Below are 72,089 nucleotides of genomic sequence, written 5' to 3'. Positions count from 1 at the left end.
CTTAGCTTCAAAAATGGTTCAAGAATCATCTCAATCCAATGTATGTAGTTCAAGATATAGCCAAAATACAAAAACGTGTCAAAGCTGAACATCTTGCTTCCTTTTGACTTTAATTGCATTTCTTCTTTCACACTTCATATTCTATTTTTATCACTTTAATCCATCATCAATCATCAAATTATATTCTCAATGCACTCAATTTGATGATTGAATCAATAAACCTGTAAAATATGAAATTTTTGTCATAAAAATTCATAGAAATGCAATTTTCACACTTTAAACCACAAAATGCATATTTTCACTAGAATCTTAGTTAATTATTTATAAAAATAAATAAAACACACCAAAATTAGCCAATAAAACACACTAAAAATACGTAAAATATACTCCTATCAAATACCCCCACACTTGAACCATTGCTTGTCCTCAAGCAATAAAAAATACAAACCAACAATGATTCAATTTTTGAAAATAAATATATGTGTACTATTGCACTTCATTTTCTCAAAAACAAGGTAAACAACCATTATGCAAGTACTCATAATATCAAGTAAATGAGAGCCAATTATACCACCATTATAACAAATTCAAGTTAATTTCTCATCCTTACCCAATTTCATACGCAAGTAACTCATATGGTCAATAATATGCTTCCTAAACTCATGATCATTTCTTATTCAAATTTAAAGAGGGATTTATTTATATAATATAACTAAATATTACTTAAGTTGTGAAATTGCCTTTTGACGCGAAAATCGACATTTTTAGATGAAGATTGCCGATTACTCAACACTTCACATACTCAAGTTGCCTTGCATACTCTTAATTCAAGTACCGTTTTACGCGAAAGGCGACATTTGTAAATGAAGACTCCCGGTTACTAAGTACCAGAATCATTGGAGTAGAATAACTCTTATTTTATTTTTTTCTTCTTATTTTTTTTTATTTTTTCTCTTTTTTTCTTTCCACTTTTTTTTTTGTAACAACAAAGATAATAATAATTTTCTCAAAAGAATAATCATGAGAAGAGTATTGCACTTATTGACCATATTTATCACTTAACTTATAAAATCAAATAAAGAGAAAAAAATTTCATTAAATATGCAAAAAAATAGGTATAATTTTCTCCAGTTTACAAAATATACTTTCCTATAAATGTACAAATTATAATCACATAATAGTTATTTCCAAATTAAATGAGAAAAGAAGTTTCCAAATCACATATATTTATCTCAAATATAGAAGGAATTTGAACTACTAATGGTAAGGAACTTGTTATCCCTTAGATAATTTGAAAAAAAAAATTGAAACATTTTGAGGCAACTTTGCAATTATGGACAAGAAAAATTTTGAATTTTAACACAAGTCCAATATTTACAACTAATAATTCAATCACATACAATGTATATAATCTCAATTCTTCCCCCCACACTTAACATGCACATTGTCCTCAATGTGTAAAAAGGAAAATTAAGAAAAAGAAAATAATACTCCCCTATTGTTGTAATTGAATATGAAGCTTCAAGGTACGTTGTTCATCTGTCTCCCATGTTTCATGCGTTCCATTTGATAACCATTAGTAATATTAACCTAAAGATAGAAAATGAGAAACAAATGAAAAATAACAAAATAACTCAGCACATAATTTAAACATGAAATCACACCAAAATAAAATAGCCAAAACATTGGGTTGCCTCCCAATAAGCGCTTATGTTTATAGTCGTTGGCTCGACTTTTTCACCTCATTTCTCAAGGAGGCTTTGTTAATGAATAATCCACCAATTTTTGTCGTGGTGGATCATTAAAAGGTGGCTTACTAACAAAAGCCACATGTTCAAATGATATGAGAGGTGGAAGAAGCATACTTATCTCAAGTGAGTCATAGATATTATCTTGAATATGCACCACTTGAGAATTCACCAAAGGAGTTGCCATAAAGGTTTCTTGGGCAACAATACCTTTAGAACCAATACTTTCAATGCACTCCTCAAGAGGGGTGAAAAATAAGTCATTAAAACTCACCTCTTGAGGTTTGAAATTAGTTCCAAAGATATTATCATGTGAAATAGATATTTGATCATTGAAACACAATTGAGATTCATTATTTTCATCAAAATGCAATCTATTATCACATACAACATTCCCACCATTCATGCTAGAATCATTTTGCAAATTATTAGAAGAAATAACTTCACACAATGTATTCAATTGCTCATGTATTCTACCAAAGTGAGAAGCTAATTCATCTATCCTTTTCTCAATCCTATTAAAACAGTTTCAGGTTGCATTTGCTAGCTTTTCTATTGTTGAATCAAATTGATTAGAAAAATTTTCTACAGCTAGCTCCCAAAATGCATTAGAATCATTAACTAATGGTTTACTTTCTAATTCCCAAGGTAGAGGTGCATTAGCTAACTTCTTTATTGCCAACTCCCAAGATGGTTTTGATTCATATTAGACACTTTCACGTCGGTAATCATAAAAATATAAAAAATCTCTATATCCACATTGATTATCCCAACCATACGTAGGAAAATTGTTCCAATTAGCACTGTATTGATCAAAACAAAGATTGTAATGCTCTAATTTATCATAATAATTCATATTTTGTACTTGTCTACATGTATTAGTAGCATGATAACCTCCACACAAGTCACAAATCACATGATAAGAATTAAAAGTATTAACATTCCTTCCTTGCTCAATTTCATGCATAATTGTATCCATTTGAACTTGTAACATCATAACATCAAATTTAGCCTTTAAGCACCTTAAACCATTTTCAAAAGACATACATTCAGTAAATTCTTGATTACCTCTATTGAAGGAGGTTTGCACTTGGTAACCATCCATTGCCAAACTTCCATTTCTCAAGTATTGTCCTCCAAATTGGCCTACCATTCTCATCACCTAAAATTGCTTTTAAACAATTTAAGAGCAAGATTAGTAAGAATAATAGGTGATAAAATACAAACACACATTAAACACTAAAATAACAGAAAATAACATTCACCCTATAACTAATAAAATGTCTAAACTAAGAAAGTTGCTCTTCACACTGATATTGCCAAATCTTCCCCGGCAACGGCGCCAAAAACTTGACGTGCGCGGGGTATACTTATACAATAAGTTCATTCACAATTAAGTTTTATATTTATAAACTCCTAAATACCCCATACGTGATTTATCGCAAGTATACGAATCGTGAGCGAGTATAGGGTATTAAGAGTCGATCCCACAAGGAAGAGTGCAATTACCGGTATTTTTCAAACTCCTTTATTATTTAGACTACTACAAATATAAAATTTATGAAAATAACACTAGAAAGCTCCTAGAGATATGGAATTCCTTACTACTCTTGCAAATGAAGTTACCGATTAAGTGAATGCTATTATCTTGGCTAATTATGGCGTAATTTCCTTATGTATGTGAAACCTACTCTCGTAGTGAATCATCTATACTTGTAAATAAGTCATACCTACTCTCGTAGTTATGAATTAAATACAAACTCATTTCTTCTATGAAATTACATGAACAAGTTACTTAAACCATATAGGTGCACCTCTACTCTCGTGAGTGTACTCCCTACGTTTATCACTTCTTTGAACTAGTGTTAAATTCCAATTCTCATTGCAAATTTAACACCTTTATATAATTACAATTAATGGCCAATAAATTATGATTAGAAAATCAAAAGTGATAAATAACTTTCTCAAAATAATATCACCAAGTAGCCAAGTAAACATCACAAACAAAATATAGCAAGTTCAACCATAACTCTAGGCAAAAACTTTAACTAAACATGAAGAAAATAAAAGAAAGATCCATACTTATATTATAACTAAACATAAGATGCAATACAAGAAATAAAGTGATAGGAGAAATGTCACCCATGTCACTTGAACTCCATGCTCTCCATCTTCATTCTCAACTTTATCTAAGTTTAGCTACAAATACAAGAAGGAAACACTACCCTAACTAATGAACTAAAAACTAGTGAAAGCTACATTTCTGGTGAGTTTCTCTAGCCTTCCCAAGTTATTTTGAATTTTGCAAGTCCATGGCTATATATAGATGAATACAGTCAGGAAATGAGGCTTGAAACATCCCTTTTACAGCTGCTAATTGCTTGTCATATGTTCACTCATAGCTGTAAATTATTGAAGGAGAAAACAGGTTGTACCAGTGGAGAGTAGCTATTTCTAACCAGAATCTGGCTACTTCAACTGTTGTTTTCTCTATGATGACAACTGAATTGGCTCTTGTGCAAAACATAAATAGCTTTCCAATGCATCAAGAATCATCCAATTTGGAGTTCTGAGGACCAAGATATGATAAAAATACCACTGACTGGTCAATTCCGCTTTTTCAGCTCTCAGTAGCAAACGTTTACTTCTGTATTTCGATATTTTGACCAGGAAAACAGTAGAATTGGACTTTGATGTCTTCATACCAAATGTAGATCTGTCTCTTAGCTTAAAAAATGGTTCAAGAATCATCTCAATCCAATGTATGCAGCTCAAGATATAGCCAAAATACAAAAACGTGTCAAAGCTGAACATCTTGCTTCCTTTTGACTTTAATTGCATTTCTTCTTTCACACTTCATATTCTATTTTTATCACTTTAATCCATCATCAATCATCAAATTATATTCTCAATGCACTCCATTTGATGATTGAATCAATAAACCTGTAAAATATGAAATTTTTATCATAAAAATCCATAGAAATGCAATTTTCACACTTTAAACCACAAAATGCATATTTTCAATAGAATCTTAGTTAATTATTTATAAAACTAAATAAAACACACCAAAACTAACCAATAAAACACACTAAAAATACGTAAAATATACTCCTATCAGAAATGACCTTAGTGTATATATTTTTGGGTTGTACTTAAGATAGATGCAGAATGATGAATCTTTTGTACGCGAACACATGTAATAGCTCTTGGATGTATGTAAATGTTATTTTGGGGTGTAATGAACATTATTTTGGTTAGTTTAGAAATTTCAAGTAATTCTTGTTATGGATTGTAGTGAATCCTGGCGAGAGTTGGGCAAGCGGTCCGCTGACCCCTCTGGTTCGCTTTTGGGGAAAGTGGGGCTGTCACACAGAAAAGAAGTTTATCCCTGGTTGATAGGTTTCTATGGAATAGTATCTCCGTTAAAAATCTCCTTCTTAGCTCGGAAAGTGGTGCATAATATGGTTCCGGTGAATTTAAATCTAAAAAAGCGGGGTATCATGCTGACATCTAGGTGTAGCTGTTGTTCTTTGCATGAAGAATCCTTGACCCACCTATTCGTTACTAGGGCAGTAGCGGAGCATGTTTGGAGTTTCTTCCGAAGACGGTTTGGTATCCTTCACACTAGATCACGATCAATCTCGGTAGAGTGTCTATCTTGGTTTGTGTCTACCTCATCGGTTTTAGCAAATCACATAAGGTTTGTCATTCTGTGTTTAATTTTATGGTGCCTATGAAAAGTGCGGAATAAGTCACGGTTTGACGATGCTCGCTTTGAGATGCAAGAGGTAATTTTGACGGTGGGAAGTTTGGTTGAGCAATTAGTACGGGCTAAGGTGTTTTCTCCATTGCATTTCAATGGTGACTTAGATGATCCTTGGGCAACATTTGTTACTAAGCTACCGTAGGTAACTCGACGGTTGGTGATCTCCTGGAAGCGGCCCCTGCAGGGTGCTGTCAAGTTGAATACGGACGCCAGTGTCTCAAAAGGGAAAGCTTTAGGAGGAGGACTGCTAAGGGACCATGAGGGCAAATTGATCTTTGCATTCTACAAGGAGATCTGGGAGGTCGATGTGCTGATGGCTAAAAGTTTGGCATTGCTGCATGGTCTACAATTGTATAAAAGGACTCGGGTTCAGAATCTATTGGTAGAAGTGGATTCAGCGGGGTTAGTTCAATTGTTGGAAACAAGAAGTCTGACAAAGGGGCCGTTATGTAGCTCTCTACGACGGATTCAGGAATTGCTTCGGAGCTTGCACTCTACAGTTACTCACATATTCTGGGAAGCGAACAGTGCGGCGGACAAATTAGCAATGATGGAGGCTCAGGATGATTTTCCTAGTGCTGCAATTCAACAACTCTCGGGGGGTATTAGAGCGACTATACTTTTGGTTAGTAGGGAAATTCCTTTGGTTGGAACACAAGTTGTGAGAGAATAGATCTCTTGGTTTCTACTTTTCACTATATCAGTGTAACTTGGTGTTATTAATAAATTGGGGGTTGGTGTCCCCACCCTAGGGACGGGGTTTTGCCAAAAAAAAATTCATATTAAAAAATAGGAGGGTGTGTAATTAACTAATTAACAAAACTATCCTTGAAGCCATAATTTTTTATTTGACAAAAATTAAATACTCTTAATAGTAAGGATACAAATAAAAGGTTAGAAAATATTAAAAGTGTGTTAACACGACATGATAGTGCACCCAACCCTTGACTTTATAATTTATATAGATAGTGTAAAAAAGGTTTAATCTTTCCTGTACTGATAATAGATATTCTAGTCATGTGGATGCATCATATGTACAAAATTTCAAGATGAATTCAAATTTAGATTACTTGTCATGCTTATACATTGTCACTTATACTTATTTATTTAGTGAGTTTTGAGTTAATAGATTCGAATGGCTCATTTAAATCTAAATGTATATTAAAACTCAACTGTTCATGGGGTTAAGTAAATCCACTAATTATTTTTAAAGTTTGTTAGACATATTTACTATTATTTTCTTTTCTTTTAGTTTTTCCCTACTCTTTCTTTCTCCTTATTTAAAAAATTCAAGCAAAGTTTTCAATTATAATGTAACTAATTTCTCGTGTTAATACCTAAACCTTTTTAACTCTTGTAATATTTCATCAGCTGAAACTCATCACGATCACCATTTGTATTATGTCTAGAATGTTTTTGAAACATCTTCAATTATTGGGCCATTTTAAGATGACCAAATTTGCAAAAGGGGCCTCTGTTGTAATTTCAAAATGTTTTCTACCATCGTTTTTTTTTTGTCCCACAATAGGCTTTCACCCATTTACCGTATATCTTTTGGCTACCTCTCTCTACGGGCCTCCACTAAGCACTGTTGACTTTCTCTTTGTTGGGTTTGTGGGCCAACCCATTTGTGGACCAACCCACTTATACAACACTTGAGGGTTTCTCAAGTTCAAATAGAGAGTAGCAGCAGCAAGAAGAAATAAGAGCTTCGGTCCTTCGTGCAAGAGGAAAAGGAAAAAAGGCCAGCCGCCATTTTTTTTAGTGAGACAAAGAGAGAGAAAGGGCTAGAGAGAGAGAGAGGCTTCAAGGTCTTGATTGGAGGGCGATTCCAAGCCCGATTGAGATGAAATTTTACACACGTGGTTCTCTCATCAAGCTTTACTCATCTACCGATTCAGATTTCAGATTTTCTCTTCGTTTGGTAACACCTTTTCAAACCCACTTCTTTGACAGTTGTAGTTTTTGGGGGGTGATTTTGTAGCAAATTGGCTTGGTTGATATTGGGGCTATTATTGTCATCTGAATATTTCGAATAGACCTGTGTATTCCCATTATTGTGATAGTGGAGATTTTTTGACTGGACTAAGTCCCGTGGTTTTTCCCAATTGGGTTTTTCACGTAAAAATCTTGGTGTCCTGTGCCCTTTTATTTTTCTTGCATTTTATTATCACTATTGGTATTATCACTTGGTGATTTGGTTTATTCCTATTTTAACTGGTACTTGGGGAAAGAGAAATTTATCCTGGGCTAACTCTGATATTGTGTGCTGTACTAGTACCCCTTTCCCAATAAATGGTATCAGAGCAGTCAGGTTAGACTGCTCAATTGTACCTGTTAAAAATGGATGATTCGGATAGTGGTTGCATGATAAAATTAAATGCTACTAATTATTCGATTTGAAAGTCTAGAATGGAAGACTATCTGTATTGTAGAGATTTGTTTGAACCTGCTCTAGGGGATAAATGTAGACCAAGTGATATGAGTGACGAAAAATGGGCTAATATGCACAGGAAAACTGTTGGTAATATTAGAAAATGGATTGGTCAAAGTATTTTTCAACATTTTGCTAATGACACCAGAGCTGATATATTATGGAAAAGACTTGAGAGTATGTATGAAAGAAAGACAGGTTTGAATAAGGCCAGTTGTTTGAAGCAGATTACTCGAATGAGATATAAGGATGGGGAAGATATGACTGAACACTTGAGTAATTTTTAGGGATTGATAAACCAGGCAACTACATTAAATTTGAATCTGGATGATGAAGTGCAGGCTTTATTATTATTCAGTTCACTACCAGATAGTTGGGAAATCATGGTGGTCTCCATCAGTAATTCAGCTCCGAATGGTGTGTTGACCATAGCTATTGCAAAAGAGGCCGTAATGAATGAAGAGTTCAGGAGAAAGGAACAAGGAATTGTCTATGAGTCCCAGACCCTGGTGACAGAAAAGAAAGAAAGAAGAGGAAGAAGTAAAAGTAGAGGACCCCATAACAGGAATGACAAATCTAGAGGCAGATCTGAGTCACAAAAAAATGTTGCATGCTATTATTGTAAAAAGAATGGGCATTATATGAAGGAGTGCAGAATCCTAAAACGGGATCAGGCTGAGAAAAAGGGTAAGGCGAAGGAAAAAGATGATGAGGACACTACAGCAGTTGTGGCAGCTCATGATGACATGTTTGTGTTCTGTGATGATGGTCAGGTGAATATTATTCACTATGACAGTGATTGGGTAGTTGATTCAGGTGCATCATACCATGTTACTCCTCACAGGCATTTTTTCTCAACCTACACCGAAGGAGATTTCGGACGTGTTAGGATGGAAAATGAGGTCTCATGCAAAGTTGTTGGCATGGGAGACATATACTTGGACACAGATACCGGGTGTCAGTTGATATTGAGAAATGTCCGACATGTTCCTGATATTCGACTTAACCTTATTTCTACAGGAAAACTTGACGATGAGGGCTATTATAGCTCGCAAGGTGGAAGCAAATGGAAACTCAGCAAAGAAAATCTCGTTGTTGCCAGAGGAAAGAAGCACAGTACCCTCTATGTGATGCAAGCCAAGTTGAAGAAGAGAAAAGTCAATGCAGTTCATGATTCATCAATTGACTTGTGGTATAGGCAACTTGGGCACATAGGTGAAAAAGGGATTCAGACACGTTCGCAAACAGTTCCTACCTGAAATTAGAGGTAATGCACTTAAACCTTGTGTTGACTGCATTTATGGGAAACAACACAGAGTTGCATTTCAAAATTTTCCTCCATCTAGAAAATTGAATCCTTTAGAATTGGTGCACACTGATGTCTACTATATGAAAGATAAGTCTCTTGGTGGTGCTGTTTATTTTGTAACATTTATTGATGACTTTGCTAGAAAGGTTTGGTGTTTTGCTTTGAAATCCAAAGATCAGGTTTTGGATGTGTTTAAAGACTTTCACAGCAAAGTTGAAAGAGAGACTGGCAAGCAATTAAAGTGTGTACGTGCTAATAATGATGGTGAGTACAGAGGACCATTTGAAATCTATTGCAAGTCTCGTGGGATCAGATTGGAGAAGACTGTGCCAAAAACTCCTCAAGAGAATGGAGTAGTAGAGAGGATGAACAGATCCATCACTGAACGGGTCAGATGTATGCTCTCTAATGCTAAATTGCCAAAATCCTTCTGGTGTGAGGCAATGAGGGCTGCGGTCAATTTAATTAATCTTTCTTTATCAGTTCCTCTAGATGGTGACATCCCAAAAAGAGTATGGATGGGAAAAGATATATCTTTTAAGCACTTGAGAATTTTTGGTTGCCGGGCATTTGTTCATATTCCTAAAGATGAAAGGTCAAAACTTGATGTAAAATCAAAGCAGTGCATTTTCTTGGGTTATGAATATGAAGATTTTGGTTATAGGTTGTATGATCCTATTGAGAAGAAGGTGATCAGGAGCAGAGATGTTGTCTTCTTTGAAGATCAAACCATTGAAGACATTGATAAAGGTGACAACTCAAAATCCTCAGATGACATTCCTGCTAGCTCAAATTCAGATCCAGATCCAATTCCAGTACCTGTTGATTTTAATCAAGGGGGAGCTGAGATAGAGCAGAGAGAGGATATTAATGACGGTGATAATCCTACTACTGATGAACCTGAGCATGAGGCACCACCCACTCCACCACCGCCATCACAAGATGAGGTTAGGAGATCTACTAGAGAGAGGAGACCTTCTAACAGATATAATCCTCATGAATATGTATTGTTGACAGATGGAGGAGAGCCAGAGTCCTACGGTGAGGCTCTAGAGCATGAGAATAAAGAAGATTGGTTGCGAGCCATGCAAGAGGAAATTGTGTCCCTACATGAGAATCATACTTATGATTTAGTGAAACTACCTAAGGGTAAGAGAGCTCTAAAGAACAAATGGGTTTACAGGTTGAAAACTCAGGAGCACACCTTACAACCAAAGTATAAAGCAAGATTGGTTGTGAAGGGATTCAGTCAAAAGAAAGGTATAGATTTTGAAGAAATCTTCTCTCCTGTGGTAAAAATGTCCTCAATTCGAGTTGTTCTTGGTATTGCAGCCAGTTTGAATTTGGAGATCGAGCAACTTGATGTGAAGACAGCCTTCCTGCATGGCGACTTGGAAGAGGAGATCTACATGGAGCAACCGTAGGAGTTCAAAGAAAGTGGTAAGGAAAATCTTGTATGCCGTCTCAAGAAGACCTTGTATGGGTTGAAACAGGCACCGAGACAGTGGTATAAGAAGTTGGATTCCTTCATGACAGACCATGGGTACCACAGGACTACATCTGATCACTGTGTTTATGTGAAAAACTTTTCAGATGGTGATTTTGTTATTCTCTTGTTATATGTTGATGACATGTTGATTGTTGGTCGTGATACTGTGAAGGTTGACAGGTTGAAAAAGGAGTAAAGTAAATCTTTTGCAATGAAGGATTTGGGTCAGGCTAGACAGATACTGGGGATGAAAATCTCACGAGACAGGCAAAATGGGAAGCTTTGGTTATCTCAAGAAAAATATATTGAGAAAGTGCTCAATAGGTTTAACATGAGCAATGCTAAGGAAGTCTCAACTCCACTTGTAGGTCACTTTAAACTGAATATCAAGCAGTATCCTACAAGTGAGAAAGATAAAGAAGACATGAAGAAGGTTCCTTATGCTTCGGCCGTTGGTAGCTTGATGTATGCTATGATTTGCACCAGGCCAGATATTGCTCACGCAGTTGGAGTAGTCAGTCGGTATCTCTCTAATCCTGGTAAGGAGCATTGGAATGCTGTCAAATGGATTCTCAGGTATCTCAAGGAAACTTCTAGATTGTGTCTATGTTTCGGCAATGGTAAAACTATACTAGATGGATACACTGATGCAGACATGGCAGGTGATCTTGATAATAGGAAGTCCATATCTGGGTACTTGATGATTTTTACAGGGAGAGCAGTGTCATGGCAAAGTAAGTTACAGAAGTGTATCGCTCTTTCTAGTACGGAGGCAGAGTATATTGCAACCACTGAAGCATGCAAGGAGACTCTTTGGTTGCAGAAATTCCTTCAAGTGTTGGGTATGAAACAAGAGAAGTATAACCTTTATTGTGACAGTCAGAGCGCTATTCATTTGTGTAAGAACTCTACATTTCACTCTCGATCCAAACACATTGATGTGAGATATCATTGGATTCGGGAAGTACTGGATTCCAAGTTGTTGACACTTGAGAAGGTGCATACAGATGATAATGGTGCTGACATGTTTACCAAGGCTTTGCCTAAGGAAAATCTCTTGTTTTGTAGACAAGAAGCAGGTTTGGTGGAACCCCCCAAATGAGCTGGAGGGGGAGATTGTTGGGTTTGAGGGCCAGCCCATTTGTGGGCCAACCCACTTATACAACACTTGAGGGTTTCTCAAGTTCAAATAGAGAGTAGCAGCCGCAAGAAGAAATAAGAGCTTCGGTCCTTCGTGCGAGAGGAAAAGGAAAAAAAGCCAGCCGCCATTTTTTTGAGTGAGACGAAGAGAGAGAAAGAGCTAGAGAGAGAGAGGCTTCAAGGTCTTGATTGGAGGGCGATTCCAAACTCGATTGAGACGAAATTTTACACACGTGATTCTCTCATCAAGCTTTACTCATCTACCGATTCAGATTTCGAATTTTCTCTTCGTTTGGTAACACCTTTTCAAACCCACTTCTTTGACAGTTGTAGTTTTTGGGGGGGTGATTTTGTAGCAGATTGGCTTGGTTGATATTGGTGTTATTATTGTCATCTGAATATTTCGAATAGACCTGTGTATTCCCATTATTGTGATAGTGGAGATTTTTTGACTGGACTAGGTCCCGTGGTTTTTTCCAATTGGGTTTTCCACGTAAAAATCTTGGTGTCCTGTGCCATTTTATTTTTTTGCATTTTATTATCACTATTGGTATTATCACTTGGTGATTTGGTTTATTCCTATTTTAACTGGTACTTGGGGAAAGAGAAATTTATCCTGGGCTAATTCTGATATTGTGTGTTGTACTAGTACCCATTTCCCAACACTCTTATTGGTTCTGCCCACGGTAAACGGAAATAATCACTTTTCATCGTAGCCAGAACTGTACATTCATTGTGTCAAAAGTGTACATGAATTACCCCATGTATGACCCTCAATCCGTGTAGTGGTAGGAAATGGCTTGCTGGCAAATTTAATGTAATTCAATTGCAGTTCACTTGACTATTCTTGGTGCTGGGGTCTTCATCTTCTTTCATTGAATGCGGGGGCCTGTTGCGTGGGAAAAAAAACAAATGATTGTATGAATAGTAGTGTACAGCATCCAGCCAACAGGGACAAGAAACTATTTTCACAACCAAGTTACAATAAAGAAAGGATTAATAACTGCTACGATGAGCACAGCAGAAACAGGAGACCAGACGAGACTCCCCCAGCAACTAGATGAAATAGATGGCATTCTGAGATTAAGATTTGCTATACCCAAGAGCAAAGACAGCCCTCGAATAGGGATCAGAGCAACTGTCTCTTTGAGCAATCAACAACTGATGAGAGGTTGGGCTTTACAGGAAAGATGTTCTGGTCATAAGCTAATTGATGAACTAACAGCTATCAAACTCCTGATGAGTAAAGTTGCAGTTCACAATTTTGAGAAGATAGAAGTTCATGTCCAGAATAAGCAGACGTTCCATCTCATCTAGCAGCTAAAATCTCAGGATATGCGAGCGGTAACACTGTTGGAGGATATTCACTGCCTTAGGAACCTGTTTCGTATATGCTCCTTTTGCTTAGGTAACAGGAATATTAACCATATTAGTCATACAATTAGCGCTCATGCGTTAGACTTTTTTGTTGATCAGGAATTTTGGATTCCTTAGTGATAGTTATCACTGATTGTATAGTCCCCTCAAGTCTTTACTTGAAATTGTAAAGTGTTTGTTCATCTATAAAAGCACTTATCGTTTCGGAAAAAAAAAATCTTTCTTATACAATTAGTGTATATACCAACCAATTTGGATGCATCTTATATTATCTTAATTTGAATTTGAAAATCAAAATTTTGTCTATATGATATGTATCTAAACAAGCTAGTGCATATGCCATCAATGGATGAAAACTTTAATCTTCCTATTCTCTTCCCACTTCTTAAACCTTTCGCTTCTCTTGTTTGGAAAAAATGGCAAAAACTTTACCTAAAATGTAAAGGGTTAATTGCGCTAAACCACAATAAAGAAAAGAACTAATAAGATAAACTTCGACACCACAAACACAAGCTTCTACCCAAAAATGTTTCCTATAATACCACATTGTCTATGTACCATCTTTGAGATCAAATAACAATAAGGATTAGATTTGTTAATTGCATAAGTGATTTCCAAATTAGTAATTGTAAAAATTGGCCAATAAAACTAAAGATTTTTTTTAATGGGTGTCCAACGGACACTCGTTAACACACCTAAATTCTACCCAATCTATCATATATATATATACCACTAACAATTATTACCATCCTTTGTATTTATATACTTTCCCTAATTAATCTTATCTTTTCGAAAGTTTAATACCTAAATTACATCTTTGGGCATTGGTTATGCAGACACCAAAATTTTCATTTTATTTAATTCAATTTTAGCTTTATTTCTTATTATTTATTCTTATGTTTATTTTATTTTATTTTATTTTAGTTGACTAGGTTTGTAAAATGATAGTTAGTGTTTATTTATTTTAGTAAATTAGGTTCATCATTTTTTCTGTTTAAAACATTTTTGCATTAAATTTCTGAAAAAAGAAAAATCTCACAAAAATTTGTTTTCAATCTTTTTAAGTTCAATTTCTTCCAAATAAAATCTGCAAGGTAATTTTGTTTTGAAAAACAAAATAAAAAAATAAAAGAAAATGCAAAAATATGTGGAACACATACACAATAGCTAGGTAGAGTGCATGCAAATGGTACAAGTGTTCTCATTTTTTTGTTGACACCACAACATCTAGAGGATAGGTGGCTTGGACACTTGGAAACCTAGAAAAAATTTGAAAAAAAAAACAAACAAAAGAAAAAGGAAAAACAAGGGAGAAGCTACGGGAATCAGGGAGGAGGAACCAAGCAAAGAAAAAAGGGTTTTGAGCTGAGAAACGAAGCAAGAAAAAGAGGGGGGGTTGCGGAAGGAAAGAAAGAGCAAGGAAGCAAAGAAAAAGCATCGGGCAGCAAGGAGATTGAGAGGAAGAAACAACAGAAAGAAAAGAGAGGAAGAAACCAGAAAAGAAAACAAGGAGAGAGAGCTACGGGAAGTAAAAGAGACAAGCGAGGGAGGAGAGAAAAAGAGGGAGTGTGATGGTATCAAACAGTAACTAGGCAACAGAGCAGCTTCCAATGGATTGGTTTATGAGACTAGTGCAGAACAAAAGATTAATAACAGGAAGAATCAATAACGAACTGATGAATAACCCAATGAATTGATATTGATATTGATCAAATAAGTAGATTACAGAATTGGCGGAAAGAGGAAAGGAAATGACAGAATGAAGGAAAACAGAAAGAGAAAATGCTCAGGGAATGATCCCTTACAATAGCTAACAAAATCCTCCCCTTTCTACTACTGATCCTATCTTTATATAGAGTTAGCTAATAACTAGCTCCTCTGTCGCTTCCTAATCCAGCTCAGCCATGTGAGGGTTAACAGAATCCGTTGTAGAGCCGCTTGCTCAGAAGCTCACGTTGCTTGAGCTTGTTCCCAGGAAAGGCGTGATTCTTACCCCACGCCTCCACCTGCAATCTTCTTTATTTTGCACGTCTTCTTTACTTCATAAAGGCGTGATGCCAGTATTCCACGTCTGCCGTTTGCTTGAAGTTACTTACTTGAAGGCGCGGTACTTAATTTCACGTTTTTAGCTTCTCTTAGCTAACTTCTGCTCCATGACAATTGCTCCTCCTTCAATCAATCTTGTCCTCAAGATTGAAATTCAGGGAATTCCCTCCTTATCTTCTCTGCATCCTCTCAAGTAGCTTCAGCAGGAGTGGTTCCCCACCAGTGAATGAGCCAGTGTACTGCTGCTGCATTTCTCCTCTTGATGCTCCTGCGATCCAGGATTGCTGCTGGTGCCACCCTTAAATGTCCCTTTTCATCTAAGTTTGGTAACTGGAGCACCGGAGTTGTATTTTCCCCTACTTTTCTCTTTAGCAAGGATACATGAAACACAGGGTGAATCTTGGACCTTTCAGGTAGCTTAAGTTTATATGCTACCTCTCCTATCTTCTGAACCACTTGATAAGGGCCAAAATATTTAGCAGACAGCTTAGTGTTGCTCCTCAGCTCCACAGACATTTGTCTATATGGCTGTAACCTCAAGTAGACCCAATCCCCTACATTGAATGACCTTTCACTCCTACTTTGGTCAGCATAAAACTTTATTCTGTTTTGAGCTTCCTGCAAGTTGGTTTCGAGAATTCCATCCATCCTTTGTCGATCCTTCAGATGATCCTCCACTGTTGCTACTCTAGAATGAGAGTAGGGTTCTATTGCCAACTGAGGAGGAGCCATTCCATACAAGGCCTCGAATGGACTCATCTGAATGGCTGTGTGGTAGGTAGTGTTATACCACCACTTAGCAAGGGAGAGCCATGCATTCCATCTTTTTGGCTCCAAATGTGTCATACACCTTAAGTACATTTCCAGCACTTGATTTACCCTCTCAGATTGGCCATCTGTTTGGGGATGATAGGCAGTGCTTAATTTCAAGTCCGTACCCAACAAGGTGAAGAGTTCAGTCCAGAATTGACTGGTGAACACTTTGTCTCTGTCAGATAGCATGCTTAAAGGAATCCCATGTAGCTTGCAGATGTGATCCAAAAAGAGTCTGGCTACCATGGGAGTATCAAAAGGATGTGAGAGGCTGATGAAATGGGCTGATATGGTGAGTCTGTCCACCACCACCATAATAGTGTCCTTTTTCTCTGATATTGGCAGCCCTTCAATAAAATCCATTGTGACATGACTCCATGAGTACTGTGGTACAGGAAGAGGTTGCAGGAGTCCAGGATAAGCAACGTGCTCATCCTTACATTTCTTGCATGTGTCACACTGTAATATGGTATCCTTGATATCCCTGTGCATCCCTGGCCAATGGAACAGCTGCTTGGCTCTTAAGTAGCTAGCCTGGATTCCAGAATGACCTCCAAGTTGTGAACCATGTATTGCAGCAATGATTTTCTTCCTTACATCTCCTTTTGAGCCAAACACTATCCTGCCCTTGTATCTGAGCACTCCATCCTGATAAGAGTGTTCTGATGTGTGACGGCCCCATCTCTCCTTAAGGCGAACCAAAGGAGTCAACAGACCGCCTGCCCAACTCTCGCCGGGACTCACTCACTCACTACAATCCTCAATTCAATTACAATATAAATCTCAAATATACATCAAATGTTCCTCAAATGCACATATCATAAGCGAAGCAATACTTCTCAATTGCACTACAAACTAAAACCTCAAGAGATGAAAAGCAATACAAATACCCCGAATAACACAAAGGTCCTTAGTTCTCACATAATTACAAGTACAATTGCAGTCTCAAATATTACACAAGGTCGAACTAAAACTTCAACGGTATAGGAGATAATCCAACCATTCACATGGAGCACTTTAATATCAATGCTTCCGTCACTTCAAGCCCTGTGGAGGGGAATAAAATAGTTTTGGGGTGAGCTAGAATCTCAGCGAGTAACCAGTAAAAGCAGTCATCAAATCAGTTTCTCAATAGTTCATTTCAATGATGTCATGAATCAGTAATCCAATGTACGTTTATCGCTCTCGTGAGCCAGTGAAATCATTGTACTTAGCATCCAACGCTCAAATAGATCATTTAACATTGAAACGGTGATAGGGAGCCCGCTGGTGCTCCAGATGAACATTAAACGTTGGTGGAAACGTTGGTTCTAAGCACTGGACTTCCCAAGAACTCATTGAAGCCAAATCATGTCATGAACTCACATGCAAACACACATGATATGCAATCGAGTAAATAATGCAAGAAACAGTTCATAAGTAGCTTTGAAAATAGTTTGGGGTCACTCACCAACACGGTTCACAATCCATCATAGACAGTTCCTCGATCAAGTCCAAGCTTTTCAACTCAAACTCAAAGCCCAAACATTCTCAAAGATCGGACAGCATTTCCCCTTATTTTCTTTATTTTCCCAACCTACAAACATTCACCAAATCCATAACTATCAACCACAATCACCTATACGATTAACAAGAAATAAAAGACATCCAATTGGGCCACAAAACCCTTCAATTAAAGCCAATTGAAAGCTTAAAAGCCCACCATTAGAAAACCCCCAAATTAAACCCTAGAAACCGGAATTTTCGCACAAATCAGAAATTTTCCGCAAACAATCGTATCCAACGTATACAAGTTCCATTTTACACCACAACAAGCTATCATTCCAAGACCAATGAACCATAATCATATAAAATCAGAAAAATCCCCAATAACTCAGAAATTGGTCCAACTCTTCTTAAAATCATAAAATCATCCACAATATAGCATCTCTAACTTTTACAAGCCACTAATTACCCAAGATTAGAACCAAAAGAGAATTTCTTAACAACTCACCTTATAACTCAAGAAAGATAGCACCTTAAAGCTTCCCCTTCCAAAACAACTCCACCAAAAGCTTTAAACCTCCTTTGTACATACTTGTATGGAGTATTTGCCAAAACCATCGGTGAAATCTCAAGATTTGGACAAGAAATTAAAACTAGAAAAATGAAGAACTTTGCTCTCTTATTTCTCTCCCAAACAGCCGGCCAAGCAAGGAGCAAAAAGTGAAGATATTTTAGCCAAAAACAAGATAAGAAGGAAGAAAATTAGCTGTTCAAAATTGATGGCCGACATGCCACATCACAATCCGACCGGAATCTGGTCGGATTCTTGGCCGGATTCAAGGCAGTGGCAAAATCATTTTTTTTTTCAAAACTCCAAGGCAATCCGGCCAGGTATCCGGCCAGAAACTGGTCGGATTTCCGGCCGGATTCGCCAAAAACATAGCGAACCAGATTTTTTTTTCTTTTTTTTTTTTGTTTTCCGAGCATCATATGATGGATTACTAGGTGTGAGTATTAGCTGTCTGACCAGGTTCTGTACTTCTTCATCCCCTTGATAGCTTCCTATAACCTCATTCATCCACTCAGGAATGACACACATCAGCTCAGTACAATCTCCTTCCTCTTTGCTTGCCCTCCTGGACAGAGCATCTGCTGCTACATTTTCTTTCCCTTTTCTGTATTGAATCTCATAGCTAAGTCCTAGCAGCTTGGTGAGCCATTTCTGCTGAAGTGTTGTAGTGATTCTTTGGTCTAGGAGGTACTTAAGACTCTAATGGTCAGTCTTAACAATGAAGTGACCCCCTTCCAGGTAGTGCCTCCATTTAGTAACAGCAGTTACCAAGGCTAAAAATTCCTTTTCATAAATAGACATTCCCAGGTTCCTGGGACCCAGGCTTTGGCTCAAGAATGCTATCGGTCTCCTGTTCTGCATCAGCACTGCTCCAATTCCTCCATAGCAAGCATCAGTTTCTACTTCAAATGGCTTGGTGAAATCAGGCAAGGCTAGCACAGGGGTGTTGCACATTGCTAGTTTGAGCTTCTGGAAAGCCTCATCTGTTTATGTACTCCAGTGGAATCCATCCTTTTTCAGCAATATGGTGAGAGGCTTTGCAATAGCCCCATATCCCTTGACAAATTTCTGTAATATCCTGTTGGACCAAGAAATCCTTTGAGCTCCTTAACAGAAGCTGGTTTGGGCCATTTCATCATACTGTCCACTTTCTTTGGATCTGCCCTTACTCCTTCTCCTGAGATAATGTGGCCAAGGTATTCCACTTCTGTTTGTGCGAAGGAGCATTTACTCCTCTTGGCATACAGCTGGTGTTCCTGCAATATGTTCAGTACCTCTGCTACCTGCTGCAGGTGCACTTCCAGAGAGGGACTGTAAATTAGTATGTCATCAAAAAAAACCAGGACATACCTCCTCAACTGATCCCTGAAAATGTGATTCATGAGACTCTGGAATGTTGCTGGGGCATTTGTCAGGCCAAAAGGCATAACCTTGAACTCATAAAGGCCTTGGTAAATTCCGAAGGCTGTCTTATGTATATCTTCCACTTTGACACTGATCTGATGGTAACCAGCCCACAAGTGTGACGCCCCGAAAAAAAATGAGTTTGAAAACCCGGAAATTTTCTAATTTTCTAGGGTTTATTTTATTTAATCGCCCGCCTTTTCTACATTTTCTTTATTAGAAAAGTCTTGGTCAAAAGTCAAGGTCCAATGGTTTTGTGACAAATGGTCCTTTAGGGTTTTAATCTTATCTTTTTGTCTCTCCAATACAAATATCTTAACACATTGTAAAATAATATCATTTAATACAAAATTCCAACAAGTTGTCAAAAATATAATGCATTTACCGCACTTGCGGGTCCCACGTCCAAAATACGCTTTTAATTTCTCAAAAACTAACCGATACTAGAAAATCATTTTAAAACTATTTTTGCTCATAAACTTTATCTGGGGAATTTTTCTAATAAAGAAAATGTAGAAAAGGCGGGCGATTAAATAAAATAAACCCTAGAAAATTAGAAAATTTCCAGGTTCTCAAACTCATTTTTTTTCGAGGCGTCACAATCTCCCCTCCTTAAAAGAATGTCGTCCTCGACATTCCATCTTGTACCAATCAAGTCGAGATATCCCGCAAGAATCACTAAAGCATTCCAAGTAAACACTAAGAGTCAAATCAAACCCACAGTCCGGCATCCTAAACTTCAAGCCTAGGATACACTACAGAGATCTGAAGCCTAAGCTCTGATATTCTAGTATCGGTTAGTTTTTGAGAAATTAAAAGCGTATTTTGGACGTGGGACCCGCAAGTGCGGTAAATGCATTATATTTTTGACAACTTGTTGGAATTTTGTATTAAGTGATATTATTTTACAATGTGTTAAGATATTTGTATTGGAGAGACAAAAAGATAAGATTAAAACCCTAAAGGACCATTTGTATTGGACCTTGACTTTTGACCAAGACTTTTCTAACTTTACTAAAACCAATTTGGACCCAATTTCTCTCCATTTTAGCTTGTCTTGGACGAAATTTTGAGAGAAAAAGAGAGAGAAAATCCAGCATCTTGCACTTCAATTTCTTGTCCAAATCTTGAGTTCCAACCGATTAAATTGCAAATCACTCCATAAAACTTGCTAGCTAAGGAAGATTGAAGCTCTTGGTGGAGTTGTTTTGGAAGAAAAATCCCTAAGTCATCACCTTTCTTGATATGTGAAGGTATCATGTCTAGCCATCCTTTCTTTGTTCTTGATTATGCTAAATTAGAGACTTATGATGGCTAAAGAGATGGTTTGATGGATTATATTTTGAGTTGTGGTTGGATGGATGAACTTTTATTATTTTTGGGGATTTTTCTGTTTTAATATGAGTATGATTATGTGGTTATGTATGATGATTGGAAATGATGTTTAATGATTCTAGAAGGTGGAAAAAGTGATTAATTGCAACCAATTTCTGTTTTGGACCAAAAATTGAAAAGTGAGGGTTTTGTGATGAACATTCTGTCCGAATTTTTAGGTCCTAGATAGAGGCCGAATTGGCCTTAGCTCAAAACATGAAAGTTTTAGGGAATGACATTTTAAAGGTGCCTACAAAATATCAGGTCAATCGGAGTTGTGTAGAGTGAGATACGTCAAAATTACTATTGCTGTTCTGGTTTACCCGAAATTGGGATATGCGACTGTAATTGGTTGTTTTGGCTGGAATTGCTTCCGAATTGGTTGTTGAGGCCTTCTGATGAAATTTATCCCTGTTTCTTACCTTTCAGCTGGTTTTGGAATTTCGGGATTTGGACTTGGAGAGCCTGAGTTATGATGTTTCCGCTAGAATGCGTTCTGTGAATCTGTTTTTGTGATTCAGGTGTAGTATCTTGCATTTTTGACCTAGTTACACTCAAAACTGGGTTGATTGACCTTCTGTAATATTGTATCCCTATCTCTTAGCTTCGAAACGGTGGGTCTTCCACCTTCATCCGACCATCGTAGTGCTTTTGACACCATTACTGCAAAATGACGTCAAAACTATTTTTCTGGTTTTGAGCTTAACTTTCATTTCCGAATTTTTCCCTAGCTTGACTTGTCTTTGTACTACTTGGAGTTTGCTGAATGGCTATTGGATGAACTTGTTGTTGTGTGTGTACCTTTGGGTTGGAATGAGGAAATCATGAAGCCATAACGGCTGGAAAAGTAAGCAAATTCAGGGGAAGTGTTGTCCGAACTTTTGAAGGAATTTATTTGCATTGAGTTTGTGATTTAGGACTTGGATTTGAGCAAGGCAATGATACATGATAGATGGTTTCGGAGCCGTGGAGGTGAGTGACCCTAAACTATTTCCAAAGTACTTGTGAAATGTTTCTTGCATTAATTATTCGATTGCATATCATGCGTGCTTGCATGTGAATTCATGACATGATTTGGCTTCAATGAGTTCTGGGAAAGTCTTGTGCTAGACACCAACGTCTCCACCTTGTTTATGGTTCATGTTCATGGTTATCTGGAGCACCGATGTTGCTCCCACTTTCGTGAGTTCGTGAGTTAATGTTAAATGAAATATTTGAGCGTTGGGTGTTCAAGTGCTATGATTTCACCGGCTCACGAGAGCACTAAACGGACATTTGATCTCTGAATCATGACATCATCGAAATCATCGAAATGCAACATTGTGAAATATATTTGCTTAATGATTTTGCTGGTTACTCGCTGAGCTTCAAACTTACCCCAAAAATATTTTATTCCCCTCCACAGGGCTCAAGACGAAGGCAGGACTTGTTGTGCTTATTCACGTGAATGGATGGCCTTTATGTTGTACAATTTGAATTTGGAATCATTTTATGTATATTTGGGAATTGTTTCCGCTGCAATTGTGACATGTAATTATTGGAGACTTGGATGTATATTTGTGGACCATGTGATGTATATTTGAGGTTTATTCTTGTAATTCGTTTGAGGACTTTAGTGAACGACTGAGTCCCGGCGAGAGCCGGGCAGGCGGCCCGCCGAACCCTCTGGTTCGCCTTAGGGGGAGATGGGGTCGTCACATCAAGTCAATCTTGGTGAAGTATTTTGAGCCATGTAATTCATCAAGAAGCTCATCTATTAGTGGCATAGGAAATTTGTCCTTCAAGGTGAGTTCATTAAGTTGCCTGTAGTCCACACAAGACCTCCAACTTCCATCCTTCTTCTTGACTAGTAACACTGGAGATGCAAAATGGCTGTTACTAGGCTGAATGATTCCCATCTGCAGTATTTCTCTCACCAACCTCTCTATTTCTGATTTTTGTACATAGGGGCACGTGTATGGTCTGACTTGGAATGGGGTAGCTCCTTCTTTCAATGGAATGCTGTGGTCGTGGCTCCTCCTTGGAGGCATGCCTTGGGGCTCAACAAACACTTCATCAAACCTGTCCAGCAATTCCTTCATCTCTGCCGGTATTACTTCAGTGTCCTTTTTTCCTTCTTCCATCACATACAGCTGGGCAGTTATCCCATACGCCTGCTTTCTCCTCCATTTTGCTAGTTTACTTCCTTTGATGGCCTTGAGTTTAAGCTCACTGACTTCCCTCTTCAGCTCCACTAGTTGACTCCCTTGTAGGAACCTCATGGAGAGTTGCCTGAAATCAAACTCAATAGGGCTATACCTGGCTAGCCAGTCTACTCCCAAAACCATGTGGTAGCTTCCCAGTTTCAAGGTATTGAATTGATATGTGAACTTGTTTCCCTGCATTTCCCACTGTAAGGGTCCTTGCAGTTGCCTAGACTTCAACTGCTCACCATTGGCAACCCTGACTGTCAATGGATTTCCAATAGCTGGTAGTTGAATGATCTTTGCTAACCTTTCATCAATAAAACAATGAGTGCTCCCACTATCTACCAGAATTATGATCTCCCTCCCTGCTATCTTCCCTCTTAGCTTAAGGGTCTTATGTTCAGTCCCCCCTGCCAGAGCATGGATGGATAGTTCTATATTTTCATTACTTAATTCCCCTTCTGGACAATCACAGAATTCTTCTGTATCCTTCCCTGGTTCATCTGAGTTCTCCCCTACCCCCCAGGGATCATCTATCAGTATGTAATTCAGGTGAGCTTGTTTGCAGACATGTCCCAGTGTATATGGCTCAGCACACTTGAAATACAACCCATTTTCTCTCCTGTAACTCAGTTCAGAGGGAGTGATTTTTCTAAATTGGTCTACTGCATGAGTTCCTGTTTTGGTATTTCGATTGGAAACAGGCTCTAGCTTCTTATATTGGAAGTTAGGCCACTTCATTTTGGTATGTGGGGTGAAATTCTGTTTGTTAACAAGTGGGGTACCAGGTGAGGGTGTGTATTTGTGCATCATCTTCCCTTGTGTTTTCCTAATGGCTTCCAAGTTCCTTTCCTGTAATTTAGCAGCTTCAATGGTGTCTGCTAAGGTGGGGGGTCTGGTCATCCTAACCATACTTACTATTTCCTCTTTTAAGCCACTAAAAAAGTATGATTTGTAATAGGAATCAGGTTGATCAGGAAGAGATAACATTACCATAGATTTCAGTTGTTCAAACTTCTCTAGGTACTCAGTGACACTTCCCGTCTTCATCAGCTTGTTGAATTCCTCTATGGCCTCCTCTGGATCTCCCTTCCCAAACCTCTCACACACTGCCATTGCTAGTTCCTTCCATGGAACTATCCTCTTCTCGTGGTACATGCCATGGAACTAGATGTCTGCCTTCTCTTGGAGATGGAGTTGAGCAATGTCTGATTTCAGGCCTTCCTCCACTCCATGGATCTGAAAGTATTTGTTTGCCCTTCTAACCCACTCTCTGGGATTGTTCCCATCGAATGTAGGGAAGTCCATCTTTGGTAGCCTGGCTCCCCCTTTACTCCCCACCCTCTCAGTTGTATCTGTGGTAATTGCTATCCTAGTCTCACTCCCAAAACTACCCCCTTCTACCTCCTTCCCCTTGTCATTCAGTTTGGCCATGATCTGAGCCATCATGTTCATCATCCCCTCATATTTCTGATCTAAATTTTTGATGGCTTTATCTGTGCTCTCCTGCCTATGCTCTATTGCCCTTATAGACTGTTCTATCCCATCATTCTTACTGGTAAAAGTCCTCACCACACTCCCCAACTCAGTGAGCTCCCTTCTCAGAGCTTCCTCCTGAGTTTTAGTCATGTCCCAATGGCTCGTAGTTAGCTCTGATACCACTGTGATGGTATCAAACAGTAACTAGGCAACAAAGCAGCTTCCAATGGATTGGTTTATGAGACTAGCGCAGAACAAAAGATTAATAACAGGAAGAATCAATAACGAACTGATGAATAACCCAATGAATTGATATTGATATTGATCAAATAAGTAGATTACAGAATTGGCGAAAAGAGGAAAGGAAATGACAGAATGAAGGAAAACAGAAAGAGAAAATGCTCAGGGAATGATCCCTTACAATAGCTAACAAAATCCTCCCCTTTCTACTACTGATCCTATCTTTATATAGAGTTAGCTAATAACCAGCTCCTCTGTCGCTTCCTAATCCAGCTCAGCCATGTGAGGGTTAACAGAATCCGTTGTAGAGCCACTTGCTCAGAAGCTCACGTTGCTTGAGCTTGTTCCCAGGAAAGGCGTGATTCTGATCCCTACGCCTCCACCTGCAATCTTCTTTATTTTGCACGTCTTCTTTACTTCATAAAGGCGTGATGCCAGTATTCCACGTCTGCCGTTTGCTTGAAGTTACTTACTTGAAGGCGCGGTACTTAATTTCACGTTTTCAACTTCTCTTAGCTAACTTCTGATCCATGACAGGGAGAAAAAGAAAAAACAGGCAAGAGGGTTGGAAGGGAGAGGAGGAGAGCATCTGAGGAGAGTGAGAGGAAGGAGGAGACCGTGGAGAGTGAAGGAAATCTGGGAAAAAACAAAAAAAAAGGAAAATAGGGTTTCAGACAAGAAGAAAACAGAAAAAGGGAAAAAGGGAGAAAAAGGGGGAAGGAAAAAGAAGAAACCGGCAAAGAAAAAACCTGGGGAGAGTCTGGAGAGGATTAGGAAAGAAAACAGCAAAGGAAACGAGAGGAAAAGAAAGAAAATTGAGAGAGAGGAGGGAGAAAAATTTGCAGAAACCCATTATCTGGCTGACGAATCATCCCTTTTCCTTGCTAAATTTTGGTTGCGATAGTGCTTAGTTTGGGGATGTTTCTGTTTCTATACCCTCCTTGGATATCTTGGAACAATTTTTATTCAGCAATTGTGAATCGAAAACACCTCAAAACCCTTCAAATCGCGGTCCAAAGTAGAGACTTTATCAGCGCTGAATTTTTCTGCAGCAAAGCTTCATGGGTATCATTTTTCAGAAACTAGCACGATTTCTTGGGGTGTTTCACGTTTGTTTCACTTCACCAACATTCTCAGGTAACTATGATTTCTTTCTCTGTGAGTTTAACACAGTTTTCATGAAGATTTAGGGCCATTTTGTGTGATTTTTCTAAGATTTGTCGTTGCAAATGATCGTGACTATCCCTCTGTTGCGTTGTTCTTGTGATTATGATGGGTTTGGTACTGGCTATTTTATTCATTTGATGTGTATCAGGAACTATGAATTCTACTTAGAAACCATGGACAGAGAATGTTTTCTCCTCTACCCAATTTTTTGCAGATTAAGGAATTAAAAGCTGTTTCTTTGGTTTCCTTTGCGCGTGATCTGGGTTGGAAATCTTTGAGGGGTGCATGGTATAAGGATGGATTTAGATGATAAGATGCATAAAGTGTTGTTTTGGCTTGAAAGATTGTTGTTTGTCTGGGTTTTGTTACTTGCATCTGACCTGAAATGTTTCATTGCAAAGTTGCAGACGGTTGAATAAGAAAGCTCTTCGAAGCTTTGCATGAAAAGTTTTCAAAAATTGAACGTTAACCTCTTAATTTTTATCTAATGCTATTTTGGCCCGAAATTTGGGGAAAATATAATCAATTTTGTCCCTTCAAAATCTTAATTGCTTTTGGCATGCTTTAATATGATTTTTGAGTAGATTATTTATGAGTTTTGGGATAAAATTTGAAGGTTTAATAATTTTTGATAGATTTATAGTTTTTGATTTGGATTTTTGAAAATGGTTTAGATTTGGGTAATATTTGTTGTTTGGGATTTGGTGAGAGGGTTTTGATTTATTTTTGTGAATTTTAGCATTTGGCTTTGATAGGTTTCACCTTAAGCCCTGAATTTTATTTTATTTTAATTTAGACCCTAACATTTGTAATAAAAATGATTTGACCCCTAAAACTTCTTTAATTATTTCAATTAGGTCCTTGCTTGTTTTAATTTCTTGAATATGGGTTGTTTACGTTCATTTAAATGTTTTAATTGTTCAATTTCATGTTTATTTTCATTTCTTATGATTATTTGTTAATTAAAGTGGTACCTTAATCATTTTTTTCGTGTTGGAGGGTAGAAAGAGAGTAACTTCATTTCATTAGGTCACCAACTCAAGGGAGGTATACTCTACTCTTTATTTTGATTTTACTTGATCCTATGTGCTCCTATGTGATTTTATGGGTGTAATTGCATGCTTTTTTTGAATGTTTTCTTTATTTTATTTTATTTTATTTATTTATTCACTTTATTGGTTTTAATTTTGTATATTTATTTTAATTTAATTTTTGATTATTTGAAAGGTGATTAAATGCCAAAATTGTGATAGTTAGGGGGTTCAAGACATGTATTTAGATAGAATATGTAATAGTTAGGTAACTATTTTATTCATTCTTTCCCCCCTTAGATTGTAGTTAGGGTCCCCAAATGTAATAGTTAGGTCTCTATTTGCTTTTATTTGTTTGTGTGTTTTGCAAGCTTGTGTGCTTATTGTTATTCGCTTTCTTAGGGTCTTTGCATCTAGATATCATGCTTATGTGCTATGTGTTTTATGTGATTGTTTAATTGCTTTTACTATGTTTATTTGATTTGTTTAGTTATAATAAATGCCTGACGTCACCACACTAGTCTAACGCTAGTTGTGGCCCTATTTTCTTGATTTCTCGCTAGTCCAATGCTAGTGAGAACTTGTAGACATGGGCTAGTCCAATGCTAGACCCTTAGAGACCGTCCACGCATTAGATCATATTTGTGTGACAAATCATTACATTTCCTGCATATTTTTCTACTTTTTAGGATCCTTACCATTTTTGCATGATATTTCCCCCTATATATATATCCCTTATCGCATATTTCCCCTATATATATCCCTTATCCCCATGTGCGAAACATAACATTTTAGACATGCATTCCATTTAAGAAAATAAGAGTTAACTTAGATCATTTGCTTGATTAGATAGGAAATACACCTCGAATATGGGATATGGATAAGTATGGCTTTTCTAACCTTAGCACGCTCGTATTCCCTCTTTAAAAGGAAAAATTGAGTCACGAATTTTAACCCCCGCATCCGTTATGATGCATTCCTTTAGGTCATGTATATTTGTATAATTATTATTTTCTTTTCTTTTTTTGGAGTCTCATTGTTGCATATTTGTGACCTCTTCAAATCATTACTTTTGGGCGTCATAATTAATGCGATTTACATCAATTAAAATTCGAAGAGACATATTGACCCCACGATATCCTTCTAGGTTTAGGTTTTGCATGCATATAGTGACATCCAAATGTGATAAATTCTTATATTAAAAATAAGAAAATTTTTTGACTTATCACGCAACTAGTCTTGGTTAGGATGAAAGGGTGCCTTGGAATTTATCCTCGCCTTCCCTTTCTTCAAATGTGACTCCCGACCCCTTTTTTCTTGATTTTTACAGACTTGGAGTCGTTTAAAAGGGTTTTCTATATTTTTTCTTTAAAAAAAATTCATTTTAGGTGATTTGGTACACCTTAACTCAATACCAAGTGGCGACTCCTATTTTTTCATTAAAAACCATTTTTAAAATATTATTTTAGGTCAAAATCGTTGCACTTTAAGTTCCATTTAGGCCCATTTTCTTCATTTATTTTTCTAAAAATCAAAAACTCCTTTTTACTCAAAATAAATCAAAACTCATTTTTCACTCAAAAATTAATCAAAAATTCATTTTCTAAACACGTTATATTTTTCATTAAAAATAGGGTGTGACAGCTTGGTGACTCCACTGGGGACTTTAGAGAGTCCGAGCATTTGATTTAGTCAATTCTTTTCTTCTTTTAACCTTTTTATATATCACATTTGGAGGATTTAGGTTGCATTTTTCCTTTTTTAGGGTTTTTCTTGCATTTATTGCATTTTTCCTTTTTTAGGGTTTTTCTTGCATTTATTACATTTTTCCTTTTTTAGGATTTTTCTTGCATTTAACATGTGCAATCATCTCGATATCCGTGTATGTGATGAATAAAGTCTTTTATTTCATTCACTTATGTTTATATCTCGCGCTTGCATCTTGGGGGGAGGGGACAGCCACCCTGGAGCCTTCACTCACATTTGATAGTATTTAATCTCTTCCTTCAAAAGGAACACTTAATACGTGCATACGTTTTACTTTATAACCCCTCATTTCTTTTTACTTTTAGTGGTTGTCACACCACTCCACCCCATTAAGATTTGGATCGATCCATTTGAACACGTGGCCGTGGCACGACGTGCGCGTAGCAATGTCCGAGGGATCACTCGAACCACCGACTCTTGGGCATTGGGATTGATGACCCTTCGCCTTTGGTCTGAAGGTTTGGGGACCTGAAACCTTCTCAAGTCTAGATGCATTAGTAAGCTCAACCTCATGCATCCACATTAGAAATCGCCTAGGATAGAGTTGAAAACTAGGAACACTAGGCATGAAGGGAGGGATTCCACCCATTTTTCCTTATTTTCCTTTTTGCTTTTTGTATCATCTAATTGCCCCAACAAGTTATATATATATATTTTTTGGCGAAACCCCAATGGGGAAAGGTAGCCAACCCTAAATTTTATTCACGAACGGGAGAGTTACAAGAATAAAAAATAGAACAAAGACTGGAGTAAGCGAGGGCATAGCCAATCAAACCCTAAATGAGGACCTCACGAAGCCGAGGTACTCCGTGACGATCCAGAAGAGCCTCTCCTCTGACCCTGAGAGGCAGGGCCGCGTCTGAGACGTAGATGCGCTGCCCTCCCAATTGCAGAGAAGCCAATGCATCCGCCACCGAATTGGCCTCAAGAAAGACATGGTGAAGGGATGCACCCATCCGCTGGACCAAATGCCTGATTTCCCGTAGTACGATACACACCGGCCACTTTGACCCCATATCCGAGCAAACTAGTTGAACAAGCGCCTTTGAGTCTGACTCTACCGTCAACGTCCCCACCTCGCGATCTGCACATAACTGGAGACCGTGCAGGAGTGATTGCGCCTCCGCTTCCAACACATCTAACTCTCCGAACTCCTTATAATAGGCGAAACACACCTTCCCACAGTGGTCACGCAGGACCCCTCCCCCAGATGCCCTGCCGTGTAGGATACTGGCATCAGTGTTAAGCTTGAGCCACCCGGTGGTGGCTTTTTCCAAGCAACGGGGGCAACATCTTTATCCCGCCTAAAGTGGCCTCCAAACCTTGCCCATGGACAGTCCCGATCACCTGCAAAGGAGGAACATGTTATGTGATTATTTGTTGAACTAACATTTCCTTGCTTTTTTGTCTTTTGCATTCACAAACATTAGAAAATAAAGAGTTCTGGCATGATACTCTTTTAGAACTTACCCTCTTAGATAGTTTATTGCACGTTTAAATTCCTATGTATTGCATTCATAGATTAATAATTGCATATCATTCTAGGCTCACCCTGGCATACAAAGGGTCCCTTAGGTCATATTTTCATTTCAAATTGCATATTTAATTGCTTTGATAAATGGGCATTATGCAAAACCTTAGGAGGGAATGCAGCATAGGGGATCCCACGATAGGAATAAATCACCTTGTGTCTCGGATATGTAATCCAATGAGACTTACACGTTTATATTTTTATATCATTCAAAGGGGTAGTGCACATGGTAAGGTAGGATCCGATCCCTTTTACGATGGTGACATTGGTCTCGAAGATAATAGAGCAATTTTTTCACATTAGAATATGAGCATCTAACAATCATCTTTTGATTATTTTATCAGAATTGGTAAAAATCTCTCGCGTAAAGGACATTAAGTTAAAGAAATTCATAAATAATTCTTTATTGTTGAGATGATAAATATATTGAGTCCAAATCTTGATTTTAGAAGGCTCATAGACTAATGCTTTGCAACAAAATTTGTGAGTTTTAAAACTACAAATCGGTGGACAATCCAATCAATTTTGAATAAACCGTCAATACCATCCAATCCATTTTACCAATTTATTCATTTTTAAAATAATCTAGTCAATTTTTGAATAAATCATCACTCTATCCGATCTATTTAATCAATCAATTTCATTCAATTCATTTGACCAATTTACCCATTTTAGGGCATCCAGTCAATTTTTGAATAAATTATCAATTTTATCCTATCCATTTAACCCATTTATTCTCTTTTAGAGTTTCGATCTAAGGCTCACTGAATAAACTAGTCGAGACATTGCAATCCTTTCAAGTGTAGGCTCTTTCACACATCATTTTATGTGTCAGTCAAAGTGATCAATCCATTCGGATTTCATTCTCATTTTGTGAGGACAGATGTCTCTTGCCACACCAATCAACCAAAATTTTCAAATTGCTTATCACTCGAATATCAATAAGTTGATCGGATTCATCAGGTATTGTATAGTGCCTACCCTATAGGATTGCATTCTCATTCTAGGCCAACTCTTGACATAAAAGGGCTCCCCTATAGGACATGCATACCGATTTTAAAGTTTTGTTTACTAACTCTAGGTATTTTTCTTTTATTTTTTCCCTCCCCTGCATTTATAAAAAAATGTTTCGAAAAGGTGAAAATATTTTTCTATATCTGATAACAATTTTGGTCTAATAAATTTTGAAAATTACAAGTATTACTTGATTCTTAGGCAGACCCTACAATAAAAATTTGAAGAATCCATCTGGAGGCGCTAATCTAAAGCATCTGAGAGATTCCATAATTGTTTGTTAAAAAAAATCCTCTTTATTGATTTGTTAACTCATTTTGTTCCAAAGAAAAGGAGATAAAAAAATGTGTATATGTGGAGCTCTTTAGAAATTTTCTCTTTTCTAATTTGTATTATAGTTGAACAAGAAATTTTGTTTCAAATATTTCCAACAATAAAGTTTTTCATTTAGACAATTATTGTTTTGTATATAATAATGTATATTTCATTCTTTATTGCCTAATTGGGGGATTTCATGATGAATTTTAAGAAATAAGACTAAGTTGAGATTTTTCAACCTCTTGCCTGAAAATTCACAAGTGTATGTTTAATTCTTTAAAAACTTGGCATACACTATATTTGCGATTCAGATTATTCAATAAGAGCACTCAAAATCAAAGAGGTCACTCAAATATGAGGATTTGTCTCAAAAGACCAATGAGATACCTTTTCCCTTTCATTCTCCATATTTTGCCTACTTCTATTAACCCCTCAAAAAAAAAAATCCGTCACATTGATTGACAAACTACAAATTGTGTCTACTGTGTCTAACCAAATTCAATCCACATATAAGTAAAAGCAAGAATATACATTATTCTTATTTATTTTGAAAATTTTGGAATGATACTTCAAGCGTTCGTTTCTCTATCTATACAGATTTTATCATTTGTTCTCCCATTTGAGCCTTTAAAGGAATAATTTCGTTTCAAATAAGAGCCTTAATGATCATTACCCAATATTGCGAAAATTTTTAAATATCAAAAGGGAATGGATTCTCAATGAGCTATTCTTTACTTTGGTTGTCATGAGGCATAAGAATGATGCTTTGGCCATCGTTTCTACAATCTAAACATTGTTTACCCCTTACATCCTCATTTGAATTTAAATGGGTAGTTCTTTTCAAAAGCACTTATGATCACACCTCACACTGGGGAACGAGATTGGAGAATTTTCAAAAAGAGAAAAAAGCAAAAATGCCAAAATTAAAAAGAAAAGAGGGAATTACAAGTTAGGGAAATTTGATTCTACCATTAATATTTGGGTTCCAATTTTGAAAAAAAGAGAGAGAATGGGCATTTATAATTTAAAAAGTTAGGGGATTCTCAATTCCATCATTTTTGGTATTTTGATATTGAGAAAGAAAAAAGATAAGAAAAGAGAAAAGAGAAGAAAAGAAAAAGAAAAATGTTAAAAGGAAAAAAGAATAGTAGAGAAAATGAAAAATGCAAAGAGATTCAATGCTGAATCCCCCAGTGAGTAATGATAAAAGTCAAATAAAGTCTAAATTTTTTAATCCAAAACTGGGGCAATTTTTTAATAATAATGATTTGACCCCTAAAACTTCTTTAATTGTTTCAATTACGTCCTTGCTTGTTTTAATTTCTTGAATATGGGTTGTTTACTTTCATTTAAATGTTTTAATTGTCCAATTTCATGTTTATTTTCATCTCTTATGGTTATTTGTTAATTATAGTGGTACCTTGATCATTTTTTTTCGTGTTGGAGGGTAGAAAGAGAGTAACTTCATTTCATTAGGTCACCAATTCAAGGGAGGTATACTCTACTCTTTATTTTAATTTTACTTGATCCTATGTGTTCCTATGTGATTTTATATGTGTAATTGCATTCTAACATTAATATTTGGTCTCCAATTTTGAAAAAAGAGAGAGAAGGGGCATTTATAATTTAAAAAGTTAGGGGATTCTCAATTCCATCATTTTTGGTATTTTGATATTGAGAAAGAAAAAAGAGAAGAAAAGGGAAAAGAGAAGAAAAGAAAAAGAAAAATGTGAAAAGAAAAAAAGAAGAGTAGAGAAAATGAAAAATGCAAAGAGATTCAATGCTGAATCCCCTAGTGAGTAATGATAAAAGTCAAATAAAGTCCAAAATTTTTGGATCCAAAACTGGGGTAGTTTTTTGGGAAGGAATGTGATCTTAAGTGCATTGTTCTTGAAAATCTTATTTCTTTAACTATCGTCTTCAAGCCATATTACAAGCTCGTAAAGTCTATCGCTGACTTATCTTCCATGACGACTTGAAGTGAGGATCATGCCTCTAAGGGATTTATCAATCACTTGTGATCATAAGACCATAACCTGTTTCTACATTTTTAACCATCGTTTCTACCCATATATTACTAGCTTATGGAACTTATATGTTGACTGAGTTTTCTCAAGAAATAAGAGTGATAAATGATTTACTTTCATCAAGATGTGATATTGAATGGGTTAGACATAATCTGGACATAAAAACAAAATAGATCCTGACATACCATCTCCCTGAGCCACCTCAAAAATCATGAATAATACCCACTTGTTTGATTCTGAAAGATAAGCTAACAAGAAGTGGTGACCCATTACCCTCAACACCGATTATAAAGCGAGGAAGGAATTTTTTACAATTTGGTTTTGTTTTGAAAGATTTACCATGAAGTCTTCTATGTGAGTTTAAACACGACATTTAAATTTCTTTATTTGAAAAAAACAATTTTTATTCACATTGCATGTCAGTATGTGATCATTTTCTCAATTCTAGGAAACACATTTTTCTTGTTTTGTCCAAATAAATGAAGAGCCATCCAAACAAAATTTTTGCGATTAAATAGACCCACACTGGGGCAAAATTTTATAATATATTTATGAGATTTTTCAAGATAAGTTCAAATTGGGGCAAATGTTTTAATATATTTGTGAGATTTCGTCAAATAGGTTCAAATTGAGACAAAATTTTATAATACATTTGTAGGGTATGTCCAAAGTCAAGTATATATTTTTCAAATTTTGATAAGTCAATACTTTGCATGAACCTTAATTGTTATATCATTGCTCAAAAAAAAAAAAAGAGAAGAAAAGAAAAATAATTTCAAAAAATTCAAGTGTTTTTGAAAAATCCCCTTAGTACAGGTTTATGACAGAAATTGATGAAGAAGTACAAGTCAGAATTATGAAAATTTGAAGATCAATCACGAAGGGGGAACAATACTACTACATGACAAAATGATGGATCGGATTGTTCATTTAGAAAAGTACAAATATCATAAGAAAAAAAAAGAAAAAAAAGAAAGAAAGAATAAGAAGAGAGAGAAGTCCAGTTAAAATTAAATTGGGGCAAATTTTAGTTTGAAAAAAGGAGAGAAAAAAAAAAGAAAAAAGGGCCCTACACTGAAGCAAGTTCTTAAAATTGCGATTTCAAAAGTTATTTTAAGACTGTTTTATCTTGTTGGACTTGGGTTGTATCCTACCAACCTCGGCAGGTTTGGATTTTATCCCACTGACCGTTTTTATCTTTTTATCTTGTTGGGCTTGGGTTGTATCTTACCAATGCCGACAGGTTTGAGTTTTATTCCACTGATCGTTTTTATATTGTTAGACAACCTCGACAGGTTTGGGTTGTATCCCACTAACCGTTTTTATCTTATTGGGATTGGGTTGTATCCCACCAACCTCATCAAGTTTGAGTTTTATCCCACTGACCGTTTTTATCTTGTTGAGTTTGGGTTTTATCCCACCAAACTCGGCAGGATTGAGTTTTATCCCACTGATCATTTTATTTTGTTGGGCTTGAGTTGTATCCCACAAATCTCGCCAGATTTAGGTTTTATCGCACTGATTGTTTTTATCTTGTTGGGTTTGGGTTTTATCTCAGCAATCTCGGCAGGGTTGGGTTTTATTCCACTGACCGTTTTTTATCTTGTTGGGCTTGGATTGTATCCCACCAATCTCGGCAGGCTTGGGTTTTATCCCACTGATCGTTTTTATCTTGTTGGGCTTGGGTTGTATCCCACCAACCTCGGTAGGTTTGGGTTTTATCCCACTGACCGTTTTTATCTTGTTGGAGTTGGATTTTATCCCACCAATCTCGGCAGGCTTGGGTTTTATCCCACTGACCGTTTTTATCTTGTTGGGCTTGGGTTGTATCCCACCAACCTCGGCAGGCTCGGATTTTATCCCACTGACCTTTTTATGTTTACATATTTCAGCTCACGACAGAATAATTACAAGTAAGTATTTGGTGTATACATCTTTGTTTCGAGTCTCTTCGAAACTCAGACAAAGAGGAGCAAACTGTAAACACCAAAATTTTCATTTTATTTAATTCAATTTTGGCATTATTTCTTATTATTTATTCTTGTTTTTATTTTATTTTAGTTGACTAGGTTTGCAAAATGATAGTTAGTGTTTATTTATTTTAGTAAATTAGGTTCATCATTTTTTCTTTTTAAAACATTTTTGCATTAAATTTCTGAAAAAAGAAAAATCTCAAAAAAATTTGTTTTCAATCTTTTTAAGTTCAATTTCTTCCAAATAAAATCTGCAAGGTAATTTTGTTTTGAAAAACAAAATAAAAAAAATGCAAAAATATGTGGAACACATGCACAATAGATAGGTGGAATGCATGCAAATGGGACAAGTGTCCTCATTTTTTGTTGACACCACAACATCTAGAGGATAGGTGGCTAGGACACTTGGAAGCCTAGAAAAAATTTGAAAAAAAAAAGCAAACAAAAGAAAATGGAAAACAAGGGAGAAGCTACGGGAATCAGGGAGGAGGAACCAAGCAAAGAAAAAAGGGTTTTGAGCTAAGAAAGGAAGCACGAAAAAGAGAGGGGGCTGCGGAAGGAAAAAAATAGCAAGGAAGCAAAGATAAAGCTTCTGGCAGCAAGGAGATTGAGAGGAAGAAACAACAGAAAGAAAAGAGAGGAAGAAAACCAGAAAAGAAAACAAGGGGAGAGAGCTACGGGAAGTTAAAGAGACAAGCGAGGAAGGAGAGAAAACGAGGGAGAAAAAGAAAAAACAGGCAAGAGGGTTGGAAGGGAGAGGAGGAGAGCATTTGAGGAGAGTGAGAGAGGAAGGAGGAGACCGTGGGGAGTGAAGGAAATTTGGGAAAAAATAGAAAGAGGAAAATAGGGTTTCGGGCAAGAAGAAAACAGAAAAAGGGAAAAAAGGAGAAAAAGGGGGAAGGAAAAAGAAGAAACCAGCAAAGAAAAAACCTGGGGAGAGTCTGGAGAGGATTAGGAAAGAAAACAGCAAAGGAAACGAGAGGAAAAGAAAGAAAATTGAGAGAGAGGAGGGAGAAAAATTTGCAGAAACCCATTATCAAGCTGACGAATCAGCCCTATTCCTTGCTGAATTTTGGTTGGGATAGTGCTTATTTCGGGGAGATTTCTGTTTTGCACCTTCCCTGGATATCTGGGAACAATTTTGATTCAGCAATCGTCGATCGAAAACACTTCAAAAGCCTTCAAATTGTGGTCCAAAGTAGAGACTTCATCAGCGCTGAATTTTTCTGCAGCAAACCGTCGTGGGTATCATTTTTCAGAAACTAGCACGATTTCTTGGGGCGTTTCACGTTTGTTTCACTTCACCAACGTTCTCAGGTAACTATGATTTCTTTCTCTGTGAGATTAACATAGTTTTCATGAAGATTTAGGGCCGCTTTGTGTGATTTTTCTAAGATTTGCCATTGCAAATGATCATGACGATCCCTTTGTTGCGTTGTTCTTGTGATTATGATGGGTTTGGTACTGGCTATTTTATTCATTTGATGTGTATCAGGAACTATGAATTCCACTTAGAAACCATGGACAAAGAATGTTTTCTCCTCTACGCATTTTTTTGCAGATTAACGAATTAAAAACTGTTCCTTTGGTTTCCTTTGCGCGTGATCTGGGTTGGAAATCTTTGAGGGGTGCATGGTATAAGGATGGATTTAGATGATAAGATGCATAAAGTGTTGTTTTGGCTTGAAAGATTGCTGTTGGTTTGGGTTTTGTTACCTGCGTCTGACCTGAAATATTTCATTGCAAAGTTGCAGATGGTTGAATAAGAAAGCTCTTCCAAGCTTTGCATGAAAAGTTTTCAAAAATTGCATGTTAACCCCTTAATTTTTATCTAATGCTACTTTGGCCCAAAATTTGGGGAAAATATAATCAATTTTGTCCCGTCAAAATCTTAATTGCTTTTGGCATGCATTAATATGATTTTTGAGTAGATTATTTATGAGTTTTGGGATGAAATTTGAAGGTTTAATAATTTTTGATAGATTTATAGTTTTTGATTTGGATTTTTGAAAAATGATTTAGATTTGGGTAATATTTGTTGTTTGGGATTTTGTGAGAGAGTTTTGATTTATTTTTGTGAATTTTAGCATTTGGCTTTGATAGGTTTCATCTTAAGCCATTAATTTTATTTTATTTTAATTTAGACCCTAACATTTGTAATAATAATGATTTGACCCCTAAAACTTCTTTAATTATTTCAATTAGATCCTTGCTTGTTTTAATTTCTAGAATATGGGTTGTTTACTTTCATTTAAATGTTTTAATTGTTCAATTTTATGTTTATTTTCATCTGTTATGATTATTTGTTAATTAAAGTGGTACCTAAATCATTTTTTTTCGTGTTGGAGGGTAGAAAGAGAGTTACTTCATTTCATTAGGTCACCAACTCAAGGGAGGTATACTCTACTCTTTATTTTGATTTTACTTGATCCTATGTGCTCCTATGTGATTTTATGTGTGTAATTGCATGATTTTTTGAATGTTTTCTTTATTTTATTTTATTTTCTTTATTTATTCACTTTATTGGTTTTAATTTTGTATATTTATTTTAATTTAATTTTTGATTATTTGAAAGGCGATTAAATACCAAAATTGTGATAGTTAGGGGGGTTCAAGACATGTATTTAGATAGAATATGTAATAGTTAGGTAGCTATTTTATTTCATTCTTTCTCCTCTTAGATTGTAGTTAGGCCCCCCAAATGTAATAGTTAGGTCTCTATTTGCTTTTATTTGTTTGTGTGTTTTGCATGCTTGTGTGCTTATATGTTACTCGCTTTTTTAGAGTTTTTGCATCTAGATATCATGTTTATGTGCTATGTGTTTTATGTGATATTATGTGTTCAATTGCTTTTACTATGTTTATTTGATTTGTTTAGTTATAATAAATGCATGACGTCACCACACTAGTCCAATACTAGTGAGAACTTGTAGACATGGACTAGTCCAATGCTAGACTCTTAGGAACTGTCCACACGCTAGATCATGTTTGTGTGACAAATCACTACATTTCATGCATAATTTTCTACTTTTTAGGATCCTTACCATTTTTGCATGATATTTCCCCCTATATATATATCCCTTATCATATATTTTCCCTATATATATATCCCTTATTCCCATGTGCGAAACATGACATTTTAGACGTGCATTCCATTTAAGAAAATTAGAGTTAAGTTAGATCATTTGCTTGATTAGATAGGAAATACCCCTCGAATATGGAATATGGACGAGTATGATTTTTCTAATCTTAGCACGCTCGTATTTCCTCTATAAATGGGAAAATTGAATCAAGAATTGTAGCCCCGCACCCGTTATGATGCATTCCTTTAGGTCATGTATATTTGTATAATTATTATTTTCTTTTCTTTTCTTCGAGTTTCATTGTTGCATATTTGTAACCTCTTCAAATCATTACTTTTGGGCGTCGCAATTAATGCGATTTGCACCAATTAAAATTCGAAGAGACATATTGACCCCCCAATGTCCTCCTAAGTTTAGGTTTTGCATGCATATGGTGACATCCAAATGTGATAAATTCTTAGGTTAAAAATAAAATTTTGTTGACTAAATCACTCAACTAGCCTTGGTTAGGATGAAATGGTGCATTGGATTTTATCTTTGCCTTTCCTTTCTTCAAATGTGACTCCCGACTCCTTTTCTCTTGATTTTCGCAGGGTCTTCTTGATTTTTTTAAAAAAATTCATTTTAGATGACTTGGTACACCTTAACTCAATACCAAGTGGCGACTCCTATTTTTTCATTAAAAATCCTTTTTAAACTATTATTTTTGGGTCAAAATCGTCACACTTTAAGTCCCATTTAGGCCCATTTTCTTTATTTATTTTTCTAAAAATCAAAAACTCCTTTTCACTCAAAATAAATCAAAACTCATTTTTCACTCAAAAATTAATCAAAAATTCATTTTCTAAACACGTTATATTTTTCATTAAAAATGGGGCGCGACAGCTTAGACAAACCCTAAAATTAATAAATCATTTGCAATAGAAAAAATTAAACTGGTCATCTTAGTAATTAGATCATCTATGTCTACTCAAACTTTTAAATGTTTGAGGTTTATTACTAAATTTGTTGCCCACCTCATAATTGAGTAATTAATTTTTGTATGGGTTTTTCTAATAGGTGCCCAATGGACACTCATTAACACACCTAACATTCATATAACTTACCATGTATATACACATACTAATAATAATTATCCTCCCTTGCCTTTATATACTTTTCATATTTAATCTTAACTACCCCCTCTTGAATTTATTTACTTCCCTAATTAATTTTATATTTTCAAAGATATGACACCTGAAATATATCTTATGGACACCCGTTAGACAGACCCTTTTGTATAACAAAGCCAAGGGGTGCTTGGTTCAGACCTAGGAATCGAAATTGTAATTGGAATCACGTCTAAAAATTCAGTATGAGTTTTGATCAAGGATATCATTACAATGACTAGTGTTTGGCATATACTTATAAGCTTTTGGAACCAACTTGTTTTTCATTTTCTTTTCTTTATTTTTTTCTTCTTTCCCTTTTCCTGCTTCCTACTTCCCAGCCCTTAAGTGCTCATGTTTCAGCAAATTCTCTTGAACCATCACCAATCAACCTTGCAATCTGTGGAGCATGGGAGAGTGACTAACAAGACATGAGAGAAAGGCTTACACAAAAAGAAAAAAAAGAAAGGAGAGAGGAGTGGCTGCCATGCAGGATTGTAGGAGAGAGGAAGAGAGTCAAGAGATAATAAAAGGGAAAGATTGACAAGAAAAGAGAAAAAAGAATCAGATGGGGTGGGACTGTTGTGAGGACTCGAAATTTCATTTTTTTCTTACTTTCATTTCATTTTACTGGCTTATTTAATTATTTATTCACCCGTTTACTCCGAATAATTTATTTCATTCATTTTAAACCCATTTGTACGCAAAAATGTCTCATTTATATTTTAAAACGTTTCGCTAGCGAATGTAATTTTTTTTCTGCGGCTCGTTTAGCGAGAAATAGCACATGCACGTTTTTTGAGGTAAATTCGATCCAAGAGTGCAATAATTTTGGAGTATTAAGGGTGATCAATAGTAGACTAAAAAAAGTTAACTGAGGAATTAGAGTAAGTGAGTTAAGTTAAACTCAATTAGGAGCACAAATTGCACATTAACCGATCGTTGACTTTTGGGGGCACAAGAGCACTTTATGTCCCATCTTCTTACACAACATCACATCACCACCTACCACCAAAACCTTTCTTCCTCTCCACTCTTGCCTTGGCCGATTCTTCCCCTCCCCATTTCCCCTCAAAATTTTCAGCTTCTAGTCTTCCATTTTTGCTCCACAAAGCTCTCCAAAAATTGCTTCTTGCCTTGGGTCTTCCTGCAAGCTTGGAGGAGGACTTAATCAAGGAAGGAACTTGGTGATTTAAGGGCCCAAAAACCTAGTGTTTACTCTTCTTTTGGCAACAAGGTAACCACCCCAAGAACCCTTCAACTTTTCCTCTTCAATTCATAGTAGTAAGTTAGTAGTTAGTTAGTGATGGCAAGATAGTTGTTGGGTTGTTGATGGGTTCACAAGGACCTTGACATTAGGTAGTGGACTTGAGGAGGCTTTATAGGTAGTTGCCTTGAGGATTATTGTGTGTTTAATTGCTTGTTTGTTACTTGCTTTGAGGAGATATGGTGTAGTTTGACTTGAAAAGTTAAAAAAGAAAGCTAGAGGAAGATGCATGCATGCTGGCCGAAAATTGCTGGTTGTTCCTCTCTTGTTAATTTCAAAATTTGGATGCTATTTTGGTGCAATAATACTTGATACATGTTGGTCGTTATATGTATGAAATACCTTCCAAAAAGCTTTCCATTTGGTTGTGTAAAAGTAGGGTTAAAATTGAGGTTGCATTTTGGGAAATTTTCTGAGCAAGAAACCCCAACCAGTGTTCACATTTTTGGTCATAACTTATTATCTGGGAGTTGAAATCGAGTGCTGTTTATAGCATCTGAAACTAGACTCCGAGAGCTTTCCGTCGGTATAAAATGCACTCTCTGATTCAATCGCCATAGTGAACCGGTAAAAATGACCGAAATTCTTCACTGCTATCATCCGAGAAATAGTCAAAGCTGCACTTTATAACTCAATTTTGTCTATCTTGCAAACGAATTTTAAGGCAGTTCCTTCTTGTGAATTGTAGAATTTTGAATCTAGTTTTCAATGCCACAAACCACACTAAATTTTAAGTTGTGTAACTCTAGTTATGATCAGATTTTGAAACTCCGTCTAGTTCGTCAAAACTGGAATTTCGTAAAACAGGTTCTAAACTTCCATTTTCTTAGAACTGTTGTATCTTGGTGTAGAAAGGTCCGAATCAAGTTATGTCTATTGCATTTGAAACTAGGTTTGGAATTTTAGTTGTGGTATGAATTTCAAAGGCTGATTCCATTTCTACGAATTTTGCCGAATTTCCAAACCTTACTGAATTTACAAGCCTATTTTGCTCTGTCCTATCTAGAACAGTGATTTTGAGCTAAAATTTGAATAACTTTGAATTGGAGTCTGAGAAATGTGTCTTCTAGAAAGTTTTAGTGCTTTGAGTCTAGTTTCCAACGGTATAAAGTTTTCAATTTTTGGACTTAAGAAACTGGAGATACGATTTTTCCAAATAGTGTCACTCTAAACTGGAAATTTTCTATTTTCAACCAAATTGCTCTTTTAAGAACTTTCCACCTTCCTTTGCAATTGTTGGACTATTTTAAGTGCAGTTTCATGGTTTAATATGAGATCTCTTTGAAATTTAAACTCCATTTCGAATCTTAGTTTCCAAGGGATTAATCTCCTTTTTGTGATCCTTCTTGACTCTATAACTTCCCTTGTTTATAACACTTCTCTTCATACTGGAATTATAGACTTCAACCCTATTCTTATGGCCTCAATTTCCATGAGTTTGAAACCAAAAAGGGAGCTTTTTGACTAGAATAATTCTTGGTGAATTTCACTAGTTTCATACTTGAATCTTGGAACCTTAACTTTGATATTTTTTCTATGAAAATGAGTGGAGTTTTAAACGAGTTTTAACTCCATTAGTTGGATAATGTGCATGCTCTTTGCTTTTTTAAGGTTTGGACATGAGACTTAAAGTTTTGGGAAATGAAAACCATTTACCCTTTTCCTCGATTTTCGTGCTGAAAGTGAAAATGGTACTTTCTCTCGGATATGAGATTACTTACCATGACTTGAATCAAAAATCACCTTGGCTATGATTGTATATGTCTCAGGTGGTCACGAGAACTTCAAAGAGCTCGTTTGACTTCTCGCTTCACTCTTATTTTGCCCTTGGCTAGTGGTGAGTGTCAAGCGCATGTTAAATGCTTATGTGATTCAAATGTTAATTGTACAAGTGTTATACATGAGGCGAGGGTGTACTTTATCGCCCTCACCCACTCTCTCTTTTAATTACGTGATATTTATTACATGAATACATATGATTGGTAATTGTACACGAATATGTTTAACTCGTGAGTTCTGAGCGGATGCATGTACCACACCAATTCGGGTGGGAGGTACCTCTCATACCGTCTCAGTGCTATAATTGATTTTCGGAGCGGTAGCATGTACCACACCAATTCGAGTAGGAGGTACTTCTCATGTCGACTCAGAACCATAAACAATTCTAAATTGATTGGAGCGATGTCTCATCGACCACTTCTACTTCTGGGGGGCACCCCAATCCATTGGCCAACCTTGTAACTCGAGTCGGCAAGGGCTTGGTCGAGAAGCTTGGTGAACCATGGAAAATTATAAAACTTGATCTTTTGAGATCTTGCTTGGCATACTCGAGTAGTATCGCCTTTTCTAAATAATGAGCGGGCCCGAAATAGGGGGTGTAACGGTGAACGGGATTCGTGAAGTAAGCGGTGTTCTACGGACTAAATATACCTACCCAATTGACGGAGTGTCATCACGTGGAGGTATATGATCGAGACTCGGCAAAACAAGTGGAATCTATCTCCTAAGAGCTCCCGTATCCTTATTGAGTGTGTTCTATTTTAAAATGTGAATTACTTGAATGTTATAGATTTATTTCTCGTATAAGTGTTATTGTTACTTGAACTATGTGGTTGCATACTTTCCTTGGCCACACTGAGCGTTAGCTCATCCCATTTCATTTGTTATTCCTTAACAGGAGAGTGACGTAAAGGAAGTGATTGGAAGATACTAGTGAAGCCTAGTCTTTTGTATAGTTTAGTATTTTATAACTGACATTTGGGGAATTTTAAGATTTGGAACTCGATGTAGTTGACTTGAGATTTGTATCTTTGGATGTACTTGTGCAATGAAATATTATAGTCGTGTTATTATTTTGGCATAGTTAGATGTAGTCATTGGAATTGATCTATTTTTCATTTAAGGATTGTAGTGAGTCCCGACGAGAGTTGGGCAGGCGGTCCGCCGAACCTTTTTGTTTACCTTAGGAGGAGGTGGGGTCGTCACAACTATTGCCATGGAGGATTGGAGGAGAGAGTGAAGCGAAAAGCAAGAGAGAAAATAATGGTGATGGAAGGTTACTGTGGAAAATGGGATGAGAGAGAAAAAATGAAAGAGAAAATATGATGTTAAAGTGCTGCCATGGAAGTTGGGCCAACGTGATATAATGATAAAGACGATATGTTTTCTTTTGTTCTGTGAAGTCTTCGAGTCAAATTGAGTCAAATTTGGGAATCCACCAAAACCCTCCAATTTATTAGGGATTGAGAATTGCCAAATTTTAATGATTCATTCTAAGATTCTGAATCCAATACATGTAACTCAAACAACAAGAATTGGAATTATTTCAATTTTTTATTCCGATCCCTTTTTACCAAATGACACCTCAGATTCTTTTGTTTCATTTCAAAATTAATCATAAGAGATGTAACAAAAGAAATTTTCAAAATATTAATACAAACCTCCATCACAATTAAAAACAGTTGTTTGATCTTTACATTTTTAGATTTATAGACTTGCTGTCAATGTTTTTATTGAAACCTGCAACTTAATTTTTGTTTACGTTACATATGATTTATCCTCAAAGTTAAAACTTAGGCCTTTTTATTTGGATTTGATGCAGAAATTTGCTAAGGCTTAATTTTATGATTTTATTCTTTTCCATTTCTATTTGAACTTAATATATATTAGTTATTGTATTTATCCCACATTAGTTATGAAAGAGACAGTGTTAGATTATACGGACAAAGGGAAGTATAAGTACAAGCAAGCCGAGTTGAACACTGTGCTACTTGAGTAGCAACTCAAGCTCGAGCTTGAAAATACTATGCTTGAGTACTCATTGAACCTAATCAAATCTTACAAATTATTTAAATTTTTATTTTAAATTTTATACTTATTATTCAATTTTTAGTTTTTATATATTATACTTATTATTTAATATTTATTTTGAATTGCTAAAAATGATGGGTTACTAAAATTTTTTTCGATAGATTTTAGAAAAAAGATCACTGATATAAATGGGTATGTTTGGATACATGATTTTATCTATTTTATTTGGCTTCAAAATAAGTTATCTTGGAATGGTATTTGGATATGAACACATAATGTGTAACTAATATCATGGGTTAAATTTCTTCCTACTATTCATTTTCTAAGGGCCCACCCACTTTATTCAGATTCCTTACCTGTTCCACTGACAAATGCAGTGGTAACCATTAGCGTTTTATGAGGATGAAAAGCAAAAAGCACAATCGGCTCCTTTATTGCTCTCTTTCATCTAATTTTCCCATCCTTCTTTTTTGTTTCTTCTATTTGAAATATATGCATATATATAATATACAATTGGAATCATAAATACACATACACACACTTATATATACATATATGTACTTGTGTATATATACTTATACATATATATATAGAGACACATACATATATATACATACAGATATTTATATATGTATATGTGTGCAGTGACGGAGCCAGGAATTTTTCTTGGGGAGGCCAAAATTTTTCCTAACAATATTATCTTAATATGTTATGTTCAAAATAATTTTCATCTATTTAAATAGATGACATCTAAAAACATCAAATATTAACTTTAATTATAAAGGTATGTCTATTTGATAAATACGTAGCATAGCATAACGAGAATTAAGACAAGAAATAATTTTTGATTAAATATCTTATAACATCACAAACTATTCAAGTTACATATTATGAGAAGATGCTCCAATATGTCACCTGTGAAAAAAATATAACTATGCAGTATAAATATAACTATTTTTAATTAAAAAATATAAAAGTTATGTTAACATATCTTGAAAACTAGAGAGATATGGGGCTCTAGCCCAGGAAATGATTTCAGACATTGGGAGGAAAACTAAAGGGGGTAATATTGCTCTGAAGCTCGATATGATGAAAGCCTATGATTGGGTGTTGTGGCCCTTCTTGATTAAAGTTGTTCAAGCATTTGGTTTTGGGGAACGCTGGATTGATATGGTCTAGCGACCTATCTCCAATGTATAGTTTTCAGTGATTGCGAATGGTTCTCTGTTTGGCTTCTTTAAATCAGCTTTGGGACTTCGATAAGGGGATCCCCTATCTCCTACTTTATTTATTATTGGGGCTGAGGTATTGTCATGTTTATTAAATAATTTAGTGAACCAGTGGGGGTTTCAAGGTTTCAAAGTTTCAAGAGGTTGCCCGATGGTTACACATTTGGGATATGCAGATGATGTGTTTGTTTTTTCTAGTGAAAGTATGTCGTCCTTAAAGTTAGTGATGAGTTCATTGGCTTTTTATAAGGCTACTTCAGGGCAAAAGATCAATGTAGGAAAAAAGTTATTTTTTGGTGCATTCCAAATTATGTCCATCCAAGAGGATGAAAATTCAATGGATAGCTGGCTTTACTTTTAAGCCCTTTCCTATTAAATATTTAGTCTATCCTCTTTTTTGTGGGAAAAGGAAGACATATTATTTTGTTGGATTGTGCCAAAGCTATTTTGCTTAGAATTGAATCATGGAAGAATTGGTTGTTGTCATTTGGAGGGAAGATTGTATTGGTGAAACATGTCTTATCATCTATGCTAATTCATCTTTTGACCATGGAATCGCCTCTCAAAGCAATCTTTAAAGAGCTTGACGGCATGTTTTCAAACTTCCTTTGGGGTTCTAATGAGGGGGGACCCAAGTATCATTGGATGAGGTGAAGGGACTTGTGTGTTCCATGTGAAGAAGGAGGAGCTAGACTAAGGTTAATAGAGGATATATATAGGGCTTTTTCAATAAAATTGTGGAGGAATTTTCATTCCAATACGTCTCTTTGGACAAAATTTATGAATGCTAAGTTTTGCTTAGAGGTGCATCGAAATCTGGTTTATGTTGATAAGGGCTCAGAAGTGTAGAGAAGGATAATGAAAGTGCGCCATCTTGCTAAACAGCACATTGGATGGATAGTTCATTCTGGAAATTCTAACTTCTGGTTCAACAATTGGTTAGGAAATGGAGTCTTGGCTTCTCGAATGGATAGTGTTTCAGATCATAAGGTTGTTTTTGCTGGTAATAGTACCTGGAATATTCAGCTCATTGCACAATAGGTGCCTCCAAAGATTGTTGCTGAGATTGGTTGTGTCGCTCCATCTTCTGGTTAGCTTTCCAACTTGATGGTGTGCACATTGTCACAATCAGGTCTGCTCAATTTAAAGTCAGCTTTTGACCTAGTGCAGTATCACATTAATTGTTCCTTTTTGTTCAAAAGAATTTGGCATCAGGCATTGCCCTTGAAAATTTCTTTTTTTCCTATTGCATCTAAATTGTACCTTATGGAAATTTGGGTTTCAAGGGCCATCTAGATGTGTATGCTATTCTTATCCTGCTTTTGAAACTTTGGAGCACGTGTTTGTTGCTGGTGAGATGCCTCTGCAAGTCTGGCATTTTTTTTAGTGATGCTGTCGATGTTTCTTGGACTGGTTCTTCGTTTCAAGTTTGTATGGCAGCCTTGTGGTATAGGAAGTGGTGTAATAAGTTTTTGGAGTTTGTTCATCATGTTCTTCCTCTGTTGATTTGTTGGCATCTATGGAAGTTTAGAAATAGTATGAAATATGAGAGGAATAGAATCGAATAGGTTAAGCTATGAAATTCAATCCTTACTGATTTGTTGGAATTGTTCAGGTTGCAGTTCCCGCTTTGTCAGTTTTCTTCATCTTCTTGGCTACAATTTTACTTGGAGATCTCTAGCTGGACTCCTCCAATATCACACATGTTGATAAAATGGATTCAGCCTCCTCATAATGTCCTAAAACTCAACACAGATGGCTGCTCCAAGGGCAACCCAGGCATTAGTGGAGGAGGGGAGGTGCTTAGAGATGCTCGGGGTAATTTGCTTCTGGCTTTTTCTTGTAGTTTTGGATTGGCTACTAGTTTGCAAGCCGAAGTTTGTGCTCTTCTCTTTGGAGTGAAGTTGTGTTTGCAGAAGGGTTTTAGTAGCTTTGAAGTTGAACTGCATTCGTTGGTCTTAGTACAAATTTTACATAGGAAGTCTAGTTGTCCATGGAAGATTTATAATGAGGTGCAGTAGCTTTTTGCTTTTGGATCTCACTTTCTGCAGATTAGTTATTGTTTTTGTCAGGCTAACCAAGTTGCAGATGTGTTATCGAATGAAGGTTGTTTGCATGTTAGTGAGGTGATTTATTCTACGAGTTCATCGTTACTACCCTTAGCTAAAGGAGCCAGGTGTTAGATAGGAAAGTTATGCATAAACATGTAAGGGAGTAGCCTTGTTTCTATTCATTGTGCTTGGTGATTTATCTAATAAATTAGGGGTTGGCGTCCCTCTCCATGTACGAGGTTAGCGAAAAAAACATATATTGAAATTTCAACCCCTTTTCTTAAAAGAAAATTGAATTGTATGCTCTTTAATAGAACTAAATTCACCTGCGATTGAATCAGTGCTAAATTTTTCAACAATTTCCTTTTCTATGTACACAATTAAGCAATCATTCAAGAAATTATCTTCCAACTTGTTTTGGAGCTTAGTCTTGATTATCTTCATAATTGAAAATGCTCGTTCTGTAGTTGTAGTTGATAAAGAAAGAGTAGAACAAGTCTAATAAATTGGGCTAAACTGTATATTTGTAATGGGCCAATAAAGTAACTATTTTTGTTTTACCCTATTTATAATTATGAATTTAGTCATTTTATTGTAATATATCAAATTGAGTCAACTTACTATGGATCATCAAATTATATGTTTAATTTTTTTGGAATTGTTTTTATTGGCAAAACCCCATATACGGGGGAGGGATGCCAGCCCTTAATTTTCTAAGCAAAAGTTGACAAAAATTACAAAGAAGTAGAATTGCACCCCCATCCAATGCTAACATTGGTGGGATGATCTGTTCGCAGTACAAAGTCTCACGAAAAGAATTGAAAGTTTGTCCAACCACAGCACCAACCGGACCTTGGGTGGTAGGTCTTCCTCTAAAGAAAAAATAACATCCGCCACCCTATTTGCCTCCTGGAACGAATGGACCAAAGACACCCCCAACTCCGTCACTAGTACCCGAATATTCCGAACAATGCTACAAAAGGGCTAGCGTGAAGCCCCTTTGGATGCAACCATACTAACCAACATGCTAGAATCCATCTCGGCCATAAACCTTGTAACATTCCTATGTTGGCAAAGCCTTAATCCCGCCAACAATGCCAGAGCTTCTGCTGTGATAACATCGTATTCACCGAACCCTTTGTAAAATACAAAGACCAAGTTCCCTTTCACTGAACGAACTAAACCACCACCAAAAGCACCTCCCATTGAAACACTTGCATCTGTATTCAGCTTGACGGAGTTCATTGGAGGCTTCACCCAAGTAACAACCCGAGGTTGAACTCTCCTCCTCTTAACCTTTCTACACTGTGCCCAAACGAAGTCTATGAGGACAAAGAAATTTTGGCAATTTAGCTAGTTTTTCTACCTTGCATTTTATACATTTAGTTATCCATTTGTTTATTTATCGATTTGATAATGATTTTCTCTTAATGCTTTTATTAAATTTTACATGTGAAAGTTAATGTGTGGGGTAAAATGAAAATTTCCTTTGTAATGTGGTGTAAAAAGAAACTTTTGGAAAAAAAAGAGAACTTTAGTGCAATAAGAGAGAGAATTGGGACACGTGGAACTAGAGACCTCTAGAAGATAACAAGTGTTGGGACATTTGGAGTTAAAAAACTCTAGAAGGTGACACTTGTCACCATGGGAACCAGGGAAGACCTTTGACCAAGTTTTCTTATCATTTAATCTTTCCTTTCTTGCCTTAAAAAATAAATAAATAAAACAACCAAAATTAAGAGGAAAGGAGAGAGAGAGGGCCGAGAGCTAGGAAAAAAAAAAGAGAAGAAAAGCTCAACTTTTTCCCTCCATTTTTGCTTCAAATCTTTCCCAACTTTGGATGATTCTTGAAATCTTGCTTGAGTTTGGAAGAAAGTCTTGCTTGGGGGCAACTCTTGGAGGAAACTTGGACTTATTGCTTGATTGAAATTGCTAGAAGAGATATTGGTTTGAAACCTTCTTTTTCCTTCAAGTTTCTAGTAGATTTGTAGTTAGAAGAATTGAATCTTTGATGGGTTATTGATGGATTTCCTTGAAACCTTGATTTAGGTAGATGACTTGAGGAAAATTCCTTATATTTTCATGGCAAGCAAGGTAGATGACTTGAGGTTCATTCTTGTGCTTTTATGATGAATGTTTATGATAGATTTTGGTGTTTTAGAGATTGATATTGTGGTTTGTGTGTATATTTCTTGAAAAACTTGAATTTTGGTTGGATTTTGTTGCAAATTTTGGTGGAAAAATTCTGTTTTGAAAGCTTCTTGTTGGCTGAAACTTTTAAGTGCTATTAACCCTTAATTTTCAAGAAATTTTGGGGGAAATCTTACTCCACAAATCTTGTTCGACATTAAACTTTGATTGTGAGATGGATTTGAACCAAAATCATGAGCTTAAGTGGGAAGGTTGAGTCAAGTGTTGCTGAAAATTTTGTTCCGTAGGAGACTCTGAGCAGTTTTAAATAATTTATTATATTGTGGTGTAGGAAAATCCAAATTGAGTTCTGCTTTTGCCTTTGAAACTAGATTCAGAATAGTTTATACCGTACAAATTTTAGAATTTTTCTCAATTCCTATGAATATCTGTGATTTTTCAAAATTGACTGAATTTCCACACCTGTTCAGTCTTTCTATTGGATAAAATAGCAACTTGAGGTTGGAATTTGACTGACTTGTGGGCAGAATCTTGCAAATGTGTCTTTTGGGAAATTGTAACCCTTTGAACCTATTTTCCAATGGTATAAAGTTTATAAATTTTGGACTTAAGAATCTTGAGATATGATTTTTCAAATAGCGTCGCGCAAAACTGAAAAATTCTATTTTCTTAAAACTGTTCTTGCCTTCATTTCCAACTTCAAGTTGGAATTGTTGAACCATTTTGAGATTGGTTTTGTGTTTGGAATGGAGATAACTTGGGTGATTTGGGGTGATTTTCTTTTGAGTAATGTGACTTGGTATAGTGGATCTCATAACACTTTATAAATATAATTTTAGGACGTGGAAGTGAGGTTGGAAGTGCATACGAGACGAACACTTGAACTTGTGCCGTGGTGAGTGTCAAGTGCGTGTTTCTTGATATATTGACTTGAATGATATATGTTTCCATGTGTTATGTGTTTGAATATTGAACTTGATGGGATGAGGGTGTACCTTATCACATGTATCCTCCCCTTCTTGAATGATCATGTACTTGCTTGAAATTGATTGACTTGTACTTGTGCTTATGCTTGTGCTTGACTTGTAAGTGCTGAACGGCAGAATGTACCACATTCAATTCGAATGGGAGGTGCCTCTCATCGCATCTCAGTACCTTTAGCTTGATTAAGTCAATTGGCGAGTTATCTCATCGATCCTAGTACTGAACAGCAGCATGTACCACACTCAATCCGAGTGGGAGGTGCCTCTCATCCCATCTCAGTACTTTTATCTTGATTAAGTTGATTGGCGAGTTATCTCATCGACCATACTTGTTCCTGCGCGGGTATACTCGAATATTACTAAAATCCTTGTGGACGTTCAGGCTCGGTAGAGGGTGAAACGGTGGATGGGGATTCGTGTCAAGTGAATTCTACGGACTTGTTACTTGCATGGTTGGCAGAGTGTCAACAAAAGAAAATGATATCCAAGATTGTGAAATGGCAAACTTGTGGATTAGCTTCTGAGAGCTCTTGTATTCTCTTAATGAACATGCTTTAGTTCTTTTGTGGCTTTAAGTGAAATTATTTTTGTTATTCTATATATGTACTACTTGAATTGATTTATGGTACTTTCTTTACTTGCTTGCTTGTTTTCTTGGTCTCACTGAGCTTCCGCTCATCCCTTTAAGTTTGTTATTCTTTAACAGGAATTTGAAGTGATGAATTGGAGGCCCTAGACTAGCCAGTTTTTGTTTAGAGCTAGTGTAATTCCTTGAGCAACTTTTGGACATTTGGAAGTGTAGGTTTCATTTGTATTTGAAATATTATGGTTGTAATAGTTAAAGCTATGGCCTAAAGATTATGGCTATTTTTATTCGAGAACTTTCCTAGTTTTAAGAAATTGTTTGGTTTGAAAATCTTGATTGGGTTCGAGTAAGTGCGTGAGTCCTGACGAGAGTTGGTCATGCAGTCCGCTGACCCCTCTGGTTCGCCTTAGGGGGCGGTGAAGGCATCACAGGTGGTATAAGAGTTTTAAGCTTCGAATCACTGTTGTGTATCCTAGTCTAAAAGGTTAAGATGGTGGACTATGGGACTCCTTCAAAGACTAAGTAGCATATAGAAAAGCCTGTATCATGACAGTTCTTGAGATTTGCTACTTCAGAGACTAACCCATGGGATTGGTAGAAACAAACAAATTGAGGGCTAATGAAATGTCATGTCTTAAGTGAAAGGCTATGTGTTTAGTGACAAGAATAGTAGTGAGAAAAATTGAATAAGACTTGAATAATCATTGTAATTGTAGAAATGGAAGGAATTGATGTGATTATTGGATGACATATTCTTATCCTAATCGCGTGATACTAGCTATAGAAGATAGAAACAGTGGTTGATAGTTGTGAAGGAAGAACCTATCTCCAGGTACAAGGACCGAGGCAAATTTTGAGGATGTAGAATGATTGCATTCGAGAGCTTGAAGTTAATGTGATGGAGGAGCAAGAATGGACCAATATTTTATGCACAGTTCAAGGAGGACGATGATTGCAACAGCCGAATGGAAAAACATATATGGGATAGAATAGAGAGGATAAAGTTTAAGGGCAAAATCTAAGACATGAAGGATCTGGGTGCTGGATGTAGGACTAAACCAAGTGAGGATATTGGCATTTTGAGCACTGTCGTGGATTAGAATAGTAACTCCCTAGTTAGGGTTTCTATCTATGATCGTTTGATTTGAAATTTGTTGCTTGCCTTGAATGTGTAATTTGCAAGCACTTCAGACTTGTTTAATTACTGATATAATTGGATTTGATAAATATTTGGACTTGTTATATGATTATTGCATTAATCTTGTAATATCTGATCATTGTATTTTGACTCATGAGTGACTAGTATTATATTTATTGATATATGATCAATGTATGGTTATGATTGCCTAGCATTGTATGCATCTATGATTATGTGGTCCCTGTCTTTTATGCCTATATGTCCTTAGCCTTGTGTGAAAAAAAAACAATGAAGAATTATGGTGGGGGTATAAATCTAGGTCCCTCCAAGGTCGGGGAATGGATGTAGTTAGTACAGGAGTACAATTTGAAGATACATGATGAATACCTTATTACGTGATCGTGATTGGGGATAGTGGTGTTTGAGTTGCAAAGTCAAACGATGGTTCGCTTTTCGCTTTAGCACATGAGACGACTGGATGCTAGCAATGATGACTTGGTACTTAACCTATGTTTGATCATAATGGTATGTGAATGGAGATAGTCAGAATCTAAGGATTATAAACTTTTACTCATGTGGTGGTGAAAGATTTCGGTTCTATGATTACTAGTTAAGGCTTAACGATCCAGAGTCCTGGGGATGGAAGCCATATCTTTGAGTTTTAGGTACAAGCGAGATAGCTTGTGGGAAGAATTTTAATGTATCTTTTGCTAATGAAACTTGTTTTACTTGACTTTTGGAAATTCTTGGTTCTTCTTGTTTAAGACTCATACTCAAGTTTTCCCTGATACGTGTTGTAAAGTTTGATGTAAAGAATTGATTTAAAAGTTTTCAGTCCAATATTTTATTTCCTCGCCTTTCTAGATATCCTCTCAAGATATTAATAGGAAAAGTTGATACAAATAGGCCTCTTGGAGCAGCTTGGAATTTTGCGACCTTGTTATCTTGTTTTAATTAATTGGATGACTTTCTTTTAAGATACTTTCTTGAAACTTGAGTTATTTGGATGATTTTCTTTACTGATATTTTTTTTTGAAATTTCTTTAACCCTATATTTCATATCCTCACTATTATACCTATTACATAAAGTTGACTAATAGTTTTCATTAAAAAAAATTCTAGAATGTAAGCATTTATTCTTGAGAAAGTTATTTTAATGATCATCCAACCTGTAACATTTCAAACATTTTACTATTGTTCTATAGATTTATGCTTCACCTTTGGTAAAGGGGAATGAATCCAAGAGCCCCTAGTGAATTTGATGCAAGGGTAGAATCGATAGGAGAACTGCTGACTTTGGACAGTAGGATATACCATTGTAGAGCTGTAAGAATTAAGTTTTGATTCCATGTTCAATTGAAGATGAAACAAAGGTACAATACGGAATCCGTTATGACTGTTAGGGTATTGGATTATCGATAGTTTATAAGTTTCTAGATATGCTTATTATGATATGCTATACAGGAAATCGATGCCATAATGATAGACAGTGACGAGCAAAGGTCAGAATTTCGAGAATGAAATTCTTTTAAGGGGGAGAGGAAGTAAGGACTTAGAAATTTTGGCAATTTAGCTAGTTTTTTCTACCTTGCATTTTATTCATTTAGTTATCTATTTGTTTATTTATCGATTTGATAATGATTTTCTCTTAATGCTTTTATTAAATTTTACATGTGAAAGTTAATGTGTGGGGTAAAATGAAAATTTCCTTTGTAGTGGGGTGTAAAAAGGAACTTTTGAAAAAAAAGGAGGACTTTAGTGCAATAAGAGAGAGAATTGGGACACTTGGAACTAGAGAGCTCTAGAAGGTAACAAGTGTTGGGACACTTAGAGTTAAAAAACTCTAGAAGGTGACAAGTGTCACCATAGGAACCAGGGGAGACCTTTGACCAAGTTTTCTTATTATTTAATCTTTCCTTTCTTGTCTTAAAAAAAATAAATAAAACAACCAAAATCAAGAGAAAAGGAGAGAGAGAGGGCGGAGAGCTAGCAAAAAAAAAAGAGAAGAAAAGCTTAACTTTTTCCCTCCATTTTTGCTTCAAATCTTTCCCAACTATGGATGATTCTTGGAATCTTGCTTGAGTTTGGAAGAAATTCTTGCTTAGGGGCAACTCTTGGAGGAAATTTGGACTTGCTGCTTGATTGAAATTATTGGGAGAGGTATTGGTTTGAAACCCTCTTTTTCCTTCAAGTTTCTAGTAGATTTGTAGTTAGAAAAATTGAATCTTTGATGGGTTTCCTTGAAACATTGATTTAGGTAAATGACTTGAGGGAAATTCCTTATATTTTCATGGCAAGTTAGGTAGATGACTTGAGATACATTCTTATGTTTTTATGATGAATGTTTATGGTAGATTTTGGTGTTTTAAAGTTTGATATTGTGACTTGTGTGTATATTTCTTGAAAAGCTTGAATCTTGGTTGGATTTTGTTGCAAATTTTGATGGAAAAATTCTGTTTTGAAAGTTTCTTGTTGGCCGAAACTTTTAAGTGATATTAACCCTTAATTTTCAAGAAATTTTGGAAAAAATCTTGCTCCACAAATTTTGTTGGACATTAAACTTTGATTGTGAGTTAGATTTGAACCAAAATCATGAGTTTAAGTGCGAAGGTTTTTTTTTTTTTTTTTTTTAATTTCAATACATCCTTATTTATTATATGTTAACCAAATACATCATATCATTCCATCCGGCGAAGAGCCGCAACTCCTAACCTATCTAAGTGGAAAGCTCCTCTCGCAATTTGGGGTAATGCTGAAGCTGCCAAGTATATCTCCTCCCGGCCCAGCCGATACCCTTCACTGGCCAATGTATCTGCCACCTGGTTAGCCTGGCGATAACAGTGACGAAGGTTAAGTCAAGTGTTGCTGAAAATTTTGTTCCCCAAGAAACTCTAAGCAGTTTTGAGAAATCAGTTATATTTTGGTGTAGAAAAATTTAAATTGAGTTTTTCTTGTTGCGTTTGAAACTAGATTCAGAATACTTTATACCTTAAAAATTCAGAATTTTTCTTAATTCGTATGAATATTTTTTATTTTTCACAGTTGACTAAATTTCCACCCCTGTTCTGTCTTTCTACTGGATAAAATAGCAACTTGAGGAATTTGACTGACTTTTGAGCAGAATCTTGCAAATGTGTCTTCTGGAAAATTGTAATCCTTTGAATCTATTTTCCAATGGTATAAAGTTTATAAATATTGGACTTAAGAATCTTGAGATATGATTGTTCAAATAGCGTCGTGCAAAGCTGAAAAATTCTGTTTTCTTAAAAATATTCTTGCCTTCATTTCCAACTTCAAGTTGAAATTTTTGAACCATTTTGATCTTGGTTTGGTGTTTGGAATGCAGATAACTTGGTTGATTTGGGGTGATTTTCTTTTGAGCAATGTGACTTGACGTAGTGGATTTCTTGATACTTTATAAATGTAATTTTAGGATGTGAAAGTGAGGTTGGAAGCGCATACGAGACGAACACTTGAACTTGTGCCCTAATGAGTGTCAAGTACATGTTTCTTGATATATTGACTTGAATGATATATGTTGCCACGTGTTATGTGTTTGAATATTGAATTTGATGAGGTGAGGGTGTACTTTATCACACTCATTCTCCCCTTCTTGAATGATCATCTACTTGCTTAAAATTGATTGACTTGTACTTGTACTTGACTTGTAAGTGGCATGTACCACACACAATCCGAGTGGGAGGTGCCTCTTATCCCGTCTCAGTACCTTTATCTTGATTAAGTTGATTGAAGAGTTATCTCATCGACCCTAGTGTTGAGCGGCAACATGTACCACACTTAATTCGAGTGGGAGGTGCCTCTCATCCCGTCTCAGTACCTTTATCTTGATTAAGTTGATTGGAGAGTTATCTCATCGACCATACTTGTTCTTGCGTGAGTATACTCGGGTATTACCAAAACCTTTGTGGACGTTCGGGCCCGGTAGATAGTGAAACAGTGGATGGAGATTCGTGTCAAATGAATTCTACGGACTTGAAATTGATATCCGAAATCGTGAAATGACAAACTTGTGGATTGGCTTTTGAGAGCTCCTGTATCCTCTTAATGAAAGTGCTTTAGTTCTTTTGTGGCTTTACGTGAAACTATTTTTGTTATTTTGTATATGTTCTACTTGTGTTGATTTATGGTACTTGATTTACTTGTTTGCTTATTTTCTTGGCCTCACTAAGCTTCCGCTCATCCCTTTAAGTTTGTTATTCCTTAACCGAAATTTGAAATGAAAAATTGGAGGCGCGCTAGACTAACCAATTTTTGTTTAGAGTTATTGTAATTTCTTGAGCAACTTTTGGACATTTGGAAGTGTAGGTTTTATTTGCATTTGAAATATTATGGTTGTAATAGTTAAAGTTATGGCCTAAGAATTGTGGCTATTGTTATTCGAGTATTTTCTTGGTTTTAAGAATTTGTTTGGCTTGAAAATCTTGATTGGGTTCGAGTGAGTGCGTGAGTCTTGGCGAGAGTTAGGCAGGCGGTCCGCTGACCCCTTTGGTTCGCCTTAGGGGGTGGTGGGAGCGTCACATAGTCTGAGTCTCCTTTAAAATATTCCTTCTTCAGCACTCCTGCCGGACTCAATTGATCAATAGCGTTATGGACCTAGCAAATTATCTGCTCAGAGGACATGGCCGAGCCCTCAAAGCGAGTGTTATTCCGTGACCTCCAAGTAAACTACACAATCAGGAGAGGAATAATAACCTGAAAATGGTTCCGTGATACAAAGTAATGTGAGAAAAATCAACTGACAAATCTCGCATTAACCCCCCTGCCCTGGAGAGGAATTCCGAAGGGATTACCAAAGTACTGCCATACCTCTGATGCAACGGATCGTACTGCAAATAAATAGTTTCCCATTTCTATAGCATTTCCACAACAACAACACCTAGAAGCTAGCCCTAGCCCCAGTCCCCGTCGCTGAAGGAGATCATCCAATGGAAGCCATTTCCGCAGCAACCTCCACCCAAAGAAGGAAATTTTTAAAGGATTACTGGACTCCATACCAGGGCATCAATAGTCGACAAATTGTTTTTCAAACGAAGCTGCTCCCAAGCTGAGAAAACAGAGAAATCCCTTGAAGATGATGCAGCCCATATCAACTAGTCCCGATGCGTCGGGAAGACTCGCAACTATAATATCCTGGACACCGTGCACTCTAGTAGCAACAGACGAAGCAGCTGCTTATTCCATCCATTAGACCTATATAATTCTCCTACTAATAATAGAGGGCTCTCTACGCCCGGCACCAGCCTAGCCAAGGGGACCTCAGTACACCACCTATCATTCCAAAAATCCACAAGCCACTTGCCCAAGCATCAACAAATGTTCCTTTCGGCAACTTCCCTAATCTCCAACAAGCGACGCCACATAATTGACGGCCGATCGATTGTAACTACCGAGGGATGAGCTCCTTTTATATACTTACTGTGCATGAACTTCGCCCAAACCGATTCATTTTCCCTCAACTTCCACCAGAGCTTATAGGAGAACGCCTTTGTCATTGAGTCAAACGAGCGGATGCCTAATCCTCCTTCTACTGGAAAGCACACTTTCTCCCACGATGCCCAGTGAACACTCTTAGCCTCAAAAGGACCATCCTAAAGAAATGCGTTGCAAAGCCTTCCCAATGCCGATAACGCAGCCATCGGAGGCTAGAACACTTGGAGCCAATACAACGGAACAGAGCTTAGGACATGGCATAGAAGGACTATCTTGCCAACCATGGACAGCAGTTTCGGGCTCCAATGGAACAACTTGTGCCATAATCAAGATAAAAGGCCATCAAACATGGCACAAATAACCCTGCCCCTGACTAACAGAATCCCCAAGTAGGTGAAAAGCAATCGTTGCTCCTTAAACCCGAGCACTGACCGTACTAAATTCAATTAAGCTTCTGTCACTCTAGATGATAGGGAAAAACTATTACTGTGAGAACCCTCACTTAAAAATATAAATTCTCCTAAATCACTTGACTTGTCCTAAGATTAAATCAATTAAAACATTTCCTTGCATTGCATTGCATTACCTTTTATATGAATTGTAACATCTTCTTGAATTGGCATCATTTTATTTCACCATATACACTACGATCAAATATCCTTTTAATTGTGTTTGAGACTTTATGTGATAGTTTAAGGGTGTTAATTAGACATTTGTAATACTTGGAGGGAAGAAACATGATTTGGCTAAGTTTAAAGGAAGAATAGCCAAGATTGAGACAAGTGGCAAGGCCTTAACCATTCAACTTATTTGATCAAGGAAATTAGAAGAATTTAAACCTTGTTGGCTCCATTTTCTCCTTCTTATGGCCGGCCATCTTAAGCATCCAAGAGAAGAAGAAAAATTCCATTTTCTTGCTTGAAAAGCTTAGCTTGAACTTTGAACAAAAACCAAAAGAGAGGGAACCCTAGTTGGTTGAGTGAACTATCTTCAAGGCTTGTGTGTGATTCAAGCTTGGAGCTCTTGTTTGGTGGACTTTTCGGTGATTCAAGCTTCACTTAAGAAAGGTAATGATCCTTAAATCTTAACTTTATTGTGTTATATCAAGTGTTTGAGGTTTTGATGGCAAACTAGAAGTTGAGTTGATGTTATTTGTGGTTAAATTCCTTAAGTTAAACAAGTGGAAGTAGGGTTGATTGTATGGCATGGCATGTGTTTGATATTTTGTCTAAGCTTTGTTTATAGTTTTCCTTGAGGTATTAACATGTTATGGACCCTCTTAAAGTTAGAGATAATTCTTGGAATGTTGTTTAAGTTAACAATAATGAAAAGATGGAGGTTGGAGTTGAATGTAAACTTGGGGACTATTTTCTTTCTCTTTGCTACCCAGCCATGGAGTGGAGGTTTTTCCTTGATTTTTGTGACTTACTGAACCTTAATTAAGCTTAAGAAAACTTGGTTAAACATTGGACTAAGCTTATGTCTGAGTTGAGGTGAAATGGAGCAAGTAAAGTAGTTGTTTTGGACAAGATAGCGGACTGTTTTTGGTTCTTCCTTGTTGGCCGGACTGTCATGGTTCATTTCCTCATTTTGTGTATCGAATTTAAAGCTTAAATGGTGCTATTTAACTTGACCCCTGTATTATGAACTTTAAGGAATTGAATTGGATGAATTTGAGCCAAAATGAATGAGGTTAGAAAGGAGGAATGGGGTAAACTTTGTCATTGTATCGAGCTGATTTGGACAGGAAAATCAGTCATCTTCTCCGGACTAGTGGTGTTGATAAGAGAGGAACTAGAGTTTACATTTTAAACCGTTGCAAAGCCCTTCGAGTCTAGTTTCCAACGCCACTAACGGCACATGATTCTGACTTTTCTACAGTGAGTTACGGCCATTTTTCCGAGACTGCGCGTGCATGACTGTTTTTCCGCGAAGACACTTTTGAATTTGAATAAGACTTTTCTTTTGCTCAACTTTCTTGCACTTGTCGAACTCCTTTTCTTATGACCTGTTCTTACATTTGGGCCTAACTTGCATGGTAAATTGAGTCGATTAACAACCCACTTGGTCACCTAATGAACTTATGTTTGGGTTGGAAAATGAACCTAGATTGTTAATAATTTCACTCGTTGCCCTAGGACTGGGAAACGGAGGTGAGCGTAACCAAGGAATTTGACGTATAAGCTCTGTATTTCTTAACAGGTGAGTGTTCCATTGCATGTTACCTGTCTATATGAAATATCTGAATACTTGATCTATGACTGGTTAATCTAAACATTTGTTTTGACAAATTTGAGACGAGCATGTATTGTATCACACTCGACCTCCTTTGATTCCACTGAGACTCTGTATACTGCTATTATAAGATGTGATTTCTCTATATTTGACTGTGTGTGAGTTGTTTGGGTGACATCCCATCAACTACTATGACTGTTTGGGTACCCAACCTCATAGGTGAGTCGGTTCTATCGAACCAGCAAGGGCTTGGTCGAGAAGGCTGATGAACCCTAAGGACTGTTTACTGAAATCTGGTATACTCGAGTATTACCTAATTATACTGTTTGAGGTGCTCGGGCCTGATAAGGAGGTTGACTGGTGGATGAAAATTGGAGTAAGTGATGTTCTACGGACATTAAATTCTTTGGTTTGCCAACGTTGACAGAGAGTCAACGGATTTTCGATACAATCAAGCTCAAGTGGATTTGGCTTTTGGAAGCCACCCGTATCCTTGAATTGAATTGTGATTAACTTGTTCTAGTATTGTACTGCGTTCACTTATTTATATTACGTCTCTAATTGGTTATGTGCTTACATGTTTATTTGGAATCTCACTGAGTTTTAGCTTACCCCACTCCTTTTGTTTTCCTTAGCAGATCTGGGATGGAATTGTGGTCAAGAACTTTCATAACCTTAACACTTATCTTGAACTTGTATTTTGGATTGTAACATTTTGTTTAGAAGATTTTACGTTTGACTCTTGTAAACTTGAATTTGTAAGTTTGCCGCATACTATGTAAATTAAGTTTGGAGTTATAAGTTTGACTTTTAGCTCTATATTCTAAGTTGGGAAACTGGCGTGGCAGTTATATTTTCATTATGGTTTGTACCATTTACTTCGAAGATATTTTGTTAGTTTTCTCGGATTGCTAACTCATTAGTCGACTGAGTCCCGACGAGAGTTGGGCAGATAGTTAGCTAATTCTTAGGGTTCGCCCTGAGGAGAGGTGTGGCTGTCACAGTTACCCACATTCACCTTTTGTCCTAAATAGGATTGATAAAGATGCAAGAAATCCCTAATCGATGTCAAAGCATTAGACGAGTAGCGGGAGAATATAATTGTGTCGTCTGCAAAAGCTAATTATGGGATTCGCGAGCCAGCCGACACAAAGTAATGACTTTCTTTAAAGTCTAATAGCTGTTTTATTCCCCTCCCAAGAAACTCTGTCACAAATAAAAATAGCACGGGAGAAAGCAGGTCACCCTGTCACACATCCTGGAAGGACTTAAAAAAATGAAAGGTTCCCCATTGACTAACACCGATAATCAAGAATTAGAGAATATCCGAAGAAGCAGATCCACTTCTTTCTCAAAACCAAACTGTTTGAGCATAAAAAGCAAAAAGGACCAGTCAATCCTATCATACGCCTTTTCTATGTCCAATTTCAATATTAAGTTTGACTAAACCAATTTCCTATCCAGGTCATTGAGCAGCTTCTGAGCCAGTAAAATGTTATCCAGGATCCTGCGCCCTGGAACAAACCCTATTTGCCATTGCGAGATAATTTACGGGAGGATCCTGTTTATCCTATTAACCAGAATCTTTGAAATTACTTTAGAGCTCACATTGCAGAAGCTAATAGGTCTAAATTCCTGCCAATGAGACGCACCCTCCACTTTAGGTAGGAGGACCAAAAGAGGGCTAGTCCATCCCTTCGATTGCTCCATCCCTTTGAAGAAATCCTGCTCTGCCATAACGATATCCTCTTTAATAATATTCCAACAACACTAGTAAAAACCTGCACCAAACTCATCAGGACCCGGAGCACTATCAACATCCAATTTGAAAACAATATTGCGGATCTACTCTATTTTGGGTGGAGCTTTCATCATCTCATTGTCATTAATAGTAACCCTGGGGACGTCGAAAGGGAGAGCAATACATGGTACCCACTGCCAGTTCGAGGAGAATAACCCCGCGACGAAGGAAACTGTTGAGTTCTTTATGTCTTGTAAATCCTCATGCCACCCTCCATCATCTCGCTTAATATGATAAATGAAATTGGAATTTTGTCGTTGTCGGATCATGGAATGAAAGAATGCAGTGTTGGCGTCTCCTTCCCGAAACCACTTAATCCTCACTTTTTAACGCCATAGTACGGACTCCATAGAAAACTCCATATTATAGTACACTTTGGCTTCATGGAGATGAACCTTAGCCCCTTCATCCCAGTAGGAATCAAATTTTACCTCCCTTTGCTTTAGCAATTACTCAGCCATCTTTACGTTAAATGACACATTACCAAAAACCTCATGATTCCACCACTTCAACCTCTTTTGTACTACCATTAGCTTACCATAAAACTTAATCATCCCTACTCCTCGGACGTCTTGAGCCCATGCCTCCAAAACAACCTCTAGAAATTGAGGATGCCACTGCCAAACATTGAGGAAACGAAAATAGGATGCACCATAATAGCACTTGCACACTTAATCACCAAAGGAGCATGGTCCAAACATCCTCTTGCCAGGTGGGATACCCTCAAAATCGAATAAGCCACCATCCATTTTTCATTCACTAAGGCTCGATCCAAATGCTGCCAGACAAAACCATTAGTCCATGTAAAATGAGGACTATCAAAATTGAGAGACGAGAGCCCACACTTGAACATGGATGTATTAAACTTCTCCATGTTTCAGGCATTTGCCGGGGCTCAGCCTTCTCATTCCTCCACAGTGGAAATAACATTATAATCCCCCACTGCCATCCACGACTGATTGGAGGAAATAGACGATGCAATATTCTCTATTGCTTCCCAAAGGAGGCGTCATCCCACTCGTGTACACTTTGCATATATCCCCGGCAGCAAAACAGAAGCCTCGGAGGCAAAAGAAACTTGAGCATGGATCATCTGATTAGCATTGATGCGCACAACATCCAACCAAAAACACCAAATTTTTCCCCCAATAAAATTGGATGAATGGTTAAAGTGTAACATCCTATGCATTTCCTCCATCTAGGCTATATCAAACATAGGTTCTATGAGAATCAGCACACGAACAGAATTTTCCTGACATAACTTCCGCAAATAACACACAAAATCTCAACGGGAAGCCCTTTTTATATTCCAAACCAACAGATTAATTGGATCTAACATGGGAACGTAGAGTGTGACAAGTTTACGACATTTGAACCTGCACATTTCTTTCCCCCTTGCGTGGCCTGCCGTACCTCTTTTTCGTAGCTACTTGCTTATCCTCTGACACCAATCTATTGATTAAAGCTATATCCTTCTCATCTAAAGCAGCTGACTAGGGGCAGACATCTTCCAGCAACTCCGAATGTCGCAATTTCACATTTAGTTCAAGCTGGAAACTCCTCATATCCTCCAGCAAAACAGCCAGCTTTCCTACATTATGACATGAATTCTTACGCATCAAATTGCTTGCCCTTAGACACCGTAGCGATGATTTTAACAAACGGTCCACTGTAAGTTCTTCTCCATCCCCTTCTGAATCATCCATCAGGTGTTCCAAAGCTCCAAACGCATTTGAGAGTTTATAATAGACCGTCTGACATCCAAAGAAACTATAGAAAGACATGAAAAGAATCTGCTCGTATCCTGCAACCCAGCCAGCCTATTGGCCGACGAGTTCGCCTTTCTATACATGACTAATAATAGCTCGAAGACTCTTTAGTAATTAGCGGATATCCTTGATCATATTACATAAAGGCTACCCAACTAAGGAATTCACTCGTATTAGCCTTACCAACACTTTCGAGTCCACCTCAACCCCCAAGTTGGACATTTGTCCTTCCACACATAATTGAAGACCATATCTAAGAGCCATGCTTCTGCTAGGATAACCTCCATCTTCCCAAATTCCTTGTAAAAGGTGAAGACTAGCTCCCCTTCATGATTGCGCACTAGCTCGCCCCCTACTGCCCTACCCCCTCTAACTCTCGCATCCGTGTTAAGTTTTAAATAGCCTTCAGGGAGCCTAATCCAGGTAACAATAAAATGTCTATAAGATTTGGTCGGATGAATGGCAAATCATGCCGACACACAATCCAAATCCCTCTGAACTTGTGAAAGTCGTAGTCCTTTAGCCCTACCAAGCTGCTCCATAAAATCCTCCACCAACCAGATGACATGTGCTAAAGAGAACGCTGCCTCTTGAAACATTGCCAAATACTATTGCTTCTATATGCACTAGCAAATGACAAAAGGAAGCATTGTTCTAATATGACATTTCGATCTCGACTGCACTGAGAGATACCATGACATCACCTTGGAAAATTTGTTTGCTGACCGAGTATCTAATATTCCAAAATATTTTTAAAAGTGTTCCCAAACCGATACTGCCACCGAGCCCCGTACAAATACATGCATGACATCTTCTTCCGATTGAAAACAACAAGGACATCTAGATGCTAATTGTATGTCGCATAGCCTAAAGATCGATTCTAATGGGATGTAATTACGCATCATACGCCAAGCAAAAAATGACACTTTGAGAGGGAGAGCAGAGCTCCAAATGATCTTGTTCAACACTATAGTATGTCATTTTTGCCTCCATTCATCCCATGCAGTTTTAACCGAAAAATAGCCATTAGCAGATGGTTTCCATACCGTACATTCCTCTAGTGAAGGATCTAGTTGTAATTCCATAATCGTGGACACCAGGTTCATTGGCACAAGGCTAGTTAACTTACCCGCTTCCCAGCCATTCACCCCATAGAATTACGAACTATTTCCACTAATAGAGAGTCAGACAACCAATGATCGTGCCAAAAATCTATGAATCCTCGCCCTAAGCACCACTGCGTTCAACTCTCAATAAAATCCCTTACTTCCATCAACTACCTCTAAAGCGAAGAAGGACGCTCAATCACAACTATCGAAGGGTGATGCCCTTTAACAACCCTTTAATAAACTTAGCATGCATAAATGAAGCCCATATCGAGTTATTCTCACTTAGTCACTACCAAAGCTTACACAAAAAAGCATCAATCATATCCTCCAGGTGTCGCATTCCTAACCCCCCTCCTCCACTGGGTAACAAACTTTCTTCCAGGAAGTCCAATGCTTTTTGTGTTCTGACACATTCCTATCCGATAGAAAACCATTGCACATTCTTCCTATCTTCACCAAAACTTCTTTCGAAGGTTTAAGAACCTATATCAGATACATCAGAATAGAAGATAAAACTTGTCTCAGGAGAACTAGTTTAAAGTAACCTCGTACTCCAATGGTGTAGCCTTATCTTCATTTTACTTAAAACCCCATCATAGTAGACACAAAGTTATTTGCCACACATGATAGGAGCCCCTAGGTACGTAAACAGGTTATTCTGTTGCTAGAATCCCAATATAGATGACACTGGCAAAGTCTGCTCCTCCGTTGCATGCTTCGAAGTAATAAATGAACTCTTTTGGGAGTTAATCTTCTATCCCGAAAAAAATTGATAATCTTGAAAAACCCCTTGCACTGCCTCTAGGCAGTCTCTAGAACATAACCAGTATATCATTCGCAAATGCTAAAGACGAAACACGTACACCTGTAGACCCATAATATCTTCTCTCATTTTGTAGGAACACATGTTGAAGTCCCCTTCCCAAATATTCTGCAATTAGCAGGAAAAGAGCTGGAGATAAATGATCTCCTTGATGTACCCCTCGCGTAGACCGAAAGAAACCCGCAGGCTCACCATTTATTAGGACTGAGAACCATGAATTGACAGGGTATGAAATAGTAGATCAATCCCTCATTCTAGGAAACTGAAAGAACAGAGCATAAAAATAAAAAATGACCACTCCACCTGGTCATACGCCTTCTCCATGTCTAGTTTCAACATGACATTTGGATGATTCAACCTCTTATCCATGTCTAATGCAAGCTCCTGGGCGACTAGTATATTATCAGATATACTTCTACCAAGAACAAACCCTGTCTGCCACTGAGAATAAGATGCGACAGAAGACCATTAATTCTGTTAGCCAAAACTTTGGATATAATTTTGGAGCAAACGTTGTGTGACAGCTCATCTCACCCTAAGGCGAACCAAAGGGTTCGGCGGATCGCTTGCCCAACTCTCGCCAGGACTACGGAGTCGAATCACATAAACCCGATATAGCGCACAAACGAATCCCCAAGAGAACAATCAATCAATCAAATGCCGCACTCGTCCGATCGTCCAATGGTTACAAGTAGCATCCCAACAAACGCAAAGGTACCATCTCAAATTAATACACTTACGGTACATGATAAAACACTTATATATATACATTGAAAACTTTACAATTAAAAGCGTGATACTTAAGTAAAAGACAATTAGGGTTCTGATTACACAAGAGCTAACAAAAGAACGTTTACACTAGCTCAACCATTTTCTCAAAATCACGGTTCAAAGTGTGGTTCCCTGTAAGGAAAACAAAGATAACGGGAAGGGGGTGAGCTTACGATCAATGAGGTACCAAAATAGTAGCGAGTAGGAATCATGGAATTTCATATTCAATTAGTCACATATGCAAACCAAATAAGGAAATAAACAACACCATAGATAGAAAGGATACGGGTGGCTCTCAGGAGCCAAATTTCTATTTGTAGTACTTGATCAACCCGTTGACTCTCCGTCAACGTAAATAGAACCAACATATCCGTAGACCCCACTTTACACCAATTTTCGTCCACCAAACATACCCCTACTGGGCCCGAACGCCGAACAGAAGTGGTAATACTCGAGTATATCGGAATCAAGGGTCTCAATACCCAAAGATTCCTAGAACAGACTACTGCAGTTCGTTATCTAATTGACCAGACCCTTGCCGGCTCAACTCGAGTAACTAGCCACAGGTGTTGAGCTCAGAGGTCACAGAAAGGTCGTTGGATACCAGCCTCCAAACGACGTCCGAACAGTCTCAGATACAAATAACAGATTTCACACAATAAATAGGCATATGAACAGACAAGAGAACGAGTGTGATAAAGTACACCCTCGTCTCAAACAGAATAAACAGATAGTGCAGTCACTTAAATCGCAGATTGCAGGGGCAGAAACCAAGTTAAGCAGCAAATGAGGGGAGTGGTACACTCACCGGTTCCAGTACAGATACTTCAAAAGGTTTTTACCCAAAATGGCTTTAATCGCCAAGAAATCCTAAAATAATCAAGATAAAACAGTTATAGTTCGCACATCCACAAATCCAGTAAATGGAATGTATAAATGAGACTCGACTACATGTCGTATGCCTTTTCAGGTTCAGTACTAGTACAGAAAAATAAAATGTGAGTTTTGCATAAAAAGATAACAGTTGGTCCTAGGGTTACAAACAACCCTCAAAATTTTGAACAGCATGCCCTCTGTATTTACCTATTTTCCAGCCACTTATGGCTTCATTATTTTCCTCAATCAATCCCAAAGTCATACACAATATAAATTCATCACAATAGCCGTTCAATAGGCTCAAAGGCATTCAAGTACAAGATTTAGCTAGGAAAATGACCGGAAATGAGCTTTAAGCTAGGAAACCAAAAAGGCAGATTCACCGCTACTTAGCGTATTAGACATAATCGAAACTACGCTTATTGGATTGAAGTGAACGTTATACCGTTTCGAAGCTAAGACAGAGGGCTATAACTTTGATGAAGACTACTTAGTTCAGTTCTCACCCTAACTAGGTCAAATTTACCAAAACAACCCCAGATTTTTTAGTTCGAAGCTTACTGTGAAATTCAACTAGCAGTCCTGATTCATTCAAGCATATCTCAGCACACACAACTCCGATTCAGGTAATTCCAAAGCCATTTGAAAGCTAAGATACAAGGCTATAATTCTTCAGAAGACATCGACAATCAATTCAGTAATATTCCTGGTCAAACTAACCACTTACAGAGGCTGATTATCATTTTTGACAGAAACAGGGCAGCAGGGGTAATTCTGTCTTTTCACAGGATACGGAGGTCGGATTGGGCTGAAATTTTACAGGCAGTTATAAAACATCATTTCCTACAACTTTAATTTTTTTAGCTAAGGCTAATTCAGCCTTCTTCCTATCCAAATAGTACCGGGCAAAACTGAAACCCTAATCTGGAATTTTCCGCACAAAGTGGAAATTTTCCGCAATTAGCTACAATTTACGCACTATAGCTTCATTCTAGACTATCCCAAGTCATCATCCATGACCACACAATATTAAACATATAAAACAGAAAATTCAAGAATAAATATAAAAATTCACCAATCTCTACCAAAAGTCAAGAAATCTTCCACCAAATCACATCTTTAACCAACACAAGTCATTAATTTAACATTATCAAGACCAAAGATGGAATTCCTTAGCTACTCACCTTGCAACCTCAAGAAAGGAAGCTACTTAGCACCATTTTCTTCCAACCCACTTCACCAACTACTTCAATACCACCTAGCTAAGGGTTTCTATGGAGTGATTTGAAGTTTTATCGGTTAGATTTGAAGATTGGAGCAAGTTTTGGAAGGAATATGTTGAAGGTTTTTCTTTCTTTTCTCTCCAAGATGTTTGGCCAAGAGGATGAAGTAAGTGATGAATTGTTAGTCAATTTTGGTTAATTGGTAAAGGTAAGTAAGATGGTCAAAGTCAAGAATAAATCACAAGGTGACACTTGTCACCCTTATTTAATGCAACTCTATCCTTTTGTCTCTCCAATGATAATCCATCTAGGTAACTTCTAATTATCTCTTAACACCTGATAAATTAAACCCGGTATACACAACTTAACCTAATTGGCCGAATTTTATCAAACTTACCGCACTAGTGGATCCCACATCCGGTATACACTCTTAAAACCTTATAAACTAACTTATACTAGAAAAATGATTTAAAAACCATATTTACTCATAAAAATTATTTTTAACTTTTCCGAATAAAGAAAATGTGGAAAAACGTGCAATTAAAAGAAAATAAAACCTAGAAATTAAGAAAATTATGGGTCCTCACACGTTGCATAAGCTAATTGGTCTAAATTCTCTCTAGCTGGTAGCTGCCACCACTTTTGGGACCAGTACAATCAACATACTAATAAAAGCTCACGGTTGTTATGCCCCTTTGAAGAAATTCGTGACCACCTCTACCAAATCTGCTTCTACAATTGACCAACACTACTGATAAAAGCCAACTCCAAATGTGAGGACCCGAAAAATTTTCTTATTTTATTTTATTTTACTGGCTTAATTAATTATTTAATTCGACTATTTAAAATCCATTTATATGGAAAAACGCCTCTCTTATGTTTTTAAAGCGTTTTGTTAGAAAAGTTACTTTTCGAAAACTCGTTTAGTTCAGAACAACGAGTACCCATTTTTCAAGACTACATTTGAATTGAGAGTGTATTAATTTTGGAAAAATAAGAATGATCAATAGTAGATTAAGAAAAGTCGTGAGGACTCGCAAAATTCATTTATTTTAAACTCCTGTTACGAGTTTATTTAAATATTTAATTGCCTGTTTGTCTCGAATATTATTTTCTAACCTTTTTAGACCCAATTACATGGAATTATAGCTCCATTATATTTTTAAAGTGACTTGTTTCAAAAATTAATTTTTGAAAGCTCGTTTAGTGAAAATAGTGAAAACGTGTTTGGAAATTTTAACCGATTGAGAGTACAATAAGTTTGAAAAATTGGAGACTTGTAAAATAGTTCTAAAATAGGTAATTTTATGTTGAAATACTCAAGTGATAGTTAGTAGTACTATCGTTATAAGAATTTCTTAGAAGTTTCGCTTTATCTCGCTTAAATTGGGAATACGCGTTTTCACACGCGCGATTTAACTGAGAGACTTTAGACCATCATTTTGGAACAATTAAGAGTGAATAATATTTATATGAATATAAGTGTATTGGAGATTTAGTGCACTAGTGAAATAAACTCGAGAGGAATCGAGCACAAAACGCGCGCGTACACGCGCGAAGGAGAGTTGACTTTTGCACCAACTTGGGCCACACATTAAAGCTTCTCAAGGAAGCTTCATTTGATCAATACACTCTCTCTCCTAGTCTCTCTTGCCGGCCATCAAGCTGCAAAAATAACCCAAGAGCTCTTCAATTTTCCATCTCCAAATCTTGCACAAATCATCAACCAAATCAAACCAAAATTGAACTACACCTAGTTGAACACTTGGAGATTGTATCTAGCTAAAAAAGGGGGAGCTTTTCACGATTTTCTTGGAGCAAGGAGGGACCAAAAATTTCTGTTTTGCACACCAAGTGAAGTAGGTAACGATCAAACCTTGAAAACTTGGTTTATGGAAGTTATAGTGCTCATATATACTCATGCATGTTAATGGGTAGCATTATTTTGAGGAAAATTTGGTTGTGTGGGTTCTATGAACTCCCACCTTGCATATATGGACTGATTTGTGATGTTTTGATGGTAATAATGTTTATTTAGTGTTTAAACTAGTGGATTAACGTTGGGTTGTTGATAGAAACTCAAGGATGGTGCAATGACCAAAAGTGACTATTTTGCCCCTACTTTGTTCGAGCACTTTGGTGCGAAATTTTGAGGTTCTAATAGATTTCTTATGTTTTTTATATGTTATATTAAATGTGTAAAAAGTTTCATTGAAAAATAACTTGATTTGGTCACCCAAATGTTGGATTTACGAAAGCTTAGAAATTTGGAAACTATTCCCGTATTCACCCAGGCAGTGTTTTTGTTTCGGCTATATCTTTTTACTCCAATGTCGAAATTGAGTGCCATTTGTGGCACTGGAAACTAGACATTTCCAACTTTCCAACGGTATAAAATTCACATTCTGGTTCTATCTGAGTGAGCCAAACCACTTATTTGAAAATTGCTGTCCTGTTTCATTGTTTCCTGGAAGGCAGCACATGAGCTGTAACTTGATGCTCATGAACGAGCTAGTTATGGGCAGATTTTGAAAACGGTTTCTCTCAGTAAATATAGCCCTATAAATCTAGTTTTCAACGCCATCAACCATGCTCAATTCTGAGTTAAATTGAGGGAGTTGTGGCCAAAGTTTTGGACTGACTCAGTAATGGAATTCTTTACTTTGGACCAATCCTTGACTAATCTTGGTTTGGGACTTGTACTCGAAATTCTTGGTGTAACTCACCTACCAAATATGTCTTGAACCCTTACTAGATTTGATTATCCTAAATGGGACATGTTTTAGGCATTTTCCTTGGTCACAAGTTTAGAAAAAGAAATTTCCATGCACAAGGCAGTTTTGCCTTGAAATTTTGGGAACTTGAGTGATTTTGTTAAGTGACTTCCCGTGCTTAT

The 72,089-nt window shown here is 36.8% G+C and overlaps 3 protein-coding genes across 3 annotated transcripts in view; 1 reads left to right on the top strand and 2 right to left on the bottom strand.

Annotated features, from left to right (window-relative positions):
* LOC113771292 overlaps window positions 1–6,187 on the top strand; it is an 8,065-nt gene extending 1,878 nt beyond the window's left edge. Inside the window, exons 2-3 of the mRNA XM_027315890.1 lie at window positions 5,490–5,536; window positions 5,657–6,187. Coding sequence (XP_027171691.1) covers window positions 5,490–5,536; window positions 5,657–6,187 — 578 coding nt within the window. The remainder of the gene's footprint in view (window positions 1–5,489; window positions 5,537–5,656) is intronic.
* A 13,007-nt stretch (window positions 6,188–19,194) lies between these two features.
* On the bottom strand, window positions 19,195–24,258 carry LOC113771291. The gene is made up of 2 exons (XM_027315889.1): window positions 22,656–24,258; window positions 19,195–19,694 (listed from the first exon to the last, which is right to left on the bottom strand). Exons 1-2 carry the CDS (start codon window positions 24,256–24,258, stop codon window positions 19,195–19,197), a joined length of 2,103 nt encoding a protein of 700 aa, XP_027171690.1.
* A 5,344-nt stretch (window positions 24,259–29,602) lies between these two features.
* On the bottom strand, window positions 29,603–45,384 carry LOC113771290. Its single transcript, XM_027315888.1, has 3 exons — window positions 45,354–45,384; window positions 30,149–30,173; window positions 29,603–30,041 (listed from the first exon to the last, which is right to left on the bottom strand). The coding sequence occupies exons 1-3, from the start codon at window positions 45,382–45,384 to the stop codon at window positions 29,603–29,605; spliced, it is 495 nt and encodes a 164-aa protein (XP_027171689.1).
* Window positions 45,385–72,089: the final 26,705 nt, after the last annotated feature.

This window comes from Coffea eugenioides, chromosome 5, assembly GCF_003713205.1.
Source record: "Coffea eugenioides isolate CCC68of chromosome 5, Ceug_1.0, whole genome shotgun sequence".
NCBI classification, from domain to species: domain Eukaryota; kingdom Viridiplantae; phylum Streptophyta; class Magnoliopsida; order Gentianales; family Rubiaceae; genus Coffea; species Coffea eugenioides.
Note: the sequence above shows the minus strand (reverse complement) of the source record. Positions and strands in the feature narration are given on the sequence as shown.

Excerpts from the sequence above, each read along its gene's own strand:
- LOC113771291 (XM_027315889.1), bottom strand. The coding sequence starts at position 24,258 with ATGGCAGTGTGTGAGAGGTTTGGGAAGGGAGATCCAGAGGAGGCCATA. Across the intron at positions 19,695-22,655 it reads CTTCACCAAGATTGACTTGA|GGGCTGGTTACCATCAGATC; the intron begins TGTGACGACCCC and ends CGTCACACTTGT.
- LOC113771290 (XM_027315888.1), bottom strand. The coding sequence starts at position 45,384 with ATGGTTACCACTGCATTTGTCAGTGGAACAG. Across the intron at positions 30,174-45,353 it reads TGCATTTGTCAGTGGAACAG|GTGATCGGGACTGTCCATGG; the intron begins GTAAGGAATCTG and ends CCTCCTTTGCAG. Across the intron at positions 30,042-30,148 it reads CGGGACTGTCCATGGGCAAG|GGCATCTGGGGGAGGGGTCC; the intron begins GTTTGGAGGCCA and ends CCTACACGGCAG.